Source organism: Megalops cyprinoides, chromosome 19 (genome assembly GCF_013368585.1).
Source record: "Megalops cyprinoides isolate fMegCyp1 chromosome 19, fMegCyp1.pri, whole genome shotgun sequence".
Taxonomy (NCBI): Eukaryota; Metazoa; Chordata; class Actinopteri; order Elopiformes; family Megalopidae; genus Megalops; species Megalops cyprinoides.
Window position 1 is genome coordinate 5,634,512 of NC_050601.1, and position 71,494 is coordinate 5,706,005.

The 71,494-nt window shown below is 43.8% G+C and overlaps 4 protein-coding genes across 5 annotated transcripts; 3 read left to right on the plus strand and 1 right to left on the minus strand.

Annotated features, from left to right (window-relative positions):
* Positions 1-11,818: 11,818 nt before the first annotated feature.
* gtf2f1 (general transcription factor IIF, polypeptide 1) lies at positions 11,819-18,198 on the minus strand. 2 transcript variants are annotated; one of them, XM_036552722.1, is made up of 14 exons: positions 18,129-18,198; positions 17,525-17,646; positions 17,219-17,268; positions 16,903-16,975; positions 16,528-16,721; positions 16,034-16,204; positions 15,181-15,389; positions 14,914-15,076; positions 13,885-13,943; positions 13,607-13,735; positions 13,442-13,515; positions 13,013-13,151; positions 12,737-12,869; positions 11,819-12,413 (listed from the first exon to the last, which is right to left on the minus strand). In XM_036552722.1, the coding sequence occupies exons 2-14, from the start codon at positions 17,534-17,536 to the stop codon at positions 12,209-12,211; spliced, it is 1,611 nt and encodes a 536-aa protein (XP_036408615.1). In that variant the 5' UTR covers positions 17,537-17,646; positions 18,129-18,198; the 3' UTR covers positions 11,819-12,208. The 2 variants fall into 2 exon arrangements, with proteins under 2 accessions (XP_036408615.1, XP_036408614.1); XM_036552721.1 differs by having other exon boundaries at positions 13,013-13,154.
* A 5,795-nt stretch (positions 18,199-23,993) lies between these two features.
* Positions 23,994-26,765, plus strand: LOC118794536 (adhesion G protein-coupled receptor E3-like). Its single transcript, XM_036552796.1, has 8 exons — positions 23,994-24,017; positions 24,122-24,202; positions 24,676-24,856; positions 25,312-25,487; positions 25,622-25,786; positions 25,868-26,074; positions 26,380-26,559; positions 26,760-26,765. Exons 1-8 carry the CDS (start codon positions 23,994-23,996, stop codon positions 26,763-26,765), a joined length of 1,020 nt encoding a protein of 339 aa, XP_036408689.1.
* A 5,757-nt stretch (positions 26,766-32,522) lies between these two features.
* On the plus strand, positions 32,523-46,569 carry LOC118794538 (adhesion G protein-coupled receptor E1-like). The gene is made up of 24 exons (XM_036552797.1): positions 32,523-32,601; positions 32,742-32,873; positions 35,372-35,518; positions 35,811-35,957; positions 36,041-36,184; positions 36,605-36,617; positions 36,961-37,097; positions 37,191-37,304; positions 37,452-37,654; positions 37,774-37,949; positions 38,025-38,214; positions 38,511-38,746; positions 39,019-39,085; positions 39,211-39,302; positions 39,510-39,669; positions 39,748-39,778; positions 41,821-41,856; positions 42,350-42,459; positions 42,646-42,718; positions 42,928-42,981; positions 45,021-45,167; positions 45,291-45,437; positions 46,184-46,330; positions 46,418-46,569. Exons 1-24 carry the CDS (start codon positions 32,523-32,525, stop codon positions 46,567-46,569), a joined length of 2,934 nt encoding a protein of 977 aa, XP_036408690.1.
* Positions 46,570-46,681: 112 nt separating this feature from the next.
* Positions 46,682-60,156, plus strand: LOC118794539 (adhesion G protein-coupled receptor E3-like). The gene is made up of 13 exons (XM_036552798.1): positions 46,682-46,705; positions 46,792-46,872; positions 47,329-47,509; positions 48,084-48,259; positions 48,394-48,558; positions 48,640-48,846; positions 49,832-50,067; positions 50,384-50,450; positions 50,700-50,791; positions 50,942-51,101; positions 51,180-51,221; positions 58,982-59,041; positions 60,151-60,156. Exons 1-13 carry the CDS (start codon positions 46,682-46,684, stop codon positions 60,154-60,156), a joined length of 1,497 nt encoding a protein of 498 aa, XP_036408691.1.
* The last annotated feature ends 11,338 nt before the right edge of the window (positions 60,157-71,494 follow it).

A 71,494-nucleotide genomic window follows, 5' to 3' on the forward strand; every position in this document is an offset into this window, starting at 1 on the left:
AGAGAGAGAGAGAGAGAGAGAGAGAGAGAGAGAGAGAGAGAGAGAGAGAGAGAGAGAGAGAGAGAGAGAGAGAGAGAGAGAGAGAGAGAGAGAGAGAGAGAGAGTGTGGGGGGGGGGGGGGGGGGTACAGAGAGATAGCAAGAGCAAATAATTCAGATGGTAGTTTCCGTTCTGGATTATATTCCTGATGGCTTGTTGCAACCTATCACGTTCTTAATTTTCAAGGTAGAGTTACCAAACCTATGACAGCCCTGAAGTGTGGCTTAGCTGACACCTTTCTTAATGTTCACCTCCACCAACCACGCAGTGGGCTGTTGGCTACCGTAGGGTTACCAGCCGGCCATTTCTATCCAGCTGTGTCCTGAACAGTGTATGAGTAGTGCCATGCATTCCGCTCAGTACTGTGTACTCAGCTAAGCCGCTCTGATGCACAACAACCCAGCGAAACAGCTCTGAACCGTGCGGAACAATGGGTCACTGATGTCATACGCGTGTCAACCCGTCGTGACCCAACAGCCACTCCAGTGACGCCCTGATGTTCCGCAGACACGCCGCTTTCACTCCGCTCAACGTGGTGCAAGGCGAGCTCACCTTAGTGCACGCGCCCAAAAGCCCACAGGGGACACCAGGGTCTTGCCCGGGAGTTTAATGCGATGTGACAGCTTCTGGGGCCACGCAGGAGAACTTGCCTTCTTGGAAAAGGGTCATGGCACCGCATATAGCGTGCCCCGCACATCCAAACAGAGAGGCTCTGGGCTCAACACTGACGCCAGCTCCAGAATCTAACCCGGCACATGAAGAATGCTTCTTCTTTCTATTCACAGTGACTTCAACCACACTCCACCAAGACAACACCACGCTGTCTCAATTTAAAGGATCAAAAACCTGTAACGAAATGTCTCTCCTCCTTCTCTATAGTGGTGACTATGGCCTGACAGACCAGCTTATTAAAAGTCCCGTTATGTTTTACAGTTTAAACTTGGGTCACTTTTGGTTCAGCATTTTCCCTGACACTTGCACTTTCCAAACATCCACCCCAGTACTATGCAGGGTCACACTGAGTGTCCTTGGAAATCTTTCTTACACTCAGCAACTTGCATTCACTGTCCCAGAAGCAAGCAGCCCAGGGCAACCCAGTTTGTATGTGAGGGCCTATGTATTCCCTACGTACAATGACATGAAGATCTTTAGAGAAGCCTCAGACAGAATGCTGTGGCACAGAGACCTGAAGGGAACTGGAAGGGTTTTTATGCAAGTATCTGTACTGTAATCATGTACAAACCCCCACAAGACCGCAGCTTAGGCTTAGCGGTAAGGATTAAGTCTCGAAACGCAATGGTTACTCGTTCAGTTTGCAGGTGGAACGTTGCTGTTGTACTCCTGACTGAGGTAATTAACCTGAATTGCTTTGGTAATTACCCACAAATTAATGACACATAAACCGTGGGAGTCGCACTGGATACGGCCACCTGTGAAAGCAACCCAGCGGTCCTTCGGCCAGTTTCAGCAAGGGTGGCAGTGTAGCATAGCGATAAAGTGCAAGGTTCTTCACCAAAAGATTGCTGGCACAGTTCCCCGCTGGGGCACTGCTGCAGTACTCTTGGGCAAAGCACTTAACCAAGAGTTGCCTCAGTATAATATCCAGCTATATAAATGGATGTGCAAAATCCATGTAAAAACCAAAAAAATGTAACCGAGATAAGTTGCTCTGGATAAGAGCGTCAGCTGCGTGACAATAATGTAATGTGCATTTCATGACACAGCTTTTTAATTCATGATTGAGGTGTCATGATTTCCATGTCTGGCTATGTCCAATCACACGAGCGGCTGTAGGGTGTGGTAGGCCAGTACTCACTCCCACTCCTTGCGCTGGGCCTGTGGGGTGCTCTGCAGCTTATGTGACTCGTGAGCCTTGATCACGTCCCGATGTTCCACCAGACCCCCACGCCGCCTGTAGACAGGGGGCGCTAGGGAGTCACCTGCCACTATGGAGTACAGCGTCCCGCCCATGACGCCCGTCTCCGGGGGGCTCACCCCACCCCTGCTGAAGGAGAAAGGGGTGTTGCGACATCTCTCCACCCGCACGTCGTACACCGCGTGGTAGCAGTTAAGAGGAGGGCGGACGCTGCCCCCTCTGGTAGGAGAGTGGTAATGCGACCGCTGGGATTGCAATCCGTGACCTGTCCACAGGGGCGGCGACCTCTCCACAATCACAGAGTTATCTGCATACAAAGGTGACAGCATAGAGCTGGGGGGGGGGGTGGTGGACTGAGGTAAGAAAGGGGAGAAGGTAAGCAAGAGGGAAGGGGTTGAAAAAAACAAAGAACAAAGGGGGAGAGAAAAAGAAAGCCTTTATTAGTTTCATTAACAAGAACAGCAACTGCAATAGCTCTGAGCCAACAGCAAAACTGGGCAGATTTGAGGACACCGCACTTCCTGGATTACAGTACATTCTGAGGAAGGCTGAGTCACTGAGTTTTCTGCTCCTCCTGTGTCCAGCAGGCTGATGTAAAAAATGAACTAATACAGCTGAGGAGACAGACTGCTAATGTAAGGAGTTATTCCTCTCACTGGGGTCTGTGCTGGGGGGGGGGGGGGGGGGCAGACGATGCAATAATCATCAAAAGAGAGAAAAATGAACCATGCCCTTCAAGGGTCACTTGCTGTTTAGGGCTGCTCGGGTGTGTTAGGACAGGCTGGCACCGGGGAGATAAACAGCGTCTAATGAAAGCGCAGAGAAATGAAGATCTACACTGAATGCCCTGCTCATCTGATGTGTGTGTGGTGGTGTGTGTGTGTGTGTGTGTGTGTGTGTGTGTGTGTGTGTGTAGAAAAAAATGCAAGTGTGGGAAAGCATCAGCAAGGTACAGAATGAGTGAGCACAACCTGATCACTGAGGTTAGAAGGCACCAGACACCTGGCTACTCAGAGAAGCTGCGCTCACCCTGTCATTTTGTAGAGGTGGAGACAGAGCTGCTCTTCCTGTCCAAATGTGGTAAGTACAGAGACACAAGGGCGAATCACCTCCCCACAATGAGAGAATTCTGCTCTGAATCTGACACTGGGAGGCTGCCATTCCTCTTAACAGCACAGTATTTTGCCAATTGCCACTATCCGAGGGACAATAAGTGACCGCAGACACAAAATAAATACATATTTGCTTTATGGTCCATTATTTTAGTACTTTATTATTATTATTATTATTAGTAGTAGTAGTAGTAGTAGTAGTAGTAGTAGTAGTATTTAAATATGAGTATTCATTGGCTTTATTTGAATATAATTTTTATTAAATTATTCCATTTGATGTTTGCTGTTTCAACTTTGGCAGCATAGGTGTTCACCTGCTAAGTCCAAAAGCCAATTGAAACTGAAACAGAAAACTGAATTGGGGAGAGAGTCATTTGTCCAAGACCAGCACCGTTCCAAAACCACCATCCAAGATCTGCATGGACAAGGAAACCACATACACAAACCAAGCTAAATTGCTATTGATCCCTAAGAGGAGGCACTTGCTCCTAGACAGGTTGAAACAGGGAGTCGTGGAGCCTGATAAAAGGTAAAGGAAGATAAAAGATCAGCTCTGCGGGTACTCTCTGAGTCAGGAGAGGTGTGGGTACCACGATGCAGCGTCTCCAGCAGAATTGTCAGAGGAATACACAAAGCTTTTCAATGCACCAGAATTTTCCCTCCTCACATCCCACTAATGAATGAGCAGGAACAATGATCAGTCGCACAAAAGGTAGGCACACACTAAATCAGGTAGCATGTGGCGGTATACTGTCAGAGACTGAAAAAACTAGCATAGACTAGGCACAACCTCTGCACATCCAAAGAGGGCACATTACAGAAAAGTACACAGTAAACTGAGAGACTAACTCTGTGTGAGACTCACAGTAACCTCATCTCCATTGTTAGTTCTTTGATGCAGTCCCTGTATTGTGTATGTTTTTGTTGTTTCTGAATGTGCCACACACCTTTGGTAATTACATACATACTGTACTGTATAAGGCAAATGTGAGCTGAATCAAATGGAAATTATAATTGAATTGAACTGTAGCCAAACAATATGCTAGATATGGCCCCTAAATTCTAAGCGTTCAGTCTGATTTCCTTTCACAGCTGTACCTGTTCCTTTCTTTAGCACTATAAAGTACACTAAAGGATTTCTACTTATTTTCTTGGCAGTTATCCGTCTCCAGGACAGCTTCCAGAGTATCATAATATCCACTCAAACAGTAGAGTATTTAGTGATGGGGCCATCACCTCGACACTGAACCTGTGTGCTTTTGGTTATTAAATTCTTGAACCACCCCTGATTCCGGGTGTGAAAACCCATTTGAATGCTCCTGAATCTGAAATCAATAAGTTACGCTCCTCTTCCACTTTACCTGCCTCCTCCCTCCTGCCTCCTTCTCTCTCCTCTGTGCTTCCAGCTTCTACCCCCCCAGTCTCTAAACATCAGGGCATGCACCTCTTCCTCTGTCTCACAATCTCCTTCCCTCAGAGTTCCTCTCCCCTGTCTTCCATCCTAATCACTCCCCCTTCACCACCACACACTCCTCCTACCCCACTCTCCCCTGGAAGGCCGATTGATTTTTATCTCACGCCTTTTTTATCTTTATAAGTCTCGCACCCTCAGAGACAGAGCCCAAAATGTAGCCTGACACAGTCTGAAGAACACACAAGCACTTGGTGTGGAAGGGATGAGAATATGAATGAATGAACGAGTAAATACAACTTTATTGCCCACACAAAGTGGAAAACTGCCTTTGGCATCGCTTGGTATAGAAAGGTAAACACATTAGTAATGCAAGGTTCACCTTAATTTACCTGTACTACCATTAGGGTAGCTCTTGTTAGTACGATTGTTGATTATCAAGTCTTATTGTTACATATATTTTCATGTTTACCTGACATAAGCGTGTTTGAATATTTCAACATTCTCATTGTACTCTTGTATTTGTAGTGACACTTAAGTTTCACACAAATCTGTGACTGCTTTAGCAACACTGCTTTCATTCGTCCTAAAAATAAAGCACCACTTCGCTGAGCCGAAGTGAAGGATAGACAGAGGCTGAGAACAGAAAACAGAATAGAGGATGAGAGAAAGAGGGAAGAGGAATAGATGGAGGGAAAAGGGAGAGGGGGATGGAGAAAGAAGAAAGGAGAGAGAGAATGGTGAGAGGGAGTGAGGGGTGTCAACAAATCAATGTGGCAGCCTGTGAAAGTAAGAAGGAAAAAGGGTTTGAACTGAGAGGGGATCTTAAGTTGTGACGGTTTCACCTTCATGGTGAGACAGCCCTGTAGCCCCTCTAAACTCCACGCTGTCGAGTCATACTGACGGGTTATCACACACAAACAAACACTGCTACCTTGCAGAGTGGCCCAACTGCACCACAAATCTCTGAAGAATTACTGCTCCATTACACCTGAAAGACCTGATTTTAGTCATGGGGAAGACAGTCACAATGCATTACAGCTTGGACTTGCACTTCCATGTAGGAAGACACACACACACACACACACACACACACACACACACACACACACACACACACACACACAATTTCTCTCTCTCTTTCACACACAGAAATACACATATTCTCCCACCCTCCCTCACACACATGCACGCGTGCACACACACACACACACACACACACACACACACACACACGTACAGACACACAGATGTTCCATGACACCAAGAAATCTCCACAGTACTACACTAAGGGTCCTAAATATTCCATGGGAACATGGCCGGTTTATTTGCACTCAGTTTGGGACCCACTTTTCAGCTGAATTTTTTGAAGATAAAACACTCACACTCAAAGTTAATTAACAGTCCAGGTTTATATAACTCCATTATGAAATAGCTCATTGACACAATCTGCCCTACAGATCTACTCACTATTTCCATAACAACTCAGTGGGATATTTGCTGTGCCATGGTCCAGACCTGGAAATGCATTTGGCAACCTTTATTTAAAGTGCACCCCACTCACAATTTACATATGCAGACAGGGATGATGGTCTTGTACATTAAAGGATATATTAGACATATAATTCTATATAGCAAATACCTACCCATAGTCATTACCAAGAGCCTTTGTTTCACTTTCTCTGCTCAAAATCTGTTTTTTATATTGATGACAGTTTACTCACCCCTGCCACTGCCATTGCCACACATGTGCTGTTACACACACGCACGCACACACACACACACACACACACACACACACACACACACACACACGCACGCACAAAGTGATGCCGAACAGTCACATACACCTAAACACACGCTCAAGCACTGAATTGACGCTCACGGGCGTCACTCCTAAATTACTGCGTATTCATTTCATCGGAGTCTAATTTTCACTCTACCACTCCCGGTATCAAAAGCGCATATTTACCACGTGTACACACACGCCGTTTCTGACCTTGTACCTGCATGCACCACTTTCAAAAATCACACGAAACACATCGCGCCACAATACACGGAGCGCCGCACCGACATACACTCACCAACTGGCGACTGGGCAAACTTCAGGCGCGTTAAGCTACGCAAGAACGGTCACGCTGGGTTGCTCCTGGTCACAACTAAACCTAAAATATTCAAGAGCCTACTGGATTGTAATTCTTTCAATATTATTACAATAGTTAGCTACTTCTATTTCCCAGAACTACAGTAGGTAGATTCCTCTTACCTGATAGGTGAGAGACCGGGTTTCAGGTGATTGCTGCCCGAAAGGTTGGGGTTACTGACGCGGCTGTCCAAGAGCGCACCTTTATGGCGAGTGCGGTTCGTGCGGAGTTGTAACGGCTAATGGTAAGTCACCGACTGTGTTGATGTCAATGCCCCCTTTTAACGCCAGAAAATCCATCGTTTTAAATCCAGCACACCCTGCAGCGTGCCATCATCTGACTCACACAATATTAACAAAAAGATTAGGTGCAACAAAGTGCGCGGGAAAAGATAAAAAATGTCCACAAACAATACAGAGACTGAGTCATATCCTGTATGTCCTGCGTCGTCGTTTTCTCCCCAAAGTACTTCCTTTTGTCAAACCATTTTTTTTTCTACAGCTGTTTGGTTCGCTGTCCCAGGCTTTATCCTCGACGCTCGTCGGATTTGTGGAGGAGTGAGGTGAAGTGCGTTGTGCGCCTTTGCGGTTTGAGTGACAGACCGGGTGACCGCACTTTCTCCCTGTCTGCGTGCTGGAGAGGGGTTGAGCTCACCCGCGGATTACAGCGCGCTGGAGATGATTCCGTGTGAGGTGTTAATATACTGTCTGCGAACTCAACCGTGCACGCACAGTCCAAGTGAGAGCATAAGCTCTTATGAGTAATGCATTCTGTAATACATACAAGGATGAAAAGGGGAGACGCGCGCGTGATGAAGGCGATGTTTTAAGTGCGCCATCGTGTTTGTAATATTGATCATTGAATGAGCAGCACGTGTGCGCCAGATTTTGCAAGCTCGATGCAACTGCTATCACGTGTATAAAATTATGGCTGAATTGAAACCATTGAAAACTGCAGAACTTATTTATCAGTATAATACTGAGGTAATACTGGTACCAATACAGATCTATTTCACAGTGTTTATGCACTGATTGGCTTCTTAAAATGAAGACTTTTTAAAAGCTGGAAATGTTTATACATTATTTCCACAAAATAGCCTGGAATGAAGTATGATTGATATAATTGCAATGCTAAATATGTAGGTTACATAGGTCCTACACAGCCAAATACGTACACAGTTGCATGGGTGTGTGTGTGTGCGCATATGGCCCTGTTTGCCAGCTGTGTGTGTGTATGTGCATATGTGTGTCCAAGTAAGATGACTGATTGAGGACAGTTTGGTGACAGAATCTGAGTCAGCATCATGTGCTACCAGACACCGCCTGCAGTGGGGTCAACTTCTGCTCTGGAAGTCAGAGCTTCATATTGACTATGGACATAGCCACTCATCCAGGGTCATTGTAATTAACCTTAACCCTATACCATCATAACCACAACCACTATACCCATACAACTACTGTAACCATATTGTGTAGGAGACTGGAATGAACAGCTGGGGACAGAATGTACCCATACTACACAGCACAGGCATTTTGCACACATTTCTTTACACTGCACATGCGTGGAAAAAGTACCAAACAGCTAAAAAAAAAAGCAGTGATTGCAGAGACAGACGTTTCAGCTGTGGGTGGCATCAACCTGTGCGTTTCGTTAAGGAATACAATATATCATTACTCTCTCATTCAGAATAATCACACACCCACACACCTACCATAAAATGGAACAAAAGGCCATTTTTACAGTATATGTTGAGGAAAGTGAGCAGAATGTGATTCCTTTACGCCATGTCTAGTGTGCAGTGAGAGAGAGATGCGGCGCTCACCATAACCCTGACAGGGATCATGAAATGGGGAAGATCAAGTGAGAGAGGTACAAAGAGACATGAAAAGCTGAAAGAGAAGCAGAGAGAAGACAGGGATGGAGGAGAGCCCAGTGGCAATAAGAGAGGTCATATGAAACAATAATGAAGGCCAGCGTGAAGATCAACAAATAGAGAGAATCAATATCTATTCTAAGGTCTCTTATTCCCTTTCTTATTCACATTGTTGAGTCATGTCTCAGTGTGTTGGGTGAAATGGTATGTTTCTGTAAGAGTGGCTGGATACTGCATTACCAAATGTCTAGTAACCTCAATGCAACGGCAGCAATGTGAACCCATTGTGGTGTTTATGGTTAATAATTGTAAACCACACAGCCCCCTATGGCAAAGTCCACAAATTAGCACTTCTTTGTCGCCCTCTAGTGTTCATAGAGTAACATTGTCTCCACAAATGTCAGAGCTAGAGTTGAGTGGGAATTTCCATTGGATTTAAATATGTCCATAATGTTATTGAAAAAGCAAACCTTTCTGAATAAAAAACTAAGAATGTCACACAACATGATTTGTAACAGGATCCAACAGGGGCAACAGTGTTGCCAGTTCAATTCCTTGCTGGGGCCACTGCTGTTAGGCAAAGTATCTAACATAAAATAAATGACGACAATTCAACAGATAACAGAACTGTTACGTGAATTTCCCATAATGCAAAAGCAGATGAGAATTAGCGTTTCCAATGCCTGAGGATTCTGGAGGTTTGACATCACTACTGCTGAAACAGAGCCATTCGTGCGGTTACAGAGGGTACAAAAAATGCACAAAGACACAAAGTTCAGAGAGACAACGCAGAGCAGTAAGTGTTCATTTGCTCCTGTCAGCTCTCAGATGAGGCATGGCGGCGGGCATGCTTTGATATCCAAACAGAAAAACGCATGGACTCAGCATGTCTTACACAGAGAACTGTAGGTGACACATCATATCAAAAGGAAGTTAAAACCTGTAAATAAAAAAAATAAACAATGTTTTTAATTTAAGTGAATTGTTTAGAGGAAAACTTGCTCAATTGTGTGCTGTAGACCAGAGGTTTTGCGAACTTTCTAAGCCTGTTACTCCCTAAGAATGAATGAGTTACTGTCTGTCACTCACTCCCATCTTGTTTGGTAAAAAGCACAGTATAAACACTTTCTGGCACACAATCTATACCTGTGTAAGGGGTATAAAAATGTTTTTCCACAGGTATCTCATGACCCACATAAACCTCTCCTACTCTTAGTCAGTGGGTCCTGATCTCTCTGAGAACAGAACTTGTAAACATTCAATATGCAAAGCAAGCCTGCAGTGGTTTCAGCTTACTAGAAACAAGATTTGCAGCTACTTGCAATGCACTGTTTAAGGGACAGCAATGACCATAGCAACAGTTACTATTTATTTTCCACCACATCACACTGGAGCTACTCCCATGAGTCCTTTGCGAGTTTAAAGACAGATTGTCAGAAGGTAATACAGACAGTGAAGATAACGCAGTGGGGGGAGAGAGACAACCAATTGCTGGTTTTCAAAACCGGGAACACTTAAAAAATCAGAGCAATTGCTCTGACGACCTGTCTCAAAGGAAGGTGCAAAATTCTGGGTCACCTAGATGACGGGCTGCTGACGTTTGAGCCACTGAAGCTTCTCCCCTCTCCTTCACCCCGCTGGCTGATCATAGCAGGGGTTCAGTAGTGTTTCATCTACCTGTTTTCCGGATGTGTGAGAAGTCAACGCCCACTTCCCCACCTTTCCAGCCCCCACTTACTTGAAATCCAGTGTTGTGCACACAGCCACGTACATGTCATTGCGGTGAATGGCTCGACCCTTCTTTGTGTATGTCAATACACTTACAGTGCTCTGTGTTTAGACACACTGCGTATCACTGACAAACCCAAACGTGAGCGCGGGAGGGATTTTAACAAATCCCGCTCTGTCAGTGACCTGGCCTCATACTCTCTTCCACTGTGCCTGTGCTCACTGACCCCCTCCTCTTTCTCTGTCTCCGAGGCTTCCCATGGGGGCGCATGCAGTTCCTATGACAACAATCATCTGTGCTCCAGTAACTGTGATGAGAAAATGTTCCTGTGGGATGGGGCAATGGGACAGGTCACTTGTTAAAGCGAGGGAACAATCTGTCAGTCTGAGCCCCTTCTTGTCCACACACGTACTTACTGCTCCTGGCACAAGCCTATATAACAAGGGAACATGCAACAGGCAAGATTACTCATGTCTTACTCGGCCACAGAAGATAATACTGACAATGGAAAATATCCACATCAATTACTACACTATTATTGTTTATTTGTTTAGCATACATCCCTCTCCAAGGCAACTTATAATTCTTATAATTCTAAACTTATAATTCTTACTTTACTTTATCTATAACTTATCATCTAGTTGTACCGGTGGACATTTGCTAAAGCCACGCAAAATGCTAACTGAAGAGTCTGACAGCACCACAGCACCTGGAACATAAAACTACAAATCTCAGATCCAGAGCCTGTTGCTGTAACAACTGCATCAACTGCCGCCAGTTCTTCCGGCACAAACAGAACCCTAATTTTGTAATGATAAAAGCAATGTTACTGATGACAAATACAGGTTTTCAAAGTTTACTTTCATAGTGTTAAAGACTGTGAGGTGATCCCTCATTCCGCTGTCTCAGATGATGGAGATATGGACATATAAACAATTACAGTATGCACCACACTGATGGTGAAGCGGAGGGGAAAGAACACAGATTTAAAGATGTTCATTTTTAGTCTGGTTCAGTCTGGATGACTATTTCTGTAAATATCCATTCAGGATTGTTTTTTTTTGAATATTCATGAGTAGGAACTGTTTTCAGTCTGCCGTGTAGATAATCATCTCATCAGGATCAGGGCACCACCAGGGTGATATTCGTCATGTCTCAGTTTGGAGGTTTAAACAGAATGTACTGAACAATACCAGAGTGTACCATCCACATGAGTTTAACTCCTCTGCCTTTCACATCTGTAATCACAATAAGTAAAACCACATTCAGACTAAAGACAAGGTAAGCATCCTTTTAGACGCCAGGTTTCACCTCTTCTGTGCACCCCCTACACTGCAGCTCTCTCTGCAATCAAATCCATTTTGAGCTGAGGAGCGTTATAAGCCAACGTCTCCTTTCTCTCAGACCACCAATCAAACACAGTCACCAGTGTTTCGAAGCTCCTTCCCATCATGCTCCTGTGTTATATACTGGCTGCGCAGCTCGGTCTGCGATTTGCCGACTGGGGCTCCTTTACATTTACGCAAATTTACTGTCGAGACACCGTCATTTACACAAACAAACGAAACAAGCATATCAAGGGAATGTTTTATTACAAATCACGCGCAAACACGATAGAGAAACATTCTCCCTGGTGCAGCAGGTCTCCAACAAACAAAAGGGAAAAAAAAAACACTACAACACCACAACACCACTCCTTTAACTCTTAAGCTAAAAAAGCGGCCTGTTCCACTAAGTAAGACCCCCCACTTTTATGCAGAGGTAAAGTCTCAACAAGCTATACTGCTGACCTTTAACCTCCAGGTCAAAGCACCACTGTATTTTGCCAGCGGTCCCATTGTGGCCCTCCATCCCCATCCCCTGCTGCTCAGTTGTAAACTCTCTCTTCTTTTTAGCAGTTCATGAAAGTTCATGATCTCAATTCTTTATTTGTTTATTCGTTTTATACCAGCGCCACCCCCCTTCTGCTTCTCTCCCTCGCCAGACCTCCCCCTCCTCCCTGTCTGCCTCTCGCCTCCCCCTCCTCACTCGGTGAGGTAGAAGTGCATCTTGTCGTTGATGTTCTTCCTCTCGGGGTTGAGCCTCTTGAGGATCTGGGCCAGCACGTTGACCGTCTGCTCGCTGCTCAGGCCCGTACGCTTGGTCTGGAACTTCTTCAGCAGGTCCTTGGTGGTCATGGGCTTGCGGATCAGGTACCGGCGCACCGCCTCCTCCGTCAGCTGCACGTCACTGTGTATGTGCATTGGGGGGGTCAGACATTGTCGGTACTGTGCAGTGCCATCATTTCATGTACAACACAGTCAAAGATGCACTTCTTCACATTCATTACAGGCCTGATGAAGTGGGAACGCTGCATATAACCTTTAAATGCATATAGCCATCAAATGGTGCACCTTCCCAATCCTCCAGAAGGACAAAACCACTCCTGACATTAGGAGAGCTACCACTTCGCAGAAAATGAAGGAGACGGAGAGGGAGAAAAGGAGTCGGAGAGGGAGAGGGGGTACAAGACGGAGAACAGTGAGGAGAGTGGGGAGGGGAGAGAGGGGTACCTGGAGCTGGGCGTGGACTTCCCAGAGGTGGGCTGTGGGGTGGTCTTGCCCGAGGGGCTCTGGGGGCTGGGCTCCATCTTCAGCCTCTTGGCTGCGGGCGTGTCCGTGCTGGAAGCCGCGGGCTGCCGCTTGCCTGAGGGAAACAGAATCAGAGGGTGGGGCAGAGGGTGAGTGGGACAGACCCAGGTCACAGCAAGGTTACGGACACGCTGGCTGGCGAACAGGAGAGGCAGAGGTGCGCCGAGGGGAGGACGGTCAGGACTGCAGAGGAAGTACCTTGCTCCAGTTTGGTGGCTGCAGCTCGCAGCGTGTTGGAGGTGGTGGCGCTGTCGATGGAAGGGGTGCCAGGTCGGCTGCCTGTCCTGGAGCTGCCCCCCGACCCCCTGCCCCCTCCCCGTTTCGGTGGGGTACGCTTCTTCTGGACAGGGGACAGGGTTATAAACAGAGAACAGATCAGACACAGCACAACAAAGCAGACTCAGGTGTCCGGATGGATGACCACTTCAATTTATTTTAAGAGCTGGTGATTGTCAGGAAAGCTTTCTTTAAGTGAGAGCACATTGAGCAAGGTGTATGTGCAGCAAAAGATCTCTCCATATGGATGAGTACACATACACTCACGTACGCACGCACCCACACCCACACCCACACACACACCCACACCCACACCCACACACACACACACACAGGACAAGGTTGACTCACCGCCATGAAGAGTGCAGAGGTAGCCTCCCTCTCAATGTCACTGTCCTCTGAGCTATCAGACTCCTCACTGCTGTCTGAAATACACAGCACGGGTTACTGTAAAAAAAACACCCCGTTCAAAGCAAGGCAAACCACCAGGGACTGACCACATGCTAGCACACACACCTCTCCTCTTTTTCTTCTCCTGCTGTACAGGAGTCTTCTTCCCGTCCTCTTCCTCTTCCTCTTTCCCCTCTTCCTCGTTCTGCTTTTCTTCCTCACTCTCTTCCTCGCTCTCCGACGCCTCATCGATCCCTGAGTGAAATAAGCGGTCGACTTGAACGCGCTTCACGGTCGCACAGAAAGCCTAAATACGAAACATACACATAACGTGGCACCATATATCTCACTGTTGAGATAAGAGGGCCACGAGGAGACAGACCCGCCCGCCTGCTCTCTCGCACCTTTAGGAACGTCCTCTCCTTTATTGGGCTTGACCTTCTCCTGCTCTTCCTCTTCGGAGCTGCAGAGCAGGGAAACACCAAAAACATGAAAATGAGATGAAGTACGTGTGAACTTAGTGTACGTATAGTTGAACATTCCTTGCAAAAATAGGAAAACTAAGACAGAATGGACAGGATTTGGTTGAAATTAAAGCAAGCACAAAAGAATCAATGGAAATGGAATAAAAAAAAACCCAATGCAATGTGTTGTCAGACAAGGCACTGACAAACTCTAGCCTATAGTTTTTACACTGAAAAGTCTACCCCTGCCTTTAGTTTCTCTTGTAATCCAGTCTCCAGTATTGCAGAGAACAAGCGTGAATTTAACAGAGCTGCAGTGGAACAAACAGAACGGAAAGGGACGAAACAGAACGTCATCACATTAAAATCCAATCATTCTGAGAACGTGCATGACAGTCCACTTCAAACCATAACAATCTGGTCATAAACAGCACACCCTGCTAATAACGAGTGGAGAGGACACCACGTTCTGTGACAACCAACTACAGCAGCAAGGCTACACGCTGTCTTGCAACTGCGGAGCAAAATAACAAGGACTGTGTACTGGATTAACAACTGTTTTCATGTACGCTTGTTTCAAATGCCATGCAGTGCCATGAAAATCTACACCCACTAAGATACAGGTTATATTTATATGTTCCAGTTAATCAAATTTTATCTACCCTCTCTTTAAGACCAGATAGGCTGGGTGTTCAGTTTTAACCTTTTATGCCATGGTGATGTCGTTAAAGTCAGGCAATAAATGGCCTCAATGACTCACAAAATTAAATGTGAATGAGGGGTAGGGGTCTTTTAGTCTGTGTTGCAGTCTTCACTCTGAACACCTCTGTGCGTCGCTAAATAATGGCACCTGCCCTTCCATGAGGTTTAGAGCCATGTTTAACATTAATGCATACAGCCCCTGAACCCCTGAAGTGTTTCCTGAGAATTGTCAGCCCCTCTCCACCCAGACGAGGCCCGCAGCATCACCTGCTCTCGTCTGACATGTAGTCCACCTCCAGCCCCTCGAAGTCGCCGTCATCGCTGTCCTCCAGGGCCTCGCTGTCGCTGCCCCCCTTCCTCTTCTTCTTCTTCTTCTTGCCCTTCCCCTTCTTATTGTCCTCCTTCTTGGCCTTGGTCTTGCTCTCCCCGTCTGCGTGAAGGGGCACAGGGGAAGGCAGGAGGGCGTGAGACCGGCGACAGGCCAGCGGGACACGTACCGATTGCAGCGGGGGGCGGGAACGGCGCTCTCCTCACCCTCTCCCTCGCTGCTGTCGCTCTCGTCGCTGCTCATCTCCAGGTCGTCCTCCAGGTCGTGTATGCGCAGGTCCCCCCCGCGGCCCCCCTTCTTCTTCTTCTTCTTCTTGCCCGCCTTCTCGCCCTCCTCCTCATCGTCATCCCCTCGCTCCTGCTCCCTCAGCCGCCGCTGCAGCATGATGCTGAAGTGATTCACCACCTTATTCCTCCTGAGAGAGAGAGGAGGAAACGCGGGCTCAATAACGCAGCAGTGATCAAGACCCACGGCTCCTACAAGACACACCACTCTTCTCACGGTCCTCTCTGCCCCTGTGGCACCTCCCCCTCTTCCTCCACAGCTCGGTACATTTACATTGCATAACTGTAATGTAATCTAAGGGGTGACAGTGTAGCGTAGTGGTTAGGCCTCTGACCGAAAGGTTGCCGGTTCGATTCCATACTGGGTTACTGCTGCTGCATCTTCATGAAAAGGTACTTAGAACTGCCTCATCCCAGCTGTATAAATGGATAATATGTGAAACTAATATAGCATATAGCAAATGCTCTTATACAGAGCAACTTACATGGGTTACAATTTCGTCCATTTATACCGCTGGATATTTCACTGAAGCAATTGTGAGTGAAGTGCCTTGCACAAGGATAAAGTAGCACCGCCCCAGTGGGGAATTGAATCAGCAACCTTTTGCTAACGAGCTCTGCTCCTTACAGCAACGCCACACTGCTGCCCACACAACATTTATGACAATTCCCTTAACCTCCTCTGTGTCTCATCTGGGCAGCACCTCTCCCCTGTCTCCTTCCCATCCTGCATGGCCCCACACCACCACCTCCTCCTCCTCCTCCTCCTCCTCACCTCCCCCACTCTTCCTCCGCCTCCTCTGCCGTGAGCGTCCGGTGTTTCGCCTGCGGGGTGAAGTTGTACCAGCCGTGGACCGGGAAGGCCTCGAACGCCCCGTCGGGGCACTGCGTGAAAATGTAGTAGGAGGCGTTCTCCGTCACCCCTCCCTTTTTCTGTCCCTTGAACCTGAAACACAGCAAGGAGGTTCACCCTGACCACTGCCGGACAGACAGGACAGGCAGTCATGCACACATGGGGGGGAAACACCGTCATGGAGCGGGGTGCACAGGTGTGAGGCACGTGTCACTGTTTGTGAATTAGAGAATGCATTACAGCCACGTGGGACATCAGACTTCATGCTACTAAAATTATCTATGGACAGATAATAACCCCACCAGCACTCAATTCATATACCTCTCCAAGCATATTTTTTACAGTCCATTAGAGACCGACAAGAGAATTCCAGCAAGGGGAAATGAGACAGACGCAAAACATATCCTGAGCTGTACCTTCTCCCCGATTTGCCGTTGACCTTGAGAATCCAAGGCTGGTCCTCCACTCTGAACTCCCGCGTGACAATGCCGAACTTCTTTCGACGGGCCTCCTCCCTCTGCTTCTTCCCAAACTCGCTGCCGGCAGCTCCCTCTGACGTCTCCTCCTCTGCATACATGCGCCTGTTGCTCATGTCTCGCTCCATCCGCGCCTGCAGGAAAATGGGGGGGGGGGGGGGGCAGGGACGGGGGGGGGGGGATGGGAGGTGGGTGAGGCACCCAGAGAGTGGGATTGAAAAAGAGGCCGCATGAGAAACACTGGCGTTTCTCATGCAGCCCAAAATAGCCCAAATAAAATACCTGCATTTTAGGACCAACCCACAACTACTGTACCTGCGTCCAAGTGGAGCAGTTGACCTTGTCCCCAGCGTTGAAAGCCATGATACTGTACTTCTTGGTGGTGTTTCTGGTAGAGAGACACAAAGCCAAGGTTGGATGGCCATGGATGACAGAGTTGGGCACGGTGTGTAGCTTTTCTGTTGTCAGACATAACTACACCAGCATGATTATCAGTATCCTGACTGTTAGAGCAGGCATAACTGTTTGGGTCGCATTCACCCTTCAACGAGATCAGTGTCAGACATAACGGAACTGTGAGGAGTAAGGAGTGAAAAAGGAAACTTGCTGGGGCAGGGAATTACACACTCACTTGGGCACTCGGACGATGTACTCTGTTGCAGAGGAGGAAGTGCTGCTCCCCTGGAAAAAGACGGACGGGGAAAAGTCCTGTCACATTCAGACCCAACTCCGACTCCATTTCTGTAAGCCATTCCTGACTGGGCCACACATATGTTTTTACACACACTCACACACACCATCACTTTTTCAGCCCTCACGAAAGCGTCCTTTTCCCGTGTAAGTTTCTCCCGCAACCGTTATTTTGTAGTCTGACATTGCTGCGCCAACACACAACAATACACTGATCCCTACGGTCACTCATACATTCACACCTTACCAGTGAGGTCATGGTGAATGAGGTTCTCGACGGGACACAGAAGAAAACGCGGTTTGAAATCCGCCAATAACCCCACAGCAGAAGATCGGACACTTAGCTAGGTAGCTAAATGTCTCCTCTGTCTAAAAAAAAAAAAGAGAGCAAAAACTGATATGTCCAGTTTCATTTGAGCACCCGCACACAAAAAAGTACATACAAACTAGCATACAAACTAGCACTTTGCTCTCAACTCAACTGAAAAAGGGCAAGCCTCCGATCGGTTACACCTGATGTCTGACTGGCCAGTACCCCTAGCTAGGGCTGAAATAATGAGCATACACATCGAGAGCAGCTATTATTGAACACTTCGATGCGACAAATTTGAACGAAAACCAAGACTATCACTATGTTAGTCAGACTGCGAACCACTCACGTAGGAGCGCAGTCACAGTAAACGGATAGTAACACGGCGAGACTAGCTTTTTAGCTATTAGCAAGACAATGATAACATGTAGACTAAAAGTTGCTGACCGCTGCTATTTGGCTAGAGTCTGTGGGCATCAAATTTTAGACGGAAAGGAGAGTCAGCTGGCTAACTGTCCAGCCTTAAATAAAATAATCCAACCTTTGTTGATGAAGCATACAGCAACAGCAACGATTCCGCCCGTGTATTAATACATAATGGTTTTGCGGCGTATCACAACGATTTACGACTGACACTGTTCCGCTCAGTTCAACATCCGACTAAGTTGTGGAAACACGCATATACTGGTTCCGCCACTGTCGGAGCGAGTCTAGTGTAGCACACCTGAGGGGGAAAAGAAATTAGAATCAAGATTTCCTACAATGAGAAAAAAAGCACAATATTTCTGTGAATTTTCAAAATGATATTTGAACTATTTATTTCCTGTAGCCTTTTATTATCTGGATATAACTAAATTAGCTTGAGTCATTTATCGTACGCACTCCAGCTTCACGTTAATTATGTGATTAAGGAACACGCCATGCACGGAACGCAAAAGTGGATGTCGTTGGTTTAAACGCCTTGCTTGCGAAATGAAAGCACAAAGGAGAATGCGAGATGTTAACATTTACTGAAAAATATCAGGTGCCCTCATACTGGAATTAGACTCATCAGTTTCAAATTTAACCATTCATTTCCGTATCTTTCCTCACCAATTTTAATGAAGTATACTATATATAGTGGCAGGTGACAGCACATATCCCCAGACATGAACTGTAATATCTGTGTATACAACACATTCTAAAATCCTGGAAAAAGCCATGGGATGACAATAAATATTCTGAGGCTTTTACTGGGGGAAAATATAACCAAGAACATTCAAACTATTATACTCACAAGAAATTATAATGATTGTGGCACATTGTTGCATGACATGTACTGAGTTTGTTCACAGTTGAAATATTGCTCAACTAAGCCTTAAAAAACCAAAGAGCAATTTCGGTTTATCATTCGTTTTGAGGCAGATGTGAACAAGTTGGAAGAGAGAAGTTGGAGGTGAAGTCCTACAAAGTGTATTGTGGTGCCTCAGTGTCAAAAATACATGTCATATTTTAATTAAAAAACTTTCAATCATTCCTCCTGTTTCTTGGCTTTGATTTTTTTTCTGAGAGCTCTTACTTCTAGCATAGCATTTGCATTGATCCCAAAGGCAGCGGTGCTTGTCCACATTTACAAAACAAAAGATAAGACAACCAAAACAATGCTAATGATGGGTAAATTTTCCTTCCCCTCTGTACCACTGAGGTATCTGTGAAATAATGGATTCCCTCCTCTTCTTGCATCTCAAAATTCTTGATACATATCACTATTAAATGTAGCACTGTACTTTTCTGCAACTCTCTCACAATCATTTCATAAATCCTCCAGAGAGATTCCTCCTTACATATTCCACCAGTGCCTGTAGAACTTGTTTCATCCCCACCACAAGGTGTCTTCTAAGTTTAGGTGTCACTGATCATGTGATCATGTGAAACACTCATGTTTTGCTTGCATTTACATTTACTCATTGCAAGATACTCTTATCCAGGGCAGATTGCACACACACAAAAAAAAAAAAATGAATTCAATTAATACAGCTAGGCATGTATAGGTACTGAATTGCTCTTCACATGGAACTTATGATGGTCTACTTTAAGTGCCTTGAGTGATAAATCAATGTAAATCAATTTAATCAATTGAGGTCTGGTGATTGAAATTTAAATTGAGGTCTGGTGATTGAAACAGTTAAGAACAATTATTTTATGCCTAGTTATGCAGGTGTGGATGAACACTTCTGTATCACTGTAACACTGTCATGCTGGAATCTCCATCTTCAGACAAGTTTGAGCTTCTTGCCAGCAGTAACCAGGTTTTTGGTAAATATATCCTAGTAAATACTGGAGTTCATAACTCCCTCTGTCTTATCCAGGACCCCAGGAACCATAACCATTATTGCTGTCTCTTTTTTGAAATACTAAGCGGCAGTATGGTGTAGTGGTAATGAGCAGGGGTCATAACGAGGAGGTTGCCAGTTTGATTCCCTGCTGGGCCACTGCCCTGGGTACAACCCTTGGGCAAGGTACTTAACTCAATATTGCCTCAGTAAATATCCAGCTGTGTAAATGGATTATGTGTAAAATTATAAACACGTGCAAGTTGCTCTGGATAAGAGCATGTGCTAAAAAATGACAATGAATGTATAGCATAATGAACTCTCTACCCTGTTTTGCAGTGGGCACAGATTTTTTTCTCATCGTGTCTGGAATCACAACTGGGAAGCCAGTGAGAGGCCTCTTTTGAAGGAAAGCCTCAAAAAGCTGCACTTAAATTTGCCAAAATACATCTGAATCTTAATTGGTCAAACTTATGCTGACAAAGAACCCATACCGACTGACATACGATGGTGGTTTATTCTGTTTTGGAGTTGTTTTGAATCTATAGGTCCTGCAGGCCCTCAGCACCTTCCACAGTATGAAACTGCACGGATGGTTGAAGCTGTACTGTCATTGAAGCTTTATGATGGATTCCTTTGACAAGAAGCTTGTTTTGTGAGGTGTTTCCAGAAAGCTATCAGATCAGGTCTTGCCGGCAGGTGCACATTAAACAAGCTCATTCTTACTCAAACAACTGAAATGAGCCATAGCTGCCTGAGCTCCTTTCCCTGGGGAGTGATTTTGGTGTATTTGCATTAAGATGTTTGTTTTCAAAAACAAGCTCCTCCACACACTCCTTTATAACGTGGGCTGAGCTGCAGCCAAAGCGAGTGCTTAGTTCTTGCTGCCAGAGGAACAACCACCAGACATGAATCATATGAATTTCTCACTGCTGTTGGGTGAGTACTGCAATGCTAATTATCTTTCTTGTAGATCTCAGTATGGGATATTTCTCAATGTTCAAGATTTTAGTAGCATTCCTCAAGGCTGCAATGTGGTGTAGTGGTAATGAGTAGGGCTCGAGACTGAAAGGTTGCTGGTTCAATTCTCCACTCGGTCACTGCTGCTGTACCCTTGGGCAAGGTACCTAACCCAGAATTGCCTCAGTAAACAACCAGCTATATACATAGGTAATGCGCAGTCGCTCTGGAAAAGAGTGTCTGTAAAATGACACAAATGTAATGCAATGTAATACTGTAGTGTGTCCCTGCAATTGAGGGTAATGCAATTGATCAACAGTAGTTGTTACAACATGTACAAAAAGTGCAAGCACTGTGTTTCCTTCCCATTGCTGCTGATATATTCTCATCTCCTGGTGTTATCTCTCTGTGCTCAGGCCCTCTTCTCACCTTGCTGATTCGTAATTGTTGTTGTGGTAAGTAAGGATGAAGTTCCTAAATCACTCAATGCAGTGTAATGGACTTCAGTAGTTTCTCAAGAGGCATTAGTGATGCTTTACCTTCAACAACACAATTAATACAACTTTTTGTTGACCAAAAGCAATTTTAAGTATCACCGTGATAAAGACATGTGTGCCTAAAGCTGAATTTGACAGCTATGTGATCAAAACAGATCGAGTTTATTAAGCAAATTAGACGTGTTCACATGCTGTGCACATGCATGCCTTACATACCTAAGGCCACCTTGGTCAATCTTGTGCCTGTCCAACGGAGGTACTCTCTCCCAGGAGCAAATAATCCTGGATCAGAATAGAAATTTGACACTAAATGCTTGTGGTTAAGATTGGGGAGCGGGGAATCTGATATTAAGTCAAAGGCAGAGAGTAAATGGAGCTGTCCATTGTCCCCTGTTGGTACATACTGCATGTTCGCTCACACCAGACGCATTTAGATTGTATATTTCTGATGGATAGAATATGCAGGGACCAATCACCCATTCTTTCAAACAAAAAACACTCACCGTATTTAGATGCAGATGTTTCGTTATCAGTATAGGCCAAATTTTGTAAGAATAATTATTTGAGAACGTCAAGTCAAATAAGTCAGGTTCAGTCCGTATAGTATTGCCAGTCCACTGCAAAAATAACCCATATTGTATTTAACATGGTATGATATCACAAACCATGAATCAATACATCTATCAGGCATTTTACCGTGCAGTCAGTGAAAAATTACATCCTTACAGGAGGTTTGATTAGAATAAGTGGCTGGTTCTTGGAAGTGGCCATACAAATTCAGTGATAAAATGGACGACTATGTTATACATAGCATATTTGAACGTATATCTTTTCATAGTCCTTATCAAAATATGAGTCAGTGTAAGTGTTTTGGAGTGTTTCTCTGTAAGGACGAAGATGCCTCAGCACAGCTGATATTCACAAATCAGTACTTTCAAAGATAAAATAATAATTTGATTTTTTAAAAATGATCCTGGATATTTAGTGCAGTTTGGACAACAACACGGAGAGAAGATACTGCTTGATCACAGACGTGTCTAGCGGGTCAAGCATCAGTTTGGATTTGTGTTCTGTCCCCTTTGCCCTTCATAATGTTCTCCCTGTTTTAAATCTCAAAAAGCATAAGAAAGTGACTTATTTTGCGTTTTTTCCTGCCACTGACATCCAAGAGCTTGGCTGAACTACACATGACATTTTTTTCACAAAGTACTGTGTGTGTTAAGTTTTACGGTGATTAAAAGAGCATACAACAATCACATTTAAATTCAGGTTTCTAAAAACATGTTTTTGACTGTTATGCACATACACTCCATTAAGAATTTTATTACATATCATAACTGATTCTTCTAAGTGGATTTCCTGATTCTCACAACTGGAGTATTTATACAATGCCAATACAGGCATGATTCTGTTCCAGTGATTTTAGTAACATCTGCATCAATTTTTATATCAGTGTTTTTTATAAACAGCGTGCACTATATACAGCATATGACTTTGTAGAAACATATTTTACACCATGAATACTTTAAACCATGCAATGATCCTACCTTTAATCATCCACAGGAGAAAATTGTACGGATCCCACCCTCTGTGGTCCCAATGCTGAATGCAGCACTGATTCCAGAGATTCGTACTCCTGCACTTGCCAAGAGGGGTATGACTGGGGCAACACCAGCTACTGTGAAGGTCAGGATCCCTCAGATGCTGAGAGAAGATATGTTGCTATAAGTACAATGATGCCTCAAAATCTTCGCTAACGATTAGATTTGCCTAATTTGATATATTGTTCACGTTTATCAAAGTTTCATGCACTTGTCAGCAGGGGTACCAGGTTACCAATTTGGGTTCCATGGCCAGTGCATCGAACCCCTGCCGAGGTCAGGATGTCTCAAGCACTGAGAAAGGATGTATTCAAAGTCAGGGCGCTTGGTCAAAAATCCAGAGGTAGCGAAAAACACAAAGATCTTGGTAAAATTTTTGTAGTGCAGCACTTCTGATTCATGGGAAATTCTGAAGTAAAACAGGCTACAGCCACACTCAACATCCTGCTTAAAAAGAGAACCTGATCAGAAAGGCAGCATATTTCTTAATTCTTGCTTCTCAGATTTCTGAACCGTGTATAAATCAATCACCCACAGATATTGATGAGTGTGTGGAGGACTTCAACATTTGTGGTCCAAACGGCAACTGCACCAACACAGTTGGGGCTTACAACTGCACCTGTCAGCAAGGTTACCAAATCATCTCCTTAGACTCCGTGGTCAGCGACTCAGATCCCTGTCAAGGTCAGGTGGTCTCAGATACTTAGAAGATTCATAATAAACATGAGTTAGCTGATTGAGTGTGATATTAAATGAATGTAGTTTACCTCACAGATGTGGACGAGTGCTCAGAGGGCAATCAGTGTGGCTCCAATGCTGAGTGCTACAACACTGCGGGAAGCTACTACTGCTCCTGTCAGGATGGGTACATCTCCTCTACTGGAATAAACTGGGAGTTTGGGGTGACCCTGTGTAAGAGTAAGTGATGCATGGAATGCTTTGAGTTGAATGACATTCCCACCTCCTTTAAAACCATTGTTTAGCTAATGTCTCTCCTCCATCAATTATCTGTTTGTTTTCAGGTGTTCTGGAAGAAATGGCTGCACTAAACCCTCCAGAGGTGAGTTGGTAATTGGAGAAGACCTGCCCATGGAGGGGATTCTGCAGGATAATGCTAAACTCATGAGGTCCCTGTTTTGCCATTGCTACCTCTCTCCTCTGCAGGGTCAGTCACAGGAGATGTTCTTCCTCAGCAGAATGAGGGAGGAGTTAGAAAATCAGCCTGACATCATTCTGCCTGAGGGGGTCAGCACAAGGAGCAGCGATCTTGACTAAATGGACTTACTAGAGATGCAGCCGTGCGTTAGAAAGTCCACCAACAAGCCCAGAGGGACTGTGTTTTTGTCATATCACTGTTTGTATTTAATGGCCTCATGAGTAGAAAGCTCTCTGGTTTATGTTACATCTGAAAAAGAATGCATTTTCTGTTATAACCCTCCCACTTTATAAAATATTTGCTGTGTACACAGCATTTAGCCTCTTGCTATGCTTACTCTGCACACGGAACACCTATTTTTGGTATATTTGTATACGATCCCATAACATAAAATAATAAGCATATATTTATGATACAGATGGACATTTTCAGTCATCGGTTTTACAGTTTCTAGCAAGAAATTTTCTTTACCTTGTTTTTGCCTTATTGTTTTATTTACATCATGCTATTGCATATGAAGGTGTTCACGGTATGATTTCTGTTGTTTTCAATGCTCCCTCAGACAGTGACGAGTGTCCTTTCCACGGCCCTGTCTGTCGCACACAGCATGTCCCCTGCGAAGGGTGGGGGCAGCAGCTCAGAGGCGGCCAGTGTCCTCCTGAAAGTCTCTGAAAGGCTGGTGTCGGCCCTGGTCGAGCCCACGCAGACACAGTCCACAAAAACTGTGAAGACGCCTGCCATGGGTAAGACACCGAACAAGAGTCGACAGAGAAAAGATTTTCTGCATGAGCACAAAAGGTATGTGTCTGACTCTCTTTCAGAAATCAGTTTATGTGCCATTGGACCACAAACAAATATGACTGAGATCCCTACTCTAAATGCCAAGGGAAATGCGATGGCAGTCAATCTTCAAGCTATTGCCAAAAACAACAATGGTAAGAGATGTCTGGCAAAAATGATGATGCTAATGATGACCATATTGATGATGTCCATTAACATGTGATCACCACTGAGAAATGATGGGCAGCAAAGGTGATGATGATGATGATGATAATGACAATTATGAAGATAGTGATGATGATGATGATGGTGATGATGATGATGATGTAAATGACTGAAGATGACAATGGTGATGAGGATGAGGATGATGTTGATGAAGATGGTTAACGTGTGATCATCAGTGTCTCTCTTCACTCAGGATCTGCTGCTGCTGTGTTCATGTCTGTTAATGGGATGGAGAAGCTTATGAGCTCCAGTTTCTTCAAGACTGAAAACGTCACAGAAATGTACTCTGACATCATCTCTGCCACATTGCCCAAAACCAATGACACAAAGCTCCCTGAGCCTGTTAACTTCACACTCCTCCACAAAAAGGTGCAACACCTGGATTTTCATCCAAATGTGCTCTTTCTACTCCAACCAGTACACATGTGCACTCTCTCGCTGTTTCTCCCACACACTGTGCTTTGGTATACTGCTCATCTCTGCCCATTCCTTGTGCTGCTCAGGGAAACCCCCAGCCTGGGCTGCTGACCTGTGTGTACTGGGAGGACAGGGGGGTGGAGAAGCAGTGGTCAGTGGAGGGGTGCACAGCCTCCTTCTCCAATGAGAACTACACAGTATGCAGCTGCTCCCACCTCTCCACCTTCGCCCTGATCCTGCAGACGGCAGAGGTACAGGTAGGAAGTCCCTCATTGTACCACAGAGAAGGACAGGTGTATATGGACATAGACAAACCATATGTGTCTCCACAGGGTGGTGAAAAGGACAGCCAGCTGCTGGAGTTGGTCAACCTGGTCTGTGTGTGTGTGGGCCTGGCCTTCCTCGGCCTCGCCATCCTCTCCTTCCTGCTCTGCAGCTGGAACCCAAAGATCAACAACACCGCCCGCCTCCACCTCTGTATCTGCCTCTTCCTGGCTCAGCTGCTCTTCCTGGTGGGCATGTCTCAGACTAAGAATGCGGTAAGGGTCTCCCTAACCCATAAATATTGGATGGGTACATTTAGACTGCAATAAATGCATTTTACATTCTTGTGATTGGTATGATAGTGGTGAAACAGTGACTTAAATTATATGTATGTTATGTTTTTACCGCTGAGTCAATATGTCACTTATACTGCATGTTGTATTCTGAAAATGTGGCTATGGATTTGATGATATGAATGTGTATATGAACCTGACATGTGTATACACTTGTAATGTTGTGTATGAATCCTGACCTGATGATGTGTTATATGGTTCTGACTGTTTTCTGCTGGCTTCCCCAGCTGGTGTGCTCAGCCATTGCCGGCATTCTGCACTTCTTCTTCCTGTCCGGCTTTGTGTGGATGCTGCTGGAGACAGTGCAGCTCTACCTGCTGGTCAGGGGCCTGACCAAGGTGCAGGTCATCCAGAGGGAGGGGCTGAGAAGGCGTTACCTGCTGCTGATTGGCTATGGAGTTCCTCTGGTAGTAGTAGGAGTGTCTGTCGGAGTGGTCCCAGATGCCTATGGTAGCAAAAAAGAGTACGTTTATTTCAAATATGTTCCCAATACTCGTCTTCTTAACATTTCTGAACTTGAGTCTAAAGGCCTTAAGTCTTAACAAAATAATCAGTGACCTCAGACTAAACTCTGATGAAAATAAGGGCTCAATTCTTGTCCTCTTAGACCTAAGCACAGCGTTTGATATGATTGATCATGATATCCTAATCAATCGTCTTGAAAAGTTGGTTGGTCTTTCTGACTATGTGTTAAACTGAATCAAAACATACATCAAAGAGAGAAAGTTTTACGTCAGTCTTGGAGATTATGTGTTTGAGGAACATGACATCTGTTTTGGGGTTGCAAAAGGGAGCTGCCTTGGTCCATTATTATTCTCACTATAACTGCTGCCACTTGGCAACATCATTAGAGAGCACAGTGTATGTTTCCATGGTTATGCAGATGACACGCAACTGTACATTTCTGCTGAACCAAATGATGCTGCAGCTATACCTCCATTACTACCTGTCTTTTGGCAATAAATAAATGGATGAGCAATAATTTCTTACAGTTAAACAAGGACAAAACTGAAATCCCACTAGTCGGCCCTAAAACAAAAAGAGAAATGCTGTTTAATAATCTGGGGAAATTAACTCCCTGGATTAAATCTGAGGTTATAAATCTTGGTGTTATCTTAGATTCAGATCTAAATTTCAAATCCGAAATTAACAAGGTGATGAAAACATCATTTTTCCATTTTAGAAACATAGCTAAAGTATGACCATTTATAAATCAAAAAGATGCTGAAAAACTGATTCATGCTTTTATTTCAAGCCAACTCGATTACTGTAATGCACTTTTTACTGGCCTCCCAAAAAACATTTTTGTGTTTTATTAGTGCATTTCAGTGCATCTGCAGAAGTGAGGGGAATGCAACCCTCTAATACACTCACCTACAGCCAGCAGCTATTTTTCACACCACAAGTCACGCAGTGCACCAGAGTGAAGCATATGCTCATTGGAGGGTAGGAGGATAGGCGCTAATCCACTGATGTAATCTGAGCAATTTGCGGGTTCCTCTGAGCAGTGAGACAAAGAAACCAATTAGTTTGATCAGCATGTGTTTCTGGTCATAGGCAATAGAGGACGGGGCTGGTTTTGATTGCGGGCCTCAAGTTGAACGCCTTTCCAACTGAGCCACACATTCACCTGCTGTTTTTTTTATATTAGTATTTTAATTGTTGTTGTGTACCCATGAATACTGCCATACTACAGGAAAAGCAGAAGGGAAAAACTTATTATTTGTCACATGAAAATTCAGTCATGTGCTGTATAACATTCTGTGAGTTGCTAGCCAGATAGTTAGGTTGCATTTACACTCCACAAGCCAGCTGTTTTTTCACATGAGATTGTACAAGCAGTAATATCAGTAATAACTTTCATTTTCAGATGCTGGTTGAAGTCAGAGGGAAATGTCCAGTGGAGTTTTGTTGGCCTGGTGTGCTGTATTCTTGCTGTATGTATTCATATTCATGGGAAATAAGTTTATATACACATAAGCATTATTCCCTGTATAGGCCAAGGTACAATGGCCCCTTACTATGCTAACGAATCAGCCCATGCTGAACGAATCTGTGCTTCATGAGGGCAAAAGTCTGTGGCAAACTTGAGGCTTGGTGGAGTGATCCTTGAGAGACAAACTGACATTTTTATAATGTACACATCAAGGTTAAAGGCCAATTGGAATTTACGTTGATTTGGACAAATCTAAATGTACATTGAACTATGGTTATCAAAGTCAAAGATTGTAGGACAATCAAATCAGCGGTTGACAAATATATAGTTGGTCAGGGTCTGAGAAAGCTTCTTATGTATGATTTCAACAGTTCAACTGGATCTTATTTTGTGTGATTCTTTGGAGCCTGAGGACTACGCTGGCTAACATGAAGAGTGACATCTCCCAGACGAAAGACACCAGGTATTTTTGCATGTGCTGGCATGCATGTGTGTCCATACATATGTACATGCTTGTTTGTGTTGGTGTCTTTGGGCGTTTCTTGTCAATATGTCACTGGCTGGCAAAGTGACATGACAGAGAGGCACATATAGAAAGAGTCCACTGCTGACATAGGCTGTTTTTTGCTTTTCTTTGAGGCTGATCACCTTTAAAATTCTGGCCCAGTTTATCATTTTGGGGGGTTCCTGGATCCTAGGGTTCTTGCAGTTCATCACCCTGTTAGAATACCTTTTCATCATCCTCAACTCACAGCAGGGCACCTTCATCTTCATTGTTCACTGTCTGCTCAACAAAGAGGTGACTGGTCTTCCTTTTCTGTTCACATTGGGAATTTTTATGTCATAAGAACATATTATGACGAGAACAAGCCATTCGGCCCAACTAATGGGCGGCAGTGTAGCATAGTGGTTAAGGAGCAGGACTCGTAACCGAAAGGTTGCCGGTTTGATCCCCGCTGGGACACTGCTGCTGTACCCTTGGGCAAGGTACTTAACCCACAGTTGCCTCAGTAAATATCCAGCTGTATAAATGGATAACATTGTAAAGAACTGTAACCTATGTAAGTCGCTTTGGATAAAAGCGTCTGCTAAATGAATAAATGTAAATGTAAACTAAGCTCAACAGTACAATTAAAGAGTATCTGAAGCTGCATCAAGTCTGGACTTGTTGTAGTCATATGAAGGGATCGTTATGCAATGTGAGATAATACAGAAAGGTACTGGACAATGCAAATGGGTCCATGTATTTTTGCAGGTACGAGAGCAGTACAGGAGATGGTTGACTTGTCAGTGTAAAGCAAACAAACCATCACTGAGAAGGCGTCCGTCTAACCACACGCCAATTGTTAGTAACTCTCTGGTAAGTGAGTATTTGTGGTCATACTGCAATGTGACAATGAAAGCTGTTCTTTGTTCTTTTTGTAAAAGCTGATATGGGACAGTAAATATGGACATTGTGTATAATGTTATTCATTGAAAAGGAATTTATGCTGTGTATTTTATATAGGTTGATTTTGTTGGTGTTTACCTGTGTTTTAATGTAAATGGTTTCCTTCAATTACATCTAAAGGTTAGGATGAGATTCAAAAAAGATTTGATTAGTTGAGTTTTTCATCAGGTGTGTTGTGGAATATACTATATACTGTATATATATATATATATATATATATATATATTCTTTACAGTCCTGTTTTATTGTTTTCTTGTAGGCCTCAGCATCACCCACCAAGGACAAAACACAAAGCAGATAAACATTATAAATGAGAGATATTAGGACATTTAGAACTACAGATAATGCATGTTAATAGATAATAGTATTTTTTGTTTATTTTCAATGACATCAGCTAGAGTCATTTCTATCACAGTGTGGTACCGTTGCAATACACCTGTGCAGTTACACTGTTGTACTATTACACACATATAGTGCTTATTGCTACAACTCTTTGTCAGCATCTGTAAATTTATAACAAGACATGCAAAGAACTGAGGTGAACAGTAGTTGCAATGTAAATGCACAGGTAATATATTGTATAGCCTTAATTTGTAGGATCTTTGCTCTTTCACTTGAGATGAATTTTGACCTGTTATGAGAAGACGACAGAAGAAGAGGGATTTTATGGCCGTTATGGAACTGCTGTACATTTCCAATCATCGCCTTCTGATCCTGCACGGTGTGGACAGAAGTTGCAGCCACAAGAATCCAGCAGCACCTGGAGATGCAAATCTCTACCACCAGCTGGTGTGGAGAATGACCTGCAGCAACTTCACCACAGAACAACTCCAATGTACTGTAAATATTTGTGTATGATGTGGAAATATGTTAAGTATTGATACATGATTTTTAAATATACAATAAAAATGAAATATATACAATAATTACTGATAGATGTGTCATGTGTACATATGTTGAACAAATATGCCAAACATTGTCTATTTGAATCGATTTTGATACATTAGGTAGTCAGATGTTTATAGACATATGCTACTGACATCATTGCACTCTCCAATCTTGATATATAGATCAAAAGTTAGTTTACATCTTTCAATATGCATTACATTTCCACAAGCATACATCTGGCCGTAACGCTGAGTCTTCATTAAGTCATCAAAGTGACAAAAATTAAATACAATCTGGTTAATGGCTGAAGAGAGACTGTGGTCGATGACAGACTGTATAATGATTAGGTAATACTTACCGGGTGAAACTGAAATGAATGGACATTCATTTCAATAATGAGTAATGACAGGTAATGTTTTGGACAAACAGCTACCATTTAGTCTTATGTGTCAGTAAAGACATTATAACTTTGGATTTAGGTGACTTTCTCACACTTCTACTACCCTGAGTATACAGTGGATGCTGCCATCTAACCAAACACTGCAACTCTGATGGACTTCTGATTGGCGAGACTAAGAGACCAATCCTGCTACAGCTCTTTTATAATGCCTATGATTTTCCCATTTTTTTGTGTGCACTTGGTATGCCTCATTAAGCTCTTTCCTTGATGTTAATTACTGTATATTCTGTTTGTCGAGTTTAGTTTAGTTTAGTTAGTTAAGTAAACTTTGATAAATTGTGTACACACATGCTGTGCTGCATACAGTCTTGAGGAGATCTGGATCTTTACTTGATGTGGCAAAGAGTTGCCAGAGACTCCCAGGATATGACACAAAACTCGCCACTCACCATGACGGCCCTCAGTTCAGTCTGTTAGAAGCTCTTGACCTCCTGATGTGTGAAGCCACGCCTTCTCTTCAGAAGCCATGACTTCATACCTTGAAGATGCAAAGCTGCTAATTTGTTTATTTATCTCCCTCCAAACTGGTGAACCCAAATTAGGCCAGCCTGTCCTTTGTATCCATGGTGGATTAAAAAGTCCTGGCGCAAAATTCTCCAGAGTAGTTAAAAAATTAACGTTTTTCTCTTCCGTAGTGTAGGCCGTGTTTCAGCTGTCTGTGAAACTTGATGTCCTCACTTTTAGAAGAAAAGAAATATGAATTACTGTTTCTCACCGCTACTGGGTGAGCGAAGCTGGTTTTAAACTCCAGAAGATGCTTTTTGACAATAACAAAGATTCTGATTGGTGACAACAGATTTTCTTTGTGGGTTAGAGGGAGGAAAAGTTATTTGTCCACTTATTCTGTGGCTGCAGAATTCTTACTGCACTGTTTTATCCAATAGATTTAGATTCTTTTCGCTGTTCTCATTTCTCTTAGCTGTTCTCGTTGTTTCTATCTTAGGGTTTCTCCTCCTGTTTGGAAGAAGTTCAGGAAATGGTGAGTAAAGGCTTCATCAGTGCCTTTTTCAGTCATGAAAGGCACATCTGAAAAATTGGATAGCCCTCAAAATATTTCATTGACTTTTGGATTGCATATATCCCTCTTGAATTAAATGAAAAAAACGTTTAATGTAACCCCATGAAAATAACACAAGTGTAATAATGAAAGAAAAAAAATGAAAACACAGTGTATAAATTTAATTAAGAATGAAAGTCATAATTAAGTACCCCATGGATGGAGAAAGAAAAAAACTGCCATTCTGAAAAAAACATGTGTTTTACATTATAACTGATCGATGCACTTGTTTACAAAGGAATTCCCTGTCCAGTGTGAGTCTTTGTTTCTGTATACCTGTCTCCGCCAGACCCTTGTGTGAACCACAAGGTGGTGTCAGATCCTAGACGCAACATTGCTTTCAGCTCCAGGAGCTTCCCTGGCTACCCGCTGTGTGGTGTCTCTCTGTCCGGGCAATGGGTGCGCTTCACAGGGATCGGCGGGGATGTTATACCCGAATTCTGCATTCCACATGGGCACTGCGGTGCAAATGTCTGCATATATCTGGGCTTCCCTCACCCAAAACTGGAAGACGGGATCAAAGAGGGGACGTCGTACTGTCAGCGTTATCAGAACTGTCCCGACGAAGCCTTCTATGGGATGAAGGTCCTGGCTTGCCCAGGGGGATACTATGTTTACTATCTGCCGGTCGTACACTGCTACGTCGACTTTGCTGTCCGTGAGTATTAACCTTTACACGGCTGCCCTGCACATCGAAAACAATGCAGTACATTGGCCAGATCAAATAACTTAGCACACAATGGCAGTTAACCTGTGGTAAGCACTTGCTACTTCTTGTGTTTGGACCTGTGTGTATAGGTCACAGCAACTGCAGCCCGACGTCCTGTGGGCCACTTGCACAGTGCACCAGTGATGGGGGCTGTGGCTGCATCTCTGGATACAGGATACCTAATGGCTTCCTGCCCACAGGGGGCTCTTATGGCTGTAAAGGTAAAGGGCGGAATTCACAGCCATTTGTTGATTTTCTTTCATTAGTTTGTGTTGGTTGTTTTTTCAAATTTAAAAAACATGACAATTCACACTCATTATTACACCTGTGAGAAGGTTTCAGGTAATAGCACTGTGAAATAATAATGCAAGGTGTGACTAGCCGGGTGTATACAGTTAGCAAACAGTAAATGGAAATATGCATCCTGAATGTGCTGTGTCGTAATAATGTACGCAAACTGTAGCTCTTTATTTATTTATATTAAGTCCAGTACAGATCAAGAGTGCATAACTTTATATTATATCTTGTAGTGTTGACATGGGTCCAAACAAAGATAAGAGCAACATTACCTTTTTGATACTATATTTACTCAGTGTCTGACAATGCTTTGTAAAAGCAACATTACTCATTATGTCAGATTTCACTCATTGCTTAGAATGATCTGGTCTGGGGCAAAAGGTGCAAGACACATCCAAGTTTTGTGAACCAACGTGAAGTCTGATCAGGCTGGATTGTATCTAGTGCTGGAGGATGTTGAGAAAAATTTGGAGCTCTGAAGGTTGCAGTTACCTTACGTCACCACCAGGAGGACAGTGAGGAAAAGAAGAAAGCTTAGTATGTGTGGTCTCAGAGAGGAGGAACTCCTGGATGAACAGAGCTTGCCAACTGAGAAAAAAGAAAAAAACATGGGGCGTTGAGGTCTAATGAAAAAGATTTAATGCAGGAAGAAGTCGAGTAATTGAGAGCTGAGCATTCTGCTTGAATTTGACGCAAGCTGTTAATTGACACCAGTGAAAGAAGGCAAGGAGTACGGGGTTTGCTGGCATTCACTGGTCAGTTGAAGACCAGCAGAGTAGCGGCATCTTAATGCGCTGAAATGGTCTGGTGCGCATTAGGGTTCAAGGGACTGACGTGGCAACTGCGATAAGTAGGTGGTAAGAAACACACACATCTCTTATGTTGTTGATTGAGAGCCTGCAGGAGCAGGTCAATGACATCATGTCGATGTGAAGTGGAGATGAAGGGCACGTGGGTCTTAAGGTGACATAATAAAGGGAAGATGTTTTAGTGGAGTGGGGGGCTTCAGACACAATGTGTTTCTGTAACCAAACAGACAAAGAGGAGAAGAGAGACAAAGTTTTGAACATCCAAATGGCAGGTTTTGTCAAAAGTTCAATTTCTTCTTGAAGAAACGTCTGAGGTAACAAAGGTGTTGAAGTGAAAGGAGATGCAGGGAAACAGATCAAGAGGGATTACCTGAAAGATGCCAGAGGTGATGGAACCTAGAGGACAGGCGGTCAGTTTGTGAGAGAGAAAATAGGGAGAGAGGACCAGGTAAAGGTAGTCATGCTTTAGCACTTGCAGTTTGCACAGCTGGGATTTTAACTTTTGGATGTAACCACCTTTATTTTCATATAATACTGCACAGTTATACACTGTGAGGGGTCAGGGTGACTATCTATTCTTGCCAACATGTGAAAATATTTAAATACAACGCAGATAGATTTTGCCACAAAGAACAAATAACTTGATGAACAAATGAAATAACAAATGAACTTTTGGAAAACAAAATACAGATTGATTTATTTCTCTGTACATCTGTTCATAACTGCACACAATGCAGGGAGTAGCAGCACATTAATGCTCAAAGCTATTAGCAAAGCAAAGGGAATTAAAAGCCAAGGGAATTCATTTTGAAATGGATGAGTTGAATATCTTGCATATTCTCCAGCTGCTGCTTGGCCATGTTTGTGCGCATGCTGTTTGCGGGAAATCATGTTCTGCTCGGTGTGTGCATTATGAAACTCAGCCAGAGTTCATGCTTGCGGATCGTGAGGAAGCGCATGCTGATCTAGAGCATCCCAGGAGCACTTTAATGAGTGCAGGCCAGGTGAATAGCATGGCTTTGCTGGCATAGCATGGCATGATTGATCATAGGCATATTTTTTATGTCAGAAAAGAAAAAACGTGTGTGAGACAAATGGTTGTGTACCTACATGTGTACTATAAATGTATGGGCAACATTTTGCAGAAAACAGCATGCAGTGTGTCGCATTATAGAGTATTTTCTCTTCTTGATTCAGTGAAAGAGCCATCAACATATATTAACTTTGCTGATGTGCTACTTACCACATCAGTGTGATACCATCACACTTCCACCTTTGAACCAACCCTCTTGTATAATGCAACATGGATCATACCTCTCCACACAATTATATATCTCATCAGTATATATACATGAGTTTTGTTAAATACATGCTGTGCATTTACTTTTAATTATAGCATGTTCTGCATCACAACTATTTCAACCATTTATATTTTTTATACTCTTGCCAGTGTAATAGTTACTAACTTGAATGTCACTGGCAGTGTATCATTGGTTTTGCACATGAATCTTGTGAAAAACCAATGATACCATGGTCCTAAACAGAGTACTGACACCCAGAGTAGTAGACACTTCTCCAAACAATATTGTAACTACGCCCTCATTCTTCTTCAGATATTGATGAGTGTGTGGAGGACCCCACCATCTGTGGTCCAAATGCTACCTGCACCAACACACCTGGGGCACACACCTGCACCTGTCAGCAGGGGTACCAGGTCACCTCCCTGGGTTCCATAGCCAGTGCATCGAACCCCTGCCAAGGTCAGAATGTCTCAAGCGCTGAAAAAGGATATATTCAAAGTCAGGGTGTTTGGTCAAAAATCCAGTGGTATGAAAAAACACAGATATTGATAAACCTTTCTCCATGGCATACTACAGAGAGACTACTTGGAAAGTTTGCAGCACTCTGGTTCATTATTATGGGAAATTCTGAAGTAAAACGGGCTACAGCCACACTCAACTGCCTGCTTAAAGGAGAACCTGATCAGAAGGGCAGTGTATTTCTTAATTATTGCTTCTCAGTTCTCTGAACCATGCATAAATCAATCCTTAGATATTGATGAGTGTGTGGAGGACTTCAACATTTGTGGTCCAAACGGCAACTGCACCAACACAGTTGGGGCTTACAACTGCACCTATCAGCAAGGTTACTATCTCATACCCTTGAACACCATGGCCAGTGATTCAAACCCCTGCCTAGGTCAGATGGTTTCAGATACTGAGAAGATTTATAACGGACATGAGATTGAATGTGATACTGAGTGCATGTATTATACCTCACAGATGTGGACGAGTGCTCAGAGGGCAGTCAGTGTGGCTCCAATGCTGAGTGCTACAACACTGCGGGAAGCTACTACTGCTCCTGTCAGGATGGGTACATCTCCTCTACTGGAATAAACTGGGAGTTTGGGGTGACCCTGTGTAAGAGTAAGTGATGGATAGAATGCTTTGAGTTTATTGTATGACAGTACAAACCCCCTTCGATCCATTGTTCAGCTAATATCTCTCATATAATTATTATCTGTTTGTTTTCAGGTGTTCAGGAAGTAATGACTGCTCTAACCCCTCCAGAGGTAAATTTGTAATCAAAGGAGACCTGGAAATAGAGGGACTCTGCAGGTTAATGTTAAATGCATGAGGTTCATATTTTGCCATTGCTACCTTTCTCCTGTGCAGGGTCAGTCACGGGAGATGTTCTTCCTCAGCAGAATGAGGGAGGAGTTAGAGAATCAACCTGACATCATTCTGCCTGAGGGGGTCAGTGCAAGGAGCTACTATCTTGGCTAAAACAAAGCATAAATATATTTCTCTTAATTGTGACTCTTAAAATTGTCTTTGGTCTTGCAGTTTCTTCACTGTGGTAAATTGTTCCAAACACTCTCACTCACACTTCCTTGTTTTATGTGTAGTTTTGCTTCTGTCCCTAAACCATAGAGAGTTTCACCTCAGTATCACTTCCCAGGAGGGGTGCTGTGGTTGAAGCCTTGAGTTGGGTTGCTCTAGATTAACAATGAAATGAAACATTATTTTATGCGTCTGTCTGCATACTGATGCACAAATGAAAATGACATCACACAAACACAGCAGCTCATTCTCTGCTTCTCTGAGTGTTTCTCCCATTAATGATCGTATGTTCTCCGTTTTCCCTGAATCCCTCAGACAGTGACGAGTGTCCTTTCCACGGCCCTGTCTGTCGCACACAGCATGTCCCCTGCGAAGGGTGGGGGCAGCAGCGCAGAGGCGGCCAGTGTCCTCCTGAAGGTCTCTGAAAGGCTGGTGTCGGCCCTGGTCGAGCCCACGCAGACACAGTCCACAAAAACTGTGAAGACGCCTGCCATGGGTAAGACACTGAACAAGAGTCGACAGAGTTTTTCTGAATGAGAGCAAAAGCTGTTCTGCTTCACAGACATGTATGTGTCTGTCTCTCTTTCAGAAATCAATTTACAGGCCATAGGACCAGCAGCAAATATGACTGAGATCCCTACTCTAAATGCTAAGGGAAATGCGATGGCAGTCAATCTTCAAGCTATTGCCGAGAACAACAACGGTAAGAAATGATGGGCAGCAAGGATGATGATGATAATGATGATGATGATGATGATGTAAATGACTGAAGATGACAATGGTGATGAGGATGAGGATGATGTTGATGAAGATGGTTAACGTGTGATCATCAGTGTCTCTCTTCACTCAGGATCTGCTGCTGCTGTGTTCATGTCTGTTAATGGGATGGAGAAGCTTATGAGCTCCAGTTTCTTCAGGACTGAGAATGTCACAGAAATGTACTCTGACATCATCTCTGCCACATTGCCCAAAACCAATGACACAAAGCTCCCTGAGCCTGTTAACTTCACGCTCCTCCACAAAAAGGTGCAGAACCTGGATTTTCATCCAAATGTGCTCTTTCCACTCCAACCAGTACACATGTGCACTCTCCCGCTGTTTCTCCCACACACTGTGCTCTGGTACACTGCTGATCTCTGCAACTTCCTTGTGCTGCTCAGGGAAACCCCCAGCCTGGGCTGCTGACCTGTGTGTACTGGGAGGACAGGGGGGCGGAGAAGCAGTGGTCAGTGGAGGGGTGCACAGCCTCCTTCTCCAATGAGAACTACACAGTATGCAGCTGCTCCCACCTCTCCACCTTCGCCCTGATCCTGCAGACGGCAGAGGTACAGGTAGGAAGTCCCTCATTGTACCACAGAGGAGGACAGGTGTATATGGACATAGACAAACCATATGTGTCTCCACAGGGTGGTGAAAAGGACAGCCAGCTGCTGGAGTTGGTCAACCTGGTCTGTGTGTGTGTGGGCCTGGCCTTCCTCGGCCTCGCCATCCTCTCCTTCCTGCTCTGCAGCTGGAACCCAAAGATCAACAACACCGCCCGCCTCCACCTCTGTATCTGCCTCTTCCTGGCTCAGCTGCTCTTACTGGTGGGCATGCATCGGACTGAGAATGCAGTGAGTGTCTTTCTAACCCAAGTCAGCAATAGATGGGCACTCCTAGAGTGGACAACACACTTTTCCAACATATCCTTGTGTTTGTTGAGTTAATGGTTATACAATGAATTCATTTGTGTGTATTTATTGTCTATAGCACAGATCAATGTGTGACTTACATGTTGTGTCCTGATGATGTTTCTGTGGTTTCGATGACATGAATTGATTATGTTGTATATGCACATGTAATGTTGTGTATGTATCCTGACCTGATGATGTGTTATATGGTTCTAATTATTTTCTGCTGGCTTCCCCAGCTGGTGTGCTCAGCCGTTGCCGGCATTCTGCACTTCTTCTTCCTGTCCGGCTTTGTGTGGATGCTGCTGGAGACAGTGCAGCTCTACCTGCTGGTCAGAGGCCTGACCAAGGTGCAGGTCATCCAGAGGGAGGGGCTGAGGAGGCGGTACCTGCTGCTGATTGGCTATGGAGCTCCCCTAGTGGTGGTGGGAGTGTCTGCGGGGGTGTTCCCAGATGGCTATGGTAGCAAAGAACAGTATGCTTGGCTTTATTTGTTTATCAACATGACAGACAATTATTATCTTAGATACCATTAACATTATATGAATATATATGAATATTTGAATATTTGATAGTCCTTTCTCTTTATGTTTCTTCAGACTGATTTCAAATTTACAGAAAGACCATAAAAAAAAAATGTTGCCTCAACACAATCTACCTCCCTGTTCTTGTGTGAGGTGGCTTCAGATGAGTTCACAGGGAATTACTCGATAATGTGCACGACCTGAAGTTGTTTTTCATTTTCAGGTGCTGGTTGAAGAAAGACAAAAACTTCCACTGGAGTTTTATTGGTCCAGTGTGCTCTGTTCTATCTGTATGTATTCTTATGCATTGCAAGGTGGACAGTCAGACTCATTTTAAGTCATAGTTCATAATTTAACACATTTTCCCCACACACGCGAAGGCACTCAGAATTCCTCTTGTGTGTGATTTAAACAGGTCAACTGGATCATGTTTTCTGTGATTCTGTGGAGTTTGCGCCCGACACTTGTGAGCATGAAGAGTGACATCTCCCAGGCAAAAGACACGAGGTGTGTGTGTCCATTCCTGCACAGGTGTAGGGTGTAAAATGTGACAAAAAGGAATTTATTTCAAAACTCATTGTCCCAGAATTTATGGTTTATATCCCTCGTACTTCACATTTAACAAAAATACAACAGCATTTCAACTAAATATTTCTTTATTACACTTTTACGATAATGCTTAATTTTTTAGGCTGTTTTGTGCTTCTCTTTCAGGCTGATCATCTTTAAAATTCTGGCCCAGTTTTTCATTTTGGGCTGTGCCTGGATCCTGGGATTTTTCCAGTCCACCACCATGTTAAAATACCTCTTCATCGTCCTCAACTCACAGCAGGGCACCTTCATCTACATTGTTCACTGCCTGCTCAACAAAGATGTGAGTATTTCATTTCGTGATCAGAGATCTAATACAGAAAGAGGCTAAACAATAATGATGGATCCATGTGTTTTTCAGGTACGAGAAGAGTACAAGAGATGGCTGACATGTCAGTGTAAAGCAGAGGAGCCATCACAGAAAAAATGCCTGTCTACATGCACGCCTACTGTTAGTGACTCTGTGGTAAGAGATGTGAGATAGAAATAGCTGTTATATGACAGTGAAAGGCTAAATTGTTGCTGTTTTCACTGTAGCACCAGTTATAGCACAATGAAAACATCTGTGATTGTTCCAGGTGCTATTTTATTTAAATTCCAGTAAACGACTCCTCTAATGTGTAGGTACTTTGAACTACAATACAATATGCTGTGTCCAGTTGGCTTTTGTGCAGGGAGAGTTATAGAGTGGAAGTCTTCTTCCTTGTATCTTTCCTTTTCCTTTTTCATCTTTTTACCATCAAGGCTCCATCATGACGCTTCAACGGAAAGAATAATGAGGCAGGTAAGAATCACAAATGAATGGGAGAGAAATTAAGAATTTTCTTTTACCCCTCTGTCAGTTTTCCATTGAGATTATTATTGATATGTCTTGAGGAGATGACACAGGAAGAGAAATGTTATTCTCCTTATGAAAATATCAATTCCAGATGTTTTTTTTTTTCACCAGAACTGTCATCACAGCAAGATTCTTAGAGGACCAGAAGGCAACCATGCAAATCTCTCCTACCAGCTGATGTGGAGAATGACTGGCAACATTAACCTTCACCACACAGTGACTCCTGGAGACGTCCATGCAACATAAATCTGTCATGATTATACAGAACACTTTCAACATTAGAGGACTGCATGCTATTTTTCCACTCATATCCTGGTATTATTTGAATCAGAGCTGCATCCATGTCTTTGATGTGGAGTTAAACTCAATGCTGCGCTTGGGTATGGGCTAAACTGGAAAGAGTACATATGTTAAATTAAATTGGGTTAGCGAGGAAGCTAATTAGCAAACACAAGAAATGTTGCTAGGTCACTTTTTTTAGCGTGCCCACCAAAGGGACAATAGAGCATGTTTTTTGTTTCTTGGAACAACATGTAACACTTGAGTGGGACTTTTTCTCTAATCTGAAGTTTTTAAAAGTGTAATGTTGATTCTTAAAAAACTTACTTTACATAACACACTCTCTTCTCAACTGGGTCATAAAAACTGGCTTGTAAACTGGCTAGTAAAAATGTACTGGGTTACTAAGTCTGTTTTTACTGTATTTAAATATAAATAAAAATGTATATTATATATACAATAAAGTTTGTCACAAATTTTTGATGTGACTGTACCGATGCAAATTGAAAGTTCTAACCTAATCGTTCCATTTACACACTGCAGCTACCATAACACTGCACACTGTTGAACAGGTTTGCTCAATTCTATCCTATTATTACAACCATTTAACACTTTGTGTACCCGTATTATACGAGTGTCACTAAACATCCTCTAATATGCAGGAGAATCTGTTGATGTTAGGTGATAATGTAGAGAGCTCTGGATCTTTAAGTGATGTGGCACAGGTCCCAAAAGAATTTCCTGTTAGGATGTGACAGAGACCAGCCACTCTCCATGCCCACCCTCAGATCAGTCTGCTGGAAGCTCTCGATGTGTGAAGCCACGCCTTCTCTACAGAAGCTGTGCCCTTCAGACCTTGAACATGCACAACCCGCGGCAGAGTTTGTTTCTTTATTTCCCTCCAAACTGGCAAACCCAAATCAGTCCGAGCCTCTGCCCTTCATGTAGGGAGGATGAAGTATTCCATGCAAATGCTAAACACTGGTTTCAGAAATGACCTTTTCAACACTTTCCTCCATACCCTGGATCAGTGTCAACCACTGCCAGGCTCGATACCTCGATGTTAGAAGAAGCACCAGTGAAGATGAACCCCTGCCTTCTCTCACTGCTGCTAGGTGAGTTAAGCAGGTTATATATCAATGATGACAGCTCCCGAATATGCTTCTGAGGAATGTGGTGATAATTCATTTTTTCTCAGGTTTAAAGGCTGACGTTATTCATAATGATGATGATATTCAGCCATTTATTATGTTTTGATGAACCCCATTTTCACAGAAGGATTTAGATTTTCTCAGTCCTCATTTTTTTCTATTGCAGGGGTCATCCTCCTCTTTGGAAGCAGCTCGGGAGTTGGTGAGTAAAGGGTATTGTATTCATTTCTGGCTAGTTTTAAAAACATACACATATAGAAGTTCTCAAAAAGATGAAAGATGCGTTTGAAAAACACTTAACATTGATTTTTGGATTTGTCATTATAAAAAGAAATGTATGTATGAAAACAATAAAAAAAAAAATAAAAAAAAAACAGTTCATACTGCATTAATCAACTCTACACCTACATTCATAGAAGTTCATATCCACCCTTTTTATACAATAAAATATTTAACGTGGATTGTTTATGAATATTCTAACCAGAATCTTTTTTATCCAGAGTGTGTGATTATGTTGTAATGTATAGGTATAAAATAATAACGCAAACCAATGCTATTCTTTAAAAAACTGCTTCATGGACAGAGAAATAATGACATGCCCATGAGTTTTACACTTTAACTGAGGGATTCATCTGTTTCTAAAAGGATTTCCTTGCTAATGTGAGTCTTTGTTTTTGTCTGCCTGTCTCTACCAGACCCTTGCGTGAGTCACCAGGTGCTTTCTGATCCTTGGCGCAACATCGCCTTCAGCTCCACCACCTTCCCTGGCTACCCGCTGTGTGGTGCCTCCCTGGCGGGACAATGGGTGCGCTTCACAGGGATCGGAGGGGACGTCATACCCGAATTCTGTATACTCGAATATCACTGCGGTTCATATGCCTGTGCATTTCTAGGATTCTCTCACCCAAATTTCGGAGCAGGGATCAAAAGTGGGACCACGTACTACCAGTATGCAGGTGTATGCCCCTATGCCTCTTTCAGTGGGATGCAGGTACTGGCTTGCTCGGGAGGATACTACGTGTACCAGCTGCCGCTTTTAAACTGCTACGGAAACTTTGCTGCCCGTGAGTACCGACCTTTACATGACCGCTCAGCACTACATAAACAGGGTGTTGACTTAGCAAGGGACTTAGCAATGGAAGTTAAAACCATCAACCATTGGCATCCACTGATTATGATTCAACTGTGAATACAGGACACAGCAACTGCAGCAAGACCTCGTGTGGGCCACTTGCACAGTGCACCAGTAATGGGGGCTGTGTCTGTACCCCAGGATATGTTATCCCTACTGGTTTCCTGCCCACAGGGGACTCCTATGGTTGTATAGGTAAGAAGGAGAATCCATACCCATTTTTTGATTATGTTTTGTGCTGGTTTAAAGAATCTGCTTTGGAGAGGGTTTAGAAAAATCAGAGGACTGCTACTGTAGCTTGTGCTGTTTTGGTAACGAGTCTCAAACGATGATAATTGAAGCTCTAATTTAGCATGGTGTTTCTTAGTAAAAGTGACTCGCAGGATGTGGGAAATTTACAAATTAGGCAAACTGATGCAGGAAATCACAAAAGTATGCAAACTGTTTATTGTTTAGTTATTTAGTTGATGTATTTATTCAGTATAAAAAGACCACCATGGCAAGACATGTTAAATGCAAAAAAATGCTGTAAACAAATCAAAACTATCTTGTATTTTAGATTCTTCAAAATAGCCAAGAATTTTTTTTTTAAATCAACACATAGGCATCAACTTCACAATTTATATATGTCTGGGAAACAAATTTCAAGCATTTAAGCATAAATCTTTAGATTCAAAATGTCTTTGCATGCTTCCCATTATCTCAATCACGTGTGCCCAAACTTTTGACTGGTATTGTAATTACAGAACAATGCTGGTGCACAACAATTTGCCTTAATAGTTTTCCAACAAAACAATGTGCAAAGCATACTTAAATGCGCATAGTCTAATAAAGGTTGACAGTGACATTACCTTATATCATAATGTTCACACTGTGTCAGTCAGTGATCTATACGATCAGTGTTACTTTTTCACACCATTTATTCTCACAGTGCCTAGCAATGCTCTGTAAAAGCAATTGTGTATCTGTGATGTGTGGTCACGGAGACGAACAGAGGTCGCTAAATGAAAACCTGGAGCAGGGGTGTAAGGTCTGATGGATGCAAATTAGAAAGGAGCCATGCCCTTGACTTCCCATGGAGACCTGTGGGTCAGAGCTGGGGAAAGAGTGTGAGAATTGACTGTCATCATAATAACAATGGAAGTAAAATCCATGGGTAGATACTGTATATAAGAGATCCAAGTGATTGAGTTTAAGGGAATAATAGGTAGCATAGTGGTAATGGAACATGGCTCATAACCGAAAGGTTGCCGGTTTGATTCCCTGCTGGGGCACTGCTGTTGTACCCTTGGGCACGGTACTTAACCCAGCACTGCCTCAGTAAGTATCCAGTTGTATAAATGGATAACATGTAAAAAAAATGTAACCAATGTAAGTCTCTCTGGATAAGAACATCTGCTACATGACAATAATGTGATGTAATAATGTAAAGGAAGGGACCAAGCACTGAGCCCTGGTGGATTCCTGTCTGTGGCACAGTTAAATGAAACGAAACACCAGGATACTGGCTAAGAATGGTCTAAGAGACAGGAAGCAAACGGATTCAAGATAAGTTTCTGAGATTCCCATTCCTGCCAGGGTGGAGAAGAGGACCTAGGGGTCCACTGTGTTGGTTACTGGAGAGGTCCGTAAGGACCGTGTCACAGCAAAGACAGACTGCTTTTTTGGAGAGGAAATCATCAGTGATTGTGAGAGTGACTTGTCGGAACTTGTCGGAACAGTCGGAACTCTAAAACCATACGTAACTATGCCTACCTTGATCTTCCACAGATGTTGATGAATGCAAGCAGGACTCCACCATCTGTGGTCCAAATGCTGTCTGCACCAACACTAACGGGTCTTACACTTGCACCTGCTTCCAAGGGTACAGTGTCGGCACCCTGAGTTCCATGGCCAGCAAATCAAACCCCTGTCAGGGTCAGTATATCTCAAGTGCTAAAAGTGTGTATTGCGTGAGGTTACAAGTTACATATCAGAGTGTTGAATAAAAATGACATTTGGTTAATTTGATATACTTTTCATGCATACACATAAAAACTTGTAAAGGTTATGTTGTATTTCACTGGGAAGGAAAACTGTGAATTATTTTCATGTGGGAGTGGAAAAAATAGGGCCTGTCTTCTGTAGACTTTGGGAAGCATTTTATATGAATTTTTTATATTACGTAATAACTGGCCACCGAGAGGCATCAGAGGTCTAACTCATGCACTGTCTATGCCCTTAATATTCCACAGATATTGATGAGTGTGTGGTGGACCCCAACATCTGTGGCCCTAATGCTACCTGCGCCAACACACCTGGGGCACACACCTGCACCTGTCAGCAGGGGTACCAGGTCACCCCCCCGGGCTCCATGGCCAACATTTCTAACCCCTGTCAAGGTAAGATATATAGAACTAAGCGGAAATGTATAGCTACAGACCATATGATACACAGATTACTTTTCTAAAAAGTTTCTAAAATTGATAGGGTAGTTGTAACTACGCCCTCAACCTTCCCCCCAGATATTGATGAGTGTGTGGAGGACCCCAACATCTGTGGTCCAAATGCTACCTGCACCAACACACCTGGGGCCCACACCTGCACCTGTCAGCAGGGGTACCGTGTTACCTCCCTGAAATCCATGGCCAGTGCATCGAACCCCTGCCAAGGTCAGGATGGATGAGAAAACACAATCTTCTTTGCGAATCTCTCTCCCCAGTGGTTCAAAGTCATTCTACTTGCAAATGTTTTACAGTGCAGCATACTGGTGACTTATAGTTGGTGATACAAATATTAAACACAATGAACTCTCACTCAGCTTTAGAGTTAAAGGTGAGCCTGATCAGAGTGATGCTGTACCGCCCCATTAAAATAAGGAAACAGTAAAGAAGAAAAATAAAACAATCGTTTTCCAGGGCCTGTACTCTTCCCTCCAACTAGTTTTGGAATTTATCTTCATAAAATGTAAAAATATTAATTTTATGAGGAGGTATAGGAACATTTCATGACAGGGCAAATATATTGTAATAAGTGAAATATGCAGAATATGTTTCTGCCACATCGCTTTTAAATTGCAAGAACTCGTAAGATTGACAAAAAAATGATAGTAATTTCCAGTAGTAGTATATAGTCCAATAACAGTAGTCTTATGGTAGGTCATTATAATGAGCTAATAGTTCATGTCTTATGTACCTGAATCACCCTTCCAGTAGGAACATTTAAAATAATCACTTGGGGAAGAATATGGTGCTGCACCAAAAACCATTACTATATGATTGACAAAACTGGGATAACTCTGTCGGCAGTTTGTAAGAAGCTTTCTAGAAACACTTTTTTTCCTACAGTATGCTGCCTGATCACCATAAACCATCAGTGGTCTAAACCATGCACTATCTATGCCCTTAATCTTCCACAGATATTGATGAGTGTGTGGAGAACTCCACCGTCTGTGGTCCAAACGCCAACTGCACCAACACAGCTGGTGCTTATACCTGCACCTGTCACCATGGTTACCATCTCATGTCACCGGACTCCATAGCCAGCAGCTCAAACCCCTGTCAAGGTCAGAGTGTTTCAGATTTGTAATGGACATGAGTTGGAGCTGTAACTGACGTAGCGTGATATTGAGTGCATGTAGTTTATCTTACAGATGTGGACGAGTGCTCCCAGAGTGGTCAGTGTGGCTCCAATGCTGAGTGCTACAACACTGCGGGAAGCTACTACTGCTCCTGTCGGGATGGGTACATCTCCTCTACTGGAATAAACTGGGAGTTTGGGGTGACCCTGTGTAAGAGTAAGTGATTCATGGAATGGCTTGAATTCACAGATTCTTGACTGAACACCCCCACCTCCCTAATGTGCCCTTCTTCTTCCATTCATGAAATACCTGTTTCTTTCAGGTGTTCAGGAGGAAATGGCTGCACTAACCCCTCCAGAGGTGAGTTGGTAATTGGAGAAGACCTGCCCATGGAGGGGATTCTGCAGGATAATGCTAAACTCATAAGGTCCCTGTTTTGCCTGCAGGGTCAGTCACGGGAGATGTTCTTCCTCAGCAGAATGAGCGAGCAGTTAGAGAATCAACCTGACATCATTCTGCCAGTGGGGGTCAGTGCAAGGAGCTCAAGTCCTGAGTAAAACCAAATTCTCAAAGATCAGTTAATTAATTGCATAAATAATGACAGCTTTGTGTTTAAAATAGTTATAATTGCCCTTCAATGGTATGACGAAACTGCTCTCAACAACGTTTTTTCCATTTTGTACATACCCCTCAACTGTCTCTCACCTCATTAAAAGTCAAGATGGACAACTAAGTGGGGTGCTGTGGTTGTATCCTTGAGTAACACAATTAACCCGGCTTTGGTTAGCATCCTCCTGCAGTGGTGTGAGAGGTACACATGGCTCTGTATTAATAATAAGAATTTTGTCTGCCTTTTATGTGGCTGTCTGCATATTGATACATGGTATGAAAATGGTATCATTCAAACTCAGCTCATTCTTTGCCTTTCTGAGTGTTTCTCCCATTAATGATCATATGTTCTCCGTTTTCCCTGAATCCCTCAGACAGTGACGAGTGTCCTTTCCACGGCCCTGTCTGTCGCAGACAGCATGTCCCCTGCGAAGGGTGGGGGCAGCAGCTCAGAGGCGGCCAGTGTCCTCCTGAAAGTCTCTGAAAGGCTGGTGTCGGCCCTGGTTGAGCCCACGCAGACACAGTCCACAAAAACTGTGAAGACGCCTGCCATGGGTAAGACACCGAACAAGAGTCGACAGAGTTTTTCTGAATGAGAGCAAAAGCTGTTCTGCTTCACAAACATGTATGTGTCTGTCTCTCTTTCAGAAATCAATTTACAGGCCATAGGACCAGCAGCAAATATGACTGAGATCCCTACTCTAAATGCCAAGGGAAATGCGATGGCAGTCAATCTTCAAGCTATTGCCGAGAACAACAACGGTAAGAAATGATGGGCAGCAAGGATGATGATGATAATGATGATGATGATGATGATGTAAATGACTGAAGATGACAATGGTGATGAGGATGAGGATGATGTTGATGATAATGATGATGTAAATGACTGAAGATGACAATGGTGATGAGGATGAGGATGATGTTGATGAAGATGGTTAACGTGTGATTATCAGTGAGAAATGATGGGCAGCAAGGGTGATGATGATGATGATGATGATGATGATGATGATGATGATGATGATGATGATAATGATGATGTAAATGACTGAAGATGACAATGGTGATGAGGATGAAGATGATGTTGATGAAGATGGTTAACGTGTGATCATCAGTGTCTCTCTTCACTCAGGATCTGCTGCTGCTGTGTTCATGTCTGTTAATGGGATGGAGAAGCTTATGAGCTCCAGTTTCTTCAAGACTGAAAACATCACAGAAATGTACTCTGACATCATCTCTGCCACATTGCCCAAAACCAATGACACAAAGCTCCCTGAGCCTGTTAACTTCACACTCCTCCACAAAAAGGTGCAACACCTGGATTTTCATCCAAATGTGCTCTTTCCACTCCAACCAGTACACATGTGCACTCTCCCGCTGTTTCTCCCACACACTGTGCTTTGGTACACTGATGATCTCTGCAACTTCCTTGTGCTGCTCAGGGTAGTCCTCAGCCTGGGCTGCTGACCTGTGTGTACTGGGAGGACAGGGGGACGGAGAAGCAGTGGTCAGTGGAGGGGTGCACAGCCTCCTTCTCCAATGAGAACTACACAGTATGCAGCTGCTCCCACCTCTCCACCTTTGCCCTGATCCTGCAGACGGCAGAGGTACAGGTAGGAAGTCCCTCATTGTACCACAGAGAAGGACAGGTGTATATGGACATAGACAAACCATATGTGTCTCCACAGGGTGGTGAAAAGGACAGCCAGCTGCTGGAGTGGGTCAACCTGGTCTGTGTGTGTGTGGGCCTGGCCTTCCTCGGCCTCGCCATCCTCTCCTTCCTGCTCTGCAGCTGGAACCCAAAGATCAACAACACCGCCCGCCTCCACCTCTGTATCTGCCTCTTCCTGGCTCAGCTGCTCTTCCTGGTGGGCGTGTCCCGGACTGAGAATGCAGTAAGTGACCCTAGAGAACATTCATATGACTCTACACCATCTAGCCAGCAAATCATTACTGTCCATCACTTCACATGAAAAAAATGATCTTAATGATCTTAATGATCACATTAAGATCATTAAGGCCTTAGCACACAGGCGGAAATGTGATTCATGCAGTGATGTTGATAATTTAAATGCTTTAAATGTCTATACATGGAGCATATACATCTGGTAGCAATGCTCCGCTCACAGCTTGGGAGTGCAGAGTGCTCGTTTTAAGAAATGGCTTTCTAAGCTTTCTAAGCATGGTTCACTGCTGATGCCCCCAATCTCTATTTGATTGCCAGTGACACTTCTTTTTGATCATCTCACCTTGGCAACCTCGTGTATTCACGCAGTATTGCAAGGCAAGGAGACTGCAATTCTCCAATGCACATGCAGTGAATACTTTCTGCAATGTGGGTCCCACGGTGGACTAAAATGAACTGGACACAAATTGGCCGTTAGGTGCTTCCCCGGTGACGTCATATGAGTAACCCTGGTAATTCACATGGTGTCAAGAGCAGCGTGACAAGGATCCCCTGGCCAATCTAAGCCACCCCTACTCCAAAGCCAGTTTCCACCTCTGTGGTCACTGCTGGCAGTTGATATGGCCGTTTTTTACTAGAGACGAGTAACCTCACCAAATGAGCCACTTGAGAGCCACAGTTGGATAATTTTTAAACAAATGATAAAAAATAATGAGACAGGAAACATTTATTGAAAAGGTTGTAACTAAAGGGAAACACACAGACATATTCACTGTTTGCAGTTTTTGTTTAAACAAAGTTTTCATTATTAAAATCTCTATGCATTTTTACAGAGGAGATTCTTACAGGTTTAGCCAAGGTTAAACAAGGTATAGCTGTATATGAATTTGATGATGCGTATGCACATGTGATGTATGAATCCTGACCTGATGATGTGTTATATGGTTCTAATTATTTTCTGCTGGCTTCCCCAGCTGGTGTGCTCAGCCATTGCCGGCATTCTGCACTTCTTCTTCCTGTCCGGCTTTGTGTGGATGCTGCTGGAGACAGTGCAGCTCTACCTGCTGGTCAGGGGCCTGACCAAGGTGCAGGTCATCCAGAGGGAGGGGCTGAGGAGGCGGTACCTGCTGCTGATTGGCTATGGAGCTCCCCTAGTGGTGGTGGGAGTGTCTGCAGGGGTCTTCCCAGACGGCTATGGTAGCAAAGAACAGTGAGTTTGCCTTTATTATTTAAACAAATCAACCTTCAGAGTATTACAGCTTATTAATATTAACATTATTAATATTAATATAATATTAATCAATTTAAATAACTGATGGTCATTTCTGTTGATATTAATTTATTTTAGTTTGATAGTTAAAAGTTTGCCACAAAAAATATTGACTGTCTGAGTTATTGTACCATCCCTGTAACTGTTACCTTATTTTTCTGTGTTACTGTCACTGTTACCTGGCTTCAGAGGAGTTCACAGGAATTTACATGATGATGTACATGCTGCAAAATTTGAATCAGTCTTTCATTTTCAGGTGCTGGTTAAACAAAGATCATTACTTCCAGTGGAGCTTTATTGGTCCAGTTTGCGCTATTCTTGCAGTATGTATTCTTATTTGTGTAATTATACATCACAGTTACATATGTTATTGTGTGACCTGGGGTCAAACAGATTGGTTACCTTAAGGTGTGCAACAAAATAACCAATTATGTTGTCAAAATCAATGAAGTCAATGGTGCTTTCATTAAGTTCAGGAAAAAAAAATAAAACTATAAAAAAGCTATCTATACTCCCTGCCTGTGGTACATGCCAAGATACTGACAGAGACTTCTTGTGTGTAATTTTAACAGTTCAACTGGATATTATTTTGTGTGATTCTTTGGAGCCTGCGGACTACACTGGCTAACATGAAGAGTGACATCTCCCAGGCAAAAGACACCAGGTATGATTGCATGCCTGTCTGTGTGGAAGCACACACATCTGTCCATGTGTGCATTTGTGTTTGGACATGTATGCATTGCTGTGTTTTGCCTTCTGTTTGTCTGACACTGGGTTCCCTGCTGACCCGGGCTGTTTTGTGCTTCTCTTTCAGGCTGATCATCTTTAAAATTCTGGCCCAGTTTTTCATTTTGGGCTGTGCCTGGATCCTGGGATTTTTCCAGTCCACCACCATGTTAAAATACCTCTTCATCGTCCTCAACTCACAGCAGGGCACCTTCATCTACATTGTTCACTGCCTGCTCAACAAAGATGTGAGTATTTCATTTCATGATCAGAGATCTAATACGGAAAGAGGCTAAACAATAATGATGGATGCATGCATTTTCCAGGTACGAGAAGAGTACAAGAGATGGCTGACATGTCAGTGTAAAGCAGAGGAGCCATCACAGAAAAAATGCCTGTCTACATGCACGCCTACTGTTAGTGACTCTGTGGTAAGAAGCTTTGGAGTGCATTAGCTGACCACAATGTATGCATCCCTTCCTCACACTATATTAGAATGAACACGAGGTACACTGGACAGGAACAGAAAGCATAATGAATTTAATGGATTTAATGGATAATACAGCCATTAATTAAGATTTATTGATAGAACGGCAGACAAAACTTTGAGGATCCCAAAATAATAAGGGGTATATTCATGACGTTGAAGGAAAGTCAATAGGTATGCTGTTTGGTTCATGATTGACAGGCCTATGAGGGGATAGGCTAATTTTATCTCTGCTGTAGAAGGGTTTACAATTTAACAAATATCTGGAATTTACTTTTTATTCCAATGGTGAGAGCACTTTCAGCAGGACTCACGGTTCCTATCACTTCGTAACTTCCCTTGTGTGAATGCACACTGTTTGCTTTTTTATTGTGACCATAGCGATAACCGTTAACTTAACCTTAACCTTTCAGTTTTAACTTTTATAGTGATAACTCTATATTTGCACCATCACTGTATTTCCATTGTCCGAAGTTTAATAAGCCCCCGTATTCATTTCATACCACAGAGGCCGGGATCACAGTCTCTGAAGGACTGAAAGAACTGGAGGCAGACAGGAAGTGAAGAGAGCATCTGCTCTGATGTGGCAGATACCAGCAAGCGGGGCCCTTACCTGCTGTTTATATACAGAAAATAATAGATTGTTAAATTTTTTTCATTGCAGTGTCATTTTTCATTCATTCTCTTATTAAAAATGCCATGTATTGAATAACCCTTGAGAACATCCAGAAAATACAGACATACTAAATGTGAAATGTTACACTGCGTAGAATATTGTTTCCGAAACTCAAAATTAAAGTTAAGCAACATGTGTTTTTCTTTGATCCCTAGTATTACGCTTCATGGATCCCTGAGCTTTGTGAAATAATTGCACAGTGCATATTTGAGTGTAGAACTGAGCAGCATGCAGACATTATATTGATGTTTTCTCAGACCTCATGTCTTTTCTATATATTGTCTTTCATTAGTGTACAGAAGTTGGAAGTTATTGAAATGAAACATAAACTAGTTATGCACATAATTAGAACATAAAGAAGTGGCAGCGAGTAATGCACAAAGGAATGGTAATTTTCTAGTATGCTGTTGAATTTGCATTTGCTCTTTAACGGTACAAGAGATCGGCCAAACTGTGCAAATTTTTGTTTCCCCTTCATGTTTACATTTTTACACTAAATAACCATCCATACATAAAGCACCAACAAAACTGATTTATTTAAACATCACATGAATTTGGTTGTGCACACATGGAATTTTATCCTTGATCAAGCTAAGAGGATTTTCTACTTGGCCAATCTACAAGCTCACAATTCTGCAAACAAATTCCATCCAAAAAAAAAATTCTCTTTGGCAGATAATTTAAAATAAAAAAAATTATCTGGGTGTACTCACAGCATCATGCTTTGATTCTCACTTTTCCTCATGCTGAGGCTAGGTGATTTAAACCCTATAACAGAATGTGACTTTTCTTCCTTCTTGGTGTCGATGGATGTTGGCAATGTATGCCATTTGAAGTACAAATGTACACCTACCTTTCCTCGAGATTATAGTCCACTGTCATGCTATCCTTCCAGCTGTCCAACAGATTTATGTAATAAACTGTAATAAAAATCATTAGGCATATTTAGAGGCCTTCATTTTTTCTGTCAGGAAAGTGTTTTTTTTAAATTCACTGGAACTCACTCTTGTACTTCCCCCCTCTGCTTCCTCTTGTGCCCACGTAAACTACCTTCCTCCTACAACTTCTCCTTTTTTCGTTCTTTTCCCGTGAAGAGGGGTTGATTACATGTGATAAAAGATGCACTATGTTCTGCAACATCACTTAAAAATCCAACTGATATGTTATCTACATTATTACATTATTCACATTTAGCAGACGCTCTTACCCAGGGTGACTTACTTCAGTTACAATGTTATCCATTTATACAGCTGGATATCTAACTCTGTAGTTTTCTAACTATCAAGACCTGTAAGCATCGCGGCAACAGATGCATGAAAATGTTGAATCAATGACATGATTATTTTGCATTTTTCGGCATCAGCTGTGAGGTTAATTAGCTCTATGGATCATCAGTAATGCTGTTCTCCTTAGAAGCATTCTTCTGATTCTTGTTTGTTAGCAGGCCACTAGCATGTAAAAACACAAGTGAAAATGCGTGACGGTGATGAAACAGAAAAGCTTTTCACTTGTTGGTTCCACTCATGTATCAGCAGCACCATGTGATCGTAATGAAACAAGCTGTGGTCTCCTCTCCTGTTTTGGTGGCTGTGGCCTGCTGTTACCTTTCAATTCTGTGCCAGGGATTCAGTCTGAGTTTCTTCTCCAGTAAGAGAGGCCCTGTATGATCATAAACCATAAACCTTTCAGATTTCTGAATATTTAGAAATGGCTGTACCAAACCATCTATCTATCTTCCAGAGAAGTGTCATAAATAAAATTATCCTGGAAATATTTTTGTAAAAGGCAATGATGCCAGAAATCACTGATGGGCATTGATTTGGGTTTATTGTAAGTTATACTTTTATACTAAAATTAGTTTAAAAAAAAAACAAGCGTGGATCAGGCAATGGTTTCACAATACACTCAGGCAGTAATAACATCCGTCATCATCATTGTTTGATCAGTATATTAGACTAATATTAATAATTATATAATCATAGCTCCAGCTTGCTCTCCTGAAACACTTGGGGATCTTCTGTAAACGTGTCAAGGATAAGCATGTAGAAAAAGTGAAGTCAGTACTTTTCTTTCATTTTTAAAAAAAAAAATCACATCCCTTTTTAACTGAGTGGGACTTCATTAATTCAAAATGAAAAAACACACACACACACACACACACACACTTACAGTGGCTGTGGGAATGACCTCACGGGATACTCCAGCGCTTGGCTTGCAGGGGAAGAGAACCTCCTCTTCGCGTGCTGCACACAGCACCCAACGCCGTGTGAAACCACGTCGGTAAGCTGTGAGGAACGCTGCCAGCAACAGCCTGACAGGTCTGAAAATTGACTCTGCATGTTTCCTTGGTCTGTATTTGCTGGACAAACGGGATGTAGGCTTGGAAATTAGAGTCTGGCAGTTCATTGGTGCACACTGAAGTCTAGGGGCGCTCTTTCATTGAATTAAGCTATTGCCGCACCAGTGCTGGTGTTCTTCTCTTTTTGGTTTTGCATTGGTTTCCGTCTGTTGTGTCACATGTATCTGTAGCCCAGCACAGTGACGCCGGGTCTCTCACTGTTACGTGCTGTGTGGTGATACGAAGCAGGCTGTCACCACGATGGCTGTCAGCTCTTGGATGATCGGACTGCTGTGCCTGTCCTCAGTAGTGAACTTTGCCAGCGGTTACACTTTCAAGAGGTGCTACCGCAGTGTGAGAAATCACACATCTATCTTCTGCCAGAGGCAGAATATTCACACCCTGGAGGACATCCATGACCTCCCCAACGATACCCAGGCTCTGAATCTCTCCAATAACCACCTAAAGGACCTCCCTGCTCTCTCTTTTTCTTTCCTGCCTGCCCTGGAACACCTCCGCCTGGATCAGAACCAGATCTCTACCATTAATAGCACAGCCTTCTACGGACTGAGCTCATTATGGCATCTTAACCTCTCGGGCAACCATCTGAGAGACTTTCCCCTGGGAGCGGTGACGTCTCTGACCAGCCTCACCACTCTCATCCTCAGCAACAACAGCCTGACGGCCCTGTGCCCTGCAGGGTTTCTTCATCTGCCAGCTCTTCGGGTGTTGGACGTCTCCTGGAACCGTCTGGACGGCGCCAAAATGTCCTGTTTGTCCACCCTTCCATACCTGGTTACCCTCAAGATGCGCGGCATTGGGAACAAGTTCCTTTTTAGCCCGAGCCTGAACTTGGGCTACCTCGACCTCTCGAGAAACAACCTGACGTCGCTTCCGCTTACCAGGCCTGGCCTGAAGCTCAGCGCCACGCGTGTGGACCTCTCCTGGAATCTGCTCTCCTCCCCGAAGGAGCTGGCCACCCTCAGCCCCAGGTCCCTGGATCTCAGATACAACCCCATCAGTGTTTCCCAGCTGTTCTCGGACTTGTCTTGGGCCAGAAATATACAAAACGTCAGCATTTCTCTGCAGTCCAGTTCCCCTGGTCCTCTCTACAACATCTGCACAGCCCTGACTAGCCTCCGTGCTGTCTCATTAATGCTGACAGATGGGAAAGTCACTGAGCTACGAGGAGCTTTTCAGCACTGCTCCTCCCTTCGTCTCCTTGACATCTCCAGGAATAAAGTTCAAACACCACATCTCTTCACGTGTCAGAAGCCCCTGGAGTCTCTTGAAATTCTACGAATGGACCACAACCGTGTTGTCACTCTTAATTTTTGTAACCCCTGTGACCTCTCTAACATGTCTCTGCCCAACCTGAAATATCTGAGCGTACAGAGGAACCGTGTTTATTCCATCAGTGCCGAAGATTTCAGGGGCATGCCCAACCTGCGTTATCTCTCGCTAGCGGAGAACAGGATCAGCTACATAGAAGAAAGGGCCTTCTCCAACCTGAAGAACCTGGAAGAGCTTGTGCTGTTTAGGAATGCCTTGTCAGTCGTCTACAACGGCACCTTCCAGAGCTTGAACAGCCTGAGGGTTCTGAAGCTACGTAACAACCTCCTCAAATGGCTGTACAAAGGTACGCTCAGTCTGCCTGAGCTGCGTGTGCTGGATCTGGGGAGCAACAGCCTCCAGTTCATCGAGGTGGATGCTTTTCGTGGCCTGCCCAAACTCACATACCTGTACTTGGATCGTAACCAGCTCCAGAAGGTGATCTCGGGGATGTTCCTCAATCTGCAGAAGCTAAAGGTTCTGGACCTGGCCAGCAATAACCTTCGGTTCAGCGCAAAGGAACATCCGCCCTTCAGGCACTTGTCTGGCTTGCAAATGCTCAAACTCCACAGACAGCAGCCGTACGGGATCCGTACGATTCCGAAAGACCTGTTCACAGGGCTGTGGAAGCTGAACCAGCTTTACCTGTCATTCAACAAGCTCTACAACCTAGACTCCCTGCCCCTCTCAAGGCTGGGCAACCTCACCTACCTGGAAATGAAAGACATGTGCAATGGAGTGGCTCACATGCCCAACGGTACCTTCTCCTCCCTCCTAAAGCTCGAGACGCTGATGCTGGAAAACTTCGGCTTGACCGAAATCCAGGCCGGGTTATTCCAGATTCCCTCGCTTCTGGACCTGGTTCTGACAAACAACATGATCCAGACGGTCCCCGAGGACATCGACAAGTACCTCCCCAAACTCCGCTTCCTGGACATCCGATTCAACCCCCTGGTCTGCACCTGCGCTAATGAGGGTTTCCGGGTCTGGGCATTGAAGTCCCCCGTCCACGTTATCCTCTTCTACCGGATCAAGTGCCCATCCAGCACTGCCCCGACAAACGAGACTCTGCTCCTGGCTTCTGGGAATCCTGACATCTGCATGGACCCCACTGAGCATGTGGCCTTCGCCATCAGTACCACCGCAGTGCTGGCCCTAGTGGTGGGAAGCCTGGCCTACGGAAAGGGAAAGTACTACTTCCTGTACAGCTACTACATGCTCAGAATCTGGTTAAAAGAGATCCAGCTCCGCAAAACTGGGCCAAGAAAGTATAGGTAAGTCACACACACAACACAAAATGACACACAGCTCGCATAGCAGATTCAGGGTCAGTTCCATTTCAATCCGGTCAATTCAGGAAATGAGCTGAAATTCACTTCATCAATTGAGAAATCCGGATTGAAAATGATGATTGATTTACAGTTCATGGTCAGTTTCAGGTCATTTCCTGAACCCAAGCCTGTTACATAGTGAAATGCAACCACAACTGAAAGTTAGTCATGTCTGAACAGATGACAAATGTGCACCAATATTAATAGAGTGGTTATGGAATGGAAAAGTATACCACTATTCATCTATGTTGTGAATTTTATGTTTATGTTTTTATATTTCTGTCTTATATAAAAAATACCTGTACATAAATTATGTATATGCATAAACATTTATTTTTCACAAAAATACTGTTTTGTATTCATAACATCACATGGGAAATTCAATACAATTTGCATAGAATAAATAGAGACATTATAATCTTTTTATAATCTTTTTTTGTGTGATGTCAAAAAGGCAGCACTGACTGTAAGAATTCTGACATTATTTGATGTGTTCAAAAATATCATTAGTAATATACAGAATAAATGAAACACAATATTTCTGGTCAGACGGTTTAAGGAATAAAAAACACATTTTCTGTTACTGTGGCCTAAATTTATGTGTTATGTATATGCTATGTCTGAAATACCACTAGTACCTGTGAGATCAGACTATAACTTGTGTGATAGAGTAATTCACCATGCTGTATATCTACAAAAATGCAATAGCATGATACAGACAGTGTATTCAAAGGCGTAGTCTGCATGCTTCAGTTGAGAACACATGTCAAATTGCCTCGCTGTTGGGCCTTTTGGCTTCTCTCCCTCTGTTGGGCAGGTATGATGCCTTCGTGTCATACAGCTCCAAGGACGAGGACTGGGTTTTTGACGAGCTGGTGCCCCACTTGGAAGGAGGGGGCGCAGGGGACGGTGGGGCAGGGGCCGGGGGGGCAGGGGCAGGGGGCTGCCAGCTCTGCCTGCACCACCGTGATTTTGAAGCCGGCAAGGCTGTCATCAGCAACATCGTGGAGGCCGTCTACAGCAGCCGGAAGACCCTGTGCGTGGTGTCGCCCCACTACTTCAACAGTGAGTGGTGCTCCATGGAGATCCAGGTGAGACGATGGTGTGATTGTGGCCGTGCAGGCGTGGCCAATACACTGGTGTTGCCCCCTTTGCTGCTACTGAACATTTTGAGGGCTGAAGTAAATGTGTTTCTAGGTACACGCTGGCCTGTATGCTTAACATGCTTTCCACCTTCAAATTTTCTGCCTCTTTTCTCTTTGTCAGTGCTTCCTCCTTGTCACACCTTCTCTCTACTCTCCCCTCTCTCCGCCATGTCATGTTCTGGTACCTCTTCTCCCTCATCTTCCCTTTGATTCCCCTCTGTCTGATACTCACTCCCCAACCTGCCCCACATCCTGTCATCTTCCCCAATGGCCCCTTTATCCTATTTTATCCTTCTTGCTCCTTACCACTTTTCAGCCTTTGTCCCCTTTCCCCTCAGTCTCTCCCCTCTCTCTCCCCTCCATTAATCTCCCTCTGTCACTCTCCTGTCCTCCTTTTCCTTCGCATTTCCACTGTCTCTGGCTTCTCTGTCTCTTTTCATTCCTCCATCTCATTACATTACATTATTGTCATTTAGCAGACACTCGTATCCTTATTGACTTACATACATGCACATTACAGTTTTATCCATAGAACTGGATATTTACTGAGGAAATTGTGTCTTCGGTGCCTTGCCCAAGGGTACAGCCGTGGTGTCACAGCGGGGAATCAAACCAGCAACCTTTTGGTTACAAGCCCTGCTCCTTACTACTATGACACACTACTGCTTGCCCCTCCCCTCCCTCTCCCCCTCCCGCTCTGCTTGTCCTCCCTCCGTTCCTACAGGTGGCCCTCTACAGACTGTTTGACGAGTACAACGACCTGCTGGTGCTGCTGTTCCTGGAGCCTCCCCCACCCTGGGCCCTCTCCTCCTTCCACAGGCTACGGAGGGTGGTACGCAGGAGGACCTACCTGCAGTGGCCTCCAGAGCCTTGTCAGCAGTGCGTGTTCTGGGCGCGACTGAGGCTGGCACTTCAGCTGCCCGAGAGAGAGGACCCCGAAGACCCAGGCCTCTGCTAGGCCCGGCCGCCTGTCACCAAACACTCAGGCATCTCACTAACCACCCTTGTCAGTTGCAGGTGAATGAAGTTAGTGAACTTTGCGCTGGCACTAGTTTTTCAATGGTATAACATTATGAATTTGGGAGAGATTAAATGAAGGCAAAAATGTGCAAAAACAAAAGAATTAATGATTAATATTAAATTTTATTATATATAATATTATATTATATATAATATTATGCACAATATTTAAATTTTATTAATAAAATTAATAAACATTTGTTATTAAAAGTGAGCGATACATCTATGCACTGTAGACTGTAGTGACACGCCTTCAGCGACACTGCCGTGCCGTTAGCGAAACGGTGCAGTTATGACACCCGCTGTGTGAATCTGAGATGCTTAGAGACTGTCAGTGGGAAAACCTACAGGGGTTCGCACAGACAGATGGCTCTGGGAGCAGGGAGGTAAAAAGAACGCCTAAAAAAATGCCAGTACGTGAGATTGCAATGTCTCTCATGGCCTCATGGTGGAGACATTTCCTCATTAATTCCTCGCTTCCTACAACATCACGTATTCCCAAATAAAAGGTTTGACTAATATTGACATTGGTCTGATCCAGTTAAATTTTATCCTTAAGACTGACGGCTTGCCCAAGTAAGTCCAGCTTTATCAACTGCTATAACTGAGGAGGGTCAGGCACTCAGAGTCATCCACCGAGAAAAAATAGCCCCTTTGATTTCTGGGTAGGTGGTTCCCTGGGCCCCATGGGAAATTTCCTCCAGAGGACGGGGCCCAGCAGGTATTGATACTGTGAGCTGTGACCCAGATCATCATGGCCGCCCCATTCAACTGTCATAATGGAAAATGAATGTTGCAGCAGTGATAAGTGATAAGGAGAATGGTCCACAAAGTTACTGTGGATCGTCAATTTTCTAACAATACTCACCAACTCACAGAGTAAAACAGCATTGGGAAGCAGCCATATAATCTTCTGGGAGTATGTTTTAGTTACCTCTGCTGCATTTTTGTTCCCATTCACTTTTCAGAAATAGCCACAGACATCTTCAGCTCAGGGTATGAAACAGCTCTCTACATGCTCTGCTGCCACTGCTGCTGAAGGGCTTGATATTATCAACGTCATTAAGTCATGGCACTGTATAAAGACTCTTATGCGAAAGTGATGTTTTTCACATGGCTGCTGCTGATGAATACAGAGACTCAATACAGAAATACTGCAGGACCTCAAAATGAGGCTCAGATTCTAGGTAGATCAGGCTGGATGCAGACAGCTCTTCATTTGCCCAGACGAAGCAGCTAAGCTGGAGCCCCTCACAGTGAAAATATCCACTTATAGCTGATAACCAAGGGCTCAAAACTCAGAACGCAATTAAGACCGATAATAAAATATCCAAGAAGCACTAATGGCCGGCAGAGGAACACCATATGAGGTTTTTAAATGAGGCGTGCCTTGATAATAAATTGTGTGAGTGGTAATTATTTTTACCGGCAATGGTGAGCATAAGGAACTTTGAAATTGCGCTGGAAAACTTTGAGATTAGACTTTGAATAGCTTCAAGGAAGGAGGCTTGGCGGTGTCTGGTAATTTATGGCCCTGCTTGTGTTAACGGTTCGTGATCAACACCTTCTGGGTGCCAGTCCATTGCAGCGAAATTGCCCAAGTCCACCCCTGTAATGCGGGACTCCAAGCATAGAGGCAATTGCTACCTTTCAGGCGATCTTATGATTTAGCAGGAACCCTCTAAAGCACAGAGCATTTATGCTTAGTTAGGGCACAACAAATGAAAGCACTGATGCCTGCACCACTCTCTGTGATGTCGAAAATAGTCCTGAGTGGCTTCAAAAATCTCCCACAAACCTTTTACTTGAACATGTGAATCTAGCTTTGATTTGGCCAAATGTGTGGCAAAATGCAAGCTCGTTGTCCAGATGGGCGACCTCTTCTATTGATGATAAGAGCTGGTGATTGTAAGGAAAGCTTTCCCTTAGAAAAAGCATATCGAGCAAAGTGTACGTGCAGCAGAAGATGTCTCTACATAAAGGAGCTCACCTGCACTCTACACACACACACCACACACACACTCACACTCCCACGCATACGTGTGCATACACTCACAACCACACACACACGCACAGACAGACATGCATGCACACACATACTCACAGACAAACACACACACACACATGTGCATACATGCACAAAAACACACACACACACACAACGACACACACTCTCACACACACACGCGTGTGCGCACACACACTCACACACGCACGCGTGTGCGCACACACACACACACAAACTGGGCAGAGCACACACACAAATGCACATGCTAATGGGTACACTGTAATTACAGATGTTGCTAATGTTGCTAATGAGGTGCAGTGACAGAGAGGACTGTGATTAAGCCCATCTTATGCAAATGAGCGGCAAGAATGCTAATGGGTACCAACTCGCCCGCGAGCAAACTTGCATGCCGGGCAAACAGTTTCATCTAAGAGGCCCAGAGGTGCGGCAGCAACCTGAAACGGCACTTGTATATTTATTTATTCATGCATTTAATCAGTTATTAATGCAGTCATTTATTAGTAATTTATTCATCACTCCCTCTCTCCTTGTCTCAGACGTGGATTTCAAAGTGAGCTTGGGGATTGATGAACGTGTTGCTTAACTGGGAGAATCTGCCTGAGCTTACCTTGGCGTCTCCTCCACGTCTGTCTGCAATGCCAAATGCATTCTCCTCTTCCTCTGCGCTGTTTGTCAGTCCTTCCTCTGCGCTGTTTGTCAGTCCGTCCGCTGCGCAGCATCAATGGGCTTATCCGCCTGTCTCACTTCGTCTCACAACGTTCAGAGAGACAGGCAGAGAGCGAGGGAGGGAAACAGGCAGGGAACGGGAGACAGATTTTTCTTTTTTTTAATCTGTAGTCACAGTGGCTGTACTCTGCTTTGGCACGAGCTTGTCTCACTGCCATACTTGGTTGCCATGGGAACACAGCTGCAGAACTCGAGTTGAGTGTGTTTGTGCGTGTGTGTGCGTGCGTGTGTGTGTGTGTGTTGGGGTGCTGTTTTGTAAACACTCACATTTGATGAATTATCTACGAACCCTATAACATCTGAAAAGATATAACGTTTATTTAGGATGCCTCAGAACATCATTTTAAATATTCATACCATTACTGTTTATGAATATATATTACTTATTACATACATGTATGCATTATACACATTAAATATATATACAGCAATATCTACTGCGTGTGATATTCCTATCTATCTTATCACTGTCTCTCTCTCTCTCTCTCTCTGTACGTGTAGCATATAACTTTTTGGTGGGGTATACCATCAAAGTTAATCATGGGTGGAATGATAAAAATGGAATGATCTGCTCCACTGGGTCTGGGCGCAGAACCGTATGGGTGGATGTTTACCAGCCCGGACATCTCCCGCTGTAGTGGCTACGCTCCCTGATCGTCATGAATCACAGACCCTGCTCAGGCTGCTCCCATCTGGAGGCTACCTGAACACCACCCCCCCCTGTGCACTGGCATGGGGGGGGGGGGGGGGGGTTGGGTTGGGGGCAGGGTGGTGGGTGGGGGGGGTGTTTGTGGGTAATGCTAAAGACGGCTGGCTATGACCATCTGATCATTCAGATTCACAGAGCAGGAGGGGGCGGTGCTCTGTCGCTCAGCGCTCAGCGCCGATTGGTCGGTTCATAGGTCAAGCAGGTGGTCTGGCTTAAGGCCCAACGTGTGACAGCTGATGCGTTATGAAATCTGTTTATCCCAGCAGCCCGGCAGGATCTACATTCTGCGCACTTGTGCTCTGTGGGCTTCTATTTCTTCTTTTCTTTGTTTATTCTGAGTTCTTTTTTTTTTTTGAGCAATTTAATGCCATTTGTTCAGGAAGCACCCCCTCAAGTAACGTGAATGATGGAAGCTGATGATGAGCAGATGACTGGTTTTATTCTCTGTGTTAGGAAGGGATTCCTTCTTGACCCTCTTTTCCTGACACATTCTGAGCCGCACAGAACGTGCTTCCCCTGAAGATCTCTCAGAGAAACGAACGCTCGAACGCTGCGCTCTGCGCTCCGCACTCCCTTCCCGCAGTTCACTTTATTTCTCCCGTCTCTTGGCTCGGGTCAGAAGAAATAATTGGATAAAGTGATGAATCAGTCTATTGTTTGTCATTTATCAAGTCGCGGTATCGATCTGCTTGTGAACCATAAAGATGCAAACAGAATCAGAATACATGCATCTGGGCACATTGGTATTCAAGTTGTAAAATTTGCTTCTCAGTATCCCAAATTTAAAGATTTATCACACAGCCGTTGTGGTTTCTGGTGTCCAGCAGCACGCCTCGGTCAAGGCAATGGCCCAGCTCAGAGCATCACTATTCTTTACACACAGAGTTATTACGTACACAACCACCTTCTTTCACCCATAGCAACTGGGAACTTGTGATGTTCAAACTGTGATCACAGAATGCTGTGGTCTCCCACTAGTCACATCTCCCACTAGTGGTGAGAAAGATTTTTGACCAGGAAAGTCTCACTGGTTAATAATTTTGTGCAAATTTTTTTGGAGTTGCTGCCTTTATTTGCAAATGCCAGATGGTATAGACTGCAGGGGAAGGGGAGGTGGTCTATAAATGTGTCAACATTTTCTGGAGATGCTGCTGGTTGGTACCACACCAGTAAAGGGTGTCCTCAGGGCCCCTAGCCTCGTTTGGGCCATACATGACTCTCTCAGACATTTTGTGTAATGGTTGTCTATGAACGATTTTATCAGCCACAGGCATCCAATATCCCGAGAGGAAATGAAAGAATGAGAATTTGTAGGTTTGATGCCTGGGACACTATCAGTGTTAAAGCCAGTTCCAGTGTTTGTGAAAAAAAAAACAAACAACAAGAAAGAAAGAAAAAAAAAACATTTAGCAGCTTCTAAGTGGTTTGTGAGTCATGGACATCCTGCTACCCCCCTACCTTGAGCTCTCCACCTTTGCAATGTCCATCATCCTTTTCGTTTATTTCCAGCTCTGGCGTGGGACAAGTTCTGCTGTGACCGCACACAGAGGCAGCTTCATGGGAAGCTGTGACCTTGCCCTGGTTGTGGCCAGCCCCAGTTTCCTCTCTTCTCATTGGCTACTATCCTCTGTATGTGGGGTGATAGCTTCTCGTTAGCTATTAAGCTCCAGATCTGGGGTGATCGCTTCTCTTTGGCTATTATCCTCTGGATCTGGGATGATCACTTCTCCTTGGTTATTAAGCTCCAGATCTGGAGTGATTGCTTCTCTTTGGCTATTATCCTCTGGATTTGGGGTTAACCCACCTGCGCTTTGTACGCCCTTCCATGCATAGTTTAAGGCCACGCTGCTTTGTTTTTTCATATCCACATCTTCTGTCCTTATTTTCTTTCCACGGGGCCGTCTGTCACTGTGTCTGTCTCAAAAGCGCGGCAGAGTCTTAGTCTGATCCTCTCCGACCTCCGCCAGCGTGACACTCAGACCTTTATGCATTCCCAGACGCTCTGTCCGGGGTGTTTCAAGCCTGTCGCCTTCCCTTAACTCACGTTATCTATCAGACTGGAGTGGGGACAGCAGTGAGCAGCAGTGCGCTGTAGTGGTAAGGAGCAGGACTCGCAACCCAAAAGTTGCTGGCTTGATTCCCTGCCGGCGCCCCGCTGATTTACCCTTGGTCAAGACACCTGACCTCAAATGCCCCAGCGAATATCCCGCTGTATAAATGGACGACAAGTAAAAATAAAATCTAACCAATGTAAGCTGCTCTGGACGAGAGCGCCTGCCAAGCAGCTAAGTGCAGATGAGAAGGTATTCCCTGCCTTCCAATCCTCTCCCACAGTCTGAATATGTCCCTCCACAGAGACAGGTGGCTGCTTTGTTCCCACACCTGCACCAGCAGTGCTGATCTGAATCTTTCCCCTGTCTCTGACATGTGCGTGAGGGGGGCGGGCGATCATGACGTGTCTGCATTTGTGCAGTTCTCCTGCTTTTGTGCATGTGCACCCTGCGTGCACCGCATCCATGAGAGCCGGCCTTTGTCTGTGTCCTCGCTGAAGAGTGGCGTACCGTATTAATACAGTTAACAGGTTTATCTTCATTTATTCCTATGCCACCACTCCTCACCACAGTAATAACAACAACTGCACCTAAGCAGGAGCGTTGAGTGAGGTCCATACAATTTTCCAATACACAAACGCACCTACAAATTTTTTTTTTTAACACTACAAGTCCCACAGTGCACCAGGAGCCAAATGCCATCAGAGGACAGGTGCAATCTCCTGACCTTATCTGAGTGATTCATAGATGCCCAGGTGAATCCCTGGGTTTTGAACCAAGGAAATAAAGGTCAACAGGCACTTGAAATGTCTTCACCTTCTCAGCACACAACATGCATCCACATTGTGTGTGTTCAGATATTTGGCTGTTGACCTATCGATCTGCACCTCCATTGCAGTTATTTGTATGTTGACCTTATCTATGGGCTTTCTTTCACATCATCCCTCTGCAGCTAGCCTCTTCTCATGAGGCTGAGAGGGGTTATGATCCTCTCCATGCAGACAGTGAAAGACTGTCTTACCAGAGAATAGGTCAGCCAGGGTCACCCCGAGACAAACACCACGTAATGCACCAATCAAGACACATCAGGAGCCTCCTCTCTGGCACAGCTGTTTCGGTGAACTCTTGCAAAAGCTCAGGAATGAACTGAAGATGGATATTGGATCAGCCATGCATCCTCAACATAGCAACAGATGGACATCAGTGGTGTTGCTAGAAATGAAGTTAGCATCTGGATCAACACCAGGGTTGTGGCTAACGCAAGGGCATATGCGGTTCAAATGCGGTCTTAAAGTTACTGGTACATCAACCACAAAAATAAACTAGTTGAAATTTTAGAGGGATCTGGTTGGATGCTGTGTCTTTCTTGTGCCTTTAAATGAATAATAGAAGAGAGTGACTCAATGCTTATTTTCAACAAGTTAATGCCTGACTTCAAAATGCCAGATGCCGTGCCCATGTTGATTTCTGGCGCAACTAAAATTTTCATAAAAGGGAAACGAATGTGTAACAGCTAGCAATAGTAGCTTGCAGCACTGATACATGGCAGAAATATCTTTTTTTAATGCCGTCCGTCTCTTTTACTCCTTTTCTACTTCCTGACAGTCTTGTAAGCTACGGCTTACCAAGAAAAAAAAAAGAATTTTTCAGTCAAAGTTCATTGCTGCTTGGAATGTACGGCACACCGTTTTTATTTATGGGCGTTTTAGGTTGTTTTTCGACCAGACTCTGACCTTTTCTGAAGCAGTATCGCTGTTTCACATCGGTGTCCGACGCTGCCGTGTAGTTACGCTGCTATTCCCTCGCCCAGGGAGATCAAATTTAACACTCTTTCACTACGACTACCACTGCATTCCACCGCCCACGAAGGCGAATCCACCTCGCATTCTAGTTTTCCCGTTTCCTAAGCTGGTCCCATTTATAACACGCCAGCACATGATGAAAATAAAATAGCATAAAGCATAACGCCGCGCGCTGTGGTTACTGTTCTATTGCACACAGTTTCTACCGTTAATCACAGCGACATGCCAATACAGGCTTGGCCGGGAGGGGTACGGCAATCCATGAACTGCAGGCAGGACGAAGGGAAGTCTTTAGGAGCGAAGAAAATATAGACCTTTCCTCTGTCTCTGCGAAAACGTTTCACATATATTTAAGCGGCTAAGTACGAATATTTAGTGGACGCATTAATGCGGTTGAGTGTGAGTGTGTGCGCACCAGCGTGTGTGCAATGCACGGACGGTCCTTCCCGTGAAATGATGCGTGCTCAGAGCTATGGCTCCGAGATCAAAAAAGACGTGTGCTTTAAGTCTAGGATTATAACTCACATCTGTAAAGCGAACAGAGTGGACACACGCTAAAATGAATCTTCCCATTAGCTCAACCGGAGAGCACACGCGCTCTCGCATGTAGTTCGCCACGTTTAAATGGCCATCGGTAGCTGATGAAGCCCATAAGGAACAATATTTGCAGGTATGCACAGCATGACATCTAGCATGGCATCTTTTGAAATATAAATAAACCAATACATAAATAAGTCAGTGATAGCCGTTACTACAAATAATACTCTCTACCATGCGTACAAAGTGCATTTACCAGAATAGATAGATAGATAGATTCGTGGGTATCTAGATAAATAGGCATAAAAGTAGAAATCAGCAATGAATAGTTGTGGTGATAATTCATTTTCTATTCCTTATTGAAATGTCAGCTCGAAAAAATCCATTTAAATTTCCATTTAATTTTACAACTACGAGACAAATTATTATTATTATTATTATTATTATTATTATTATCATCGCTAAATTGCAAACAGTATTAGTATTATTTTACCAGCAATTCAATCAAAGCGGGAGTGGCTAGCACTTGATTCTCTCCTCCTTTTTACGCTTTCGCCCTGTCCCCCCCGCTCTCTCTCTCTCTCTCTCTCTCTTGCTCTCTCTCTCTCCCTCTCGCTCTCTTTCCCTCTCCCTCTCAGCGTTGTCAGAGAGAGAAAAAAACAGCTTATTCATTACACGGAGCGGAGCATACGTGCGTTTGTGGAACTGCAATCGCGCCAGGTACTGTAATGCGTCTCACTGTAATTTTTAAGTAAAATGATGTTTTAATGAAATTAAATTAATGTTCGCATTGCCAGACCTCTCGCAATTCACTCGTCTCGCCTGCCAAATTGTTAAAAACTGAACTGCAGCTGAATGGACAGCGCACAGTCCATTCACTGAAAGCTGCCACCTGCTCTTGGACAGGATTGCGCTGATTTACGGCGTTTCCTTATGCATTAATACAGGCTAGAAAATGTTATTTTCCTTGCTAGGCATGATGTTTGTTAGGCGGTTATCCACTGCCGGCAGATGTTAGTCTACCTAGATTCAGCAGAGTTCGGTTTTGCTACGAGGGCTGTGCTAACATAGAGAAGATGGCCCGTCTTTGTATAACTATCGTTTTAAATGAACTGTTTGGCTTTCCGTTTCGTTCACGCTTTAACAAAGCATCAGAATGCATACAGCGTGTGGGTTTACAGAAATGTGATGCAGTATGAATTTCGTTATTTTAACGAGCTGTTTTTTTCCAAGCGTCGAAATGAAAAAGCCTGAGCAGATTAGGGAACGTTGATGAATGTGGAGATTCTGATAGATGTTCGCAGAGAGGATTTCATGAGGGGAAAAACAGTTGTTTTCATGTGCAAATTTCCGAGCAATGCTTGCCGTTTCAGAGCAAACGATAAAGCATGCACTTTCAAAGTACAACCCGATTTCTTTTGGCAGGGGAAATGGTCTTTGGATGAACGATTTCGTGCTGATTTTCAATCGTTTGACAATGCTTATCTGAGTAGACGCTGCACATTGATCCACAGTAAAGAATGTAATAAGGTGTATGTCTGTGCGTGTTTCAGTAACATGAGAGAGTGAGTGAGAGAGAGAGAGAGAGAGAGAGAGAGAGAGAGAGAGAAAGGAAGCGTCTGCTTCGATTTGAGTGCTCGTAGGTAGACCAGGAATGTTGAACCCCGGGGTCGCTTTCACTGCACGCACAGACTACCGGCAATGCTCATGAAGACCACATTGCGCTCTATCTGAGCGGTGAATCACGAACTACACACAGTTTACCTAGTTGTTTCTGTAGCCAATACAGCTGTGAAAAAATATAAAACAAATATAATTTTGTAAACGATGCATTCTATTTGTTCCAAAGTTTACATATAAGCGATCACGTACTATAGCTACTAACGTATTATAAGTGCATATTTGGCATCAAAATCGTGGAAACACTGCAGCCGGGTGGTTTCAGGACCATGGACAGCGCAAACGGAAGCTAAAACTGTAGCGGTGCTCGCAGTCAAAATACCGCAGACCACTTCCATCTGGTAACAAATTTGTCTAGAGAACAGTTAGAATATCACCAGCTGTGCGATTCACCCGCTGAACTGACAAACCGTCTGACCTGTATAGTAAGTAACAGTATGCTTTCCATGACGTTGCTGTGGTATGGGCGTTTTATTTTATGTTTTTGTCCAGGTGTAGCCGTTTCTGTCAATTCTCGCCGAGTTGTACTTACATTACAGTGTTGACCTCAGATTCTTTGGGTCTGCTATTTTATTCAGCTTGGTCATGAGGTTCCAAATGTCGACAGAACTGATCGTATGTATAATAAGAGATGAAAGTGAAAATCACTTAATCATATCCTTTACATCACTTATTATATTAATGTGAAAGCATTTCTGTTCATTAGAGAAGGCTGAAGGATTATGTTTGTGGAGAGAAGTGGATGTGTATCAGTTTCCATCAAACAGCTCTTTTTTTGATGAGAAAGAATTGCTCTTTTCCCAACAACCTGATGAGAAAACGAATGCCTTTCACTATATGAAAATATTGTCTAATGATATAAAACATCTCAGACAGTTTCCTGAAACATTTCTATTGTCCGCCAGTATCATTTAGTCAATAAGAATAGCATTTTAACATTCATCAACATTTAGTTAAGATTAGTTAATATTTTGTCAGTTTTATAAACCACATTTTCCAAGCGCACATTACCAAAAATCTTGTTGCAAGAGGAAATTCATAACATAAAGCAATATGCTGCAACTATGACATTGTTACTCATTTTCCAGTAAGCTGCTTGACTCTGGGCTGCACAGTGAGGGTTATGAATGTCACTATGTTTCAGATTTCAGATATAAGCTTTTTCAAAATGATGAGCTGTGATGGGAGATATGATATATATTAGGGTAACGTGTTACATTTTTGATAAATGTGCATTTTTTATTTTAATCGACAAGATTGTTGCTTCATTGGTTACAGGAGATGGCTATTAGCTTGCTAAGAGAAGGCTATTGCTCTTAGAGTGCCTTCTCTGTGTTATGTGGGGCGGGGGGGGGGGGGGGGGGGGGTGCGTGTGTAACAACCCCTAATAAGAATCCTACTAACACTGGCATCATATGAATCATTTTAATCACTCAGTGTTTTAATTCTGATTCAGTGTTCATATGAGTTTGTTGTCTGAAGAATAAATCACAAAAAAGAAGCAGCTTTACAAAGGTAGGGTAGAGGATGATTATACATAAAGAGTTTGGTTTGGGAGAGATATGGTTGAGATGAGCCGCATCTCCTAAATGGACTGTTATGAGAAGTGGGCCTTATATTCCATTCTCCATCAAGTACCAACCATTGTTGTACACGAATGTATGTATTAAAACTATTTTAACTATTTGTTTACACAAGGAATGTGAAGTATGATGTCATAGTGGTTGGGGTTGCTGACTCAGTATCAGTGAACCAGAGCGTCTGCTCAGCTTTGTCTCATGACAGTTTATTCAGAAACACCTTAACAAGCCTATAGTGAGCAACTGACTACTTGTTTAAAGCACATTTTGAAATGGAGGTTTTCTGGGCAAGGGATGGAATTAAGACACAACTTCAACCTACCCTCCTGCTGGCCAATTGGAAACCATTTTTATTCCTGTTACTAGAAGCTGCAGGAATTGTTTGGTCCAAAAACAAAAATGAAAAAAAAAAAATCAAACAAAAAACCATACATTTTAGTAATGGCAGCTCTGAGATAAACCAAAAAAAGGTTTGTGATTGGATGGATAAAATACATCATCCAGGAACCAGATCAAACCAGCAAGCTGGCAAACAGCGTGGGTGGTGGATTCTCCCTGGGAAGGAGCCAAGAGTCTTGACAGGCAATAGATTCTCCAGCTCCGGCACCAGGTGTTTCCATCGGTGCTCAGTTGGCAAAGTGAGGCTTCGCGAGGCAATGAATGATACGAGATAATCGCCTCGGCAACGACTGATCTGAACCAGCTGGAGGGCAAAGAGCCTCCATTTGTCCATATCGCTCAGTCATTAATGAAGCGATCAGGTGAAATTGTTTTCCGCATGGCTTCGGTGCCTCGTGAGGCTCTGTTTGGCATGTGCGTCTCTCTAGCAGGTGGCCCGGGCTTTGATTCCGCCCTATTGGTTGGCCCCTGCAACAGGCAATGATAGACAAGAGAGGGGGGCGTCCAGGCACACGGCATTTACCATCTGAACAAATTGTCTCATTGAGGATGGGCTTGATTTGAAACAATCAAATAAATCACTTCAATGGGTCTGAATCTGCCAATCAATAATGGAGCCATTATGATAGCTCCAGTGATCCAACATTGGCCAGAGTGTTTCAAAGCCCTGCGGTGTCGGGCACGGCCTTACTAGCTGGGCGCAGGAGGGCAACACAAGCATTGCCATGACTGGCTATGTGGAAACACCGCTGTGGTGATTAAAAACTAACGTTACATGATAGCGAGATTGGCCCCCTGG

Bases quoted from the DNA above. Each gene is read 5' to 3' on its own strand.
- gtf2f1 (XM_036552721.1), bottom strand. The intron at 16,205-16,527 runs GTACAGCTCAGG...GCTGTGTTTCAG, and splicing joins AACGGCAAATCGGGGAGAAG to GTTCAAGGGACAGAAAAAGG. The intron at 15,390-16,033 runs GTGAGGAGGAGG...TCTCTCTCTCAG, and splicing joins GCGGAGGAAGAGTGGGGGAG to GAGGAATAAGGTGGTGAATC.
- LOC118794536 (XM_036552796.1), top strand. From the start codon at position 23,994: ATGGCTGCACTAAACCCTCCAGAG. The intron at 24,203-24,675 runs GTCAGCACAAGG...ATGCTCCCTCAG, and splicing joins ACATCATTCTGCCTGAGGGG to ACAGTGACGAGTGTCCTTTC. The intron at 25,488-25,621 runs GTGCAACACCTG...TGTGCTGCTCAG, and splicing joins TCACACTCCTCCACAAAAAG to GGAAACCCCCAGCCTGGGCT.
- LOC118794538 (XM_036552797.1), top strand. From the start codon at position 32,523: ATGAAGGTCCTGGCTTGCCCAGGGGGATACTATGTTTACTATCTGCCG. The intron at 32,874-35,371 runs GTAAAGGGCGGA...ATTCTTCTTCAG, and splicing joins GGGCTCTTATGGCTGTAAAG to ATATTGATGAGTGTGTGGAG. The intron at 39,086-39,210 runs GTATGTATTCTT...TGATTTAAACAG, and splicing joins CAGTGTGCTCTGTTCTATCT to GTCAACTGGATCATGTTTTC.
- LOC118794539 (XM_036552798.1), top strand. From the start codon at position 46,682: ATGGCTGCACTAACCCCTCCAGAG. The intron at 46,873-47,328 runs GTCAGTGCAAGG...TGAATCCCTCAG, and splicing joins ACATCATTCTGCCAGTGGGG to ACAGTGACGAGTGTCCTTTC. The intron at 48,559-48,639 runs GTACAGGTAGGA...GTGTCTCCACAG, and splicing joins TGATCCTGCAGACGGCAGAG to GGTGGTGAAAAGGACAGCCA.